At 36.0% G+C, this 72089-nt stretch overlaps 4 protein-coding genes, 3 non-coding genes and 2 pseudogenes across 7 annotated transcripts; 5 read left to right on the forward strand and 4 right to left on the reverse strand.

Moving 5' to 3' along the window:
* Window positions 1–19568: 19568 nt before the first annotated feature.
* Window positions 19569–19721, forward strand: LOC120167155 (annotated as a pseudogene).
* Window positions 19722–21395: 1674 nt separating this feature from the next.
* On the forward strand, window positions 21396–21556 carry LOC120167154. Its single transcript, XR_005520012.1, has one exon. It is a non-coding gene; the product is annotated as a U1 spliceosomal RNA (small nuclear RNA).
* A 784-nt stretch (window positions 21557–22340) lies between these two features.
* Window positions 22341–22501, forward strand: LOC120167152. The gene has a single exon (XR_005520010.1). It is a non-coding gene; the product is annotated as a U1 spliceosomal RNA (small nuclear RNA).
* A 1035-nt stretch (window positions 22502–23536) lies between these two features.
* LOC120167135 lies at window positions 23537–34136 on the reverse strand (annotated as a pseudogene).
* On the forward strand, window positions 33181–33339 carry LOC120167153. The gene has a single exon (XR_005520011.1). It is a non-coding gene; the product is annotated as a U1 spliceosomal RNA (small nuclear RNA).
* A 2605-nt stretch (window positions 34137–36741) lies between the features above and the next one.
* On the forward strand, window positions 36742–39882 carry LOC120167148. The gene is made up of 3 exons (XM_039176242.1): window positions 36742–36750; window positions 39127–39292; window positions 39580–39882. The coding sequence occupies exons 2-3, from the start codon at window positions 39134–39136 to the stop codon at window positions 39682–39684; spliced, it is 264 nt and encodes an 87-aa protein (XP_039032173.1). The 5' UTR covers window positions 36742–36750; window positions 39127–39133; the 3' UTR covers window positions 39685–39882.
* Window positions 39883–43076: 3194 nt separating this feature from the next.
* Window positions 43077–45030, reverse strand: LOC120167145. Its single transcript, XM_039176239.1, has 4 exons — window positions 44676–45030; window positions 44064–44492; window positions 43367–43819; window positions 43077–43194 (listed from the first exon to the last, which is right to left on the reverse strand). Exons 2-4 carry the CDS (start codon window positions 44442–44444, stop codon window positions 43084–43086), a joined length of 945 nt encoding a protein of 314 aa, XP_039032170.1. The 5' UTR covers window positions 44445–44492; window positions 44676–45030; the 3' UTR covers window positions 43077–43083.
* A 4871-nt stretch (window positions 45031–49901) lies between these two features.
* LOC120167136 (probable disease resistance protein At4g27220) lies at window positions 49902–55674 on the reverse strand. The gene is given in 7 exon segments (XM_039176234.1): window positions 49902–50006; window positions 50111–50503; window positions 50651–51481; window positions 51740–52288; window positions 52603–53082; window positions 53150–54990; window positions 54993–55674. Coding segments are annotated over 7 exon segments (4881 nt in total).
* Window positions 55675–69498: 13824 nt separating this feature from the next.
* Window positions 69499–70032, reverse strand: LOC120167137. Its single transcript, XM_039176235.1, has one exon. The coding sequence runs from the start codon at window positions 70030–70032 to the stop codon at window positions 69499–69501; it is 534 nt and encodes a 177-aa protein (XP_039032166.1).
* Between the last annotated feature and the right edge of the window lie 2057 nt (window positions 70033–72089).

The following is a 72089-nucleotide window of genomic DNA, read 5'->3' on the forward strand; positions in this document are numbered from 1 at the left end:
AAGACATCAATTTCGTGTTATCTATGCTGATAACTGCAAAATGCCTCTGATAAGTACTGGGATTTCTCTAGTGTGTTTTAACATGAGGTACACTGAAATCTATGGTTATTGTTTTATGAATGCACCGACTTAATGGTGATGGCTTATGGATTTGTATCATGGTATAAATTTTATCTTGGAGATACAGATTTGTAAAGTACAGCTTTGATCAAGCTGGAAAATTTTTATGGACCTAATGTGACTCTTAGGTAGGCTCTGCGGCCCTGAGATCATTATCGGGTAGGCACCGCGACCCTAAGATGTGTTCTTAGGTAGGCCCTATGGCCCCGAACTTTCTTGGGTATGCTCTCAGGCCCTAAGATGTTCCCTTAGGATAACTCTTTGTAAGATGGTTTTAAAATACGAGTTTAAAAAGCTCCACTACAGTATGGTTTATGGGAATTTACTGAACTATCATTTGATTAGTGTACCTATTATTATTTTATCGTACTGATGGAACATACTAGACATCTTATTCGACCTCATGAAAACGTGACTGTAAGAAAGGTTTCTTATGAACTGTGATTTCATGGCTTCAACTTGATGAACTACTGATGGAACCCCAGATTATTTCGCAACGGGTATACGACTGATTCAATAAGGAAATTATATGACTTTCCATTTATCTGCATGTCATGTAGCATCATCTAGTAGTTCTGTATTACTGAGCTTTCGAAGCTCACTCTATTACTCACCATTGCAGGTTAAAAGAATTATACTAGTATCACTATCACATCAGTAAGGGAGCTCTTTCGGCGTTGTTTGCAGAGTATGATACATGTGATTAGGGGGCATGTAGATTGTATTTTGTTTTTATCAGAGTCTGATAAACTTGTTTTATTTCTGACAATAATAAAATAATAATTATTTGTACGGTGGGGGTCGCTCCGGTGGCCCTAATATGACACTCCAGGTCCGATCGGGCTATCCACATCGGTCTGAGGGGTTACAATATAGCTACTTCTTCAGAATATTTGAGTCTTCCCTAAGACACTTCAAGGAAGCTTCAAACTCTTTTCTCGACCATATTTTACCTGCAGAAAGCTTCACATCTGCTTACACTGTGTCAACTCATAAGTAAAGAATCAAGTGCATAATTTCTCTTATATTTTTCTCTAACATGTTACGGACTTAAAAAGATTAGAATAGTATGAAGTTAGCTTACCAGCCATCTAGGGACTCTGGAATGAAAAACAAGCCTATTATATGTACTACACACGGGATTGCACCCTGAAGAACAGAAAAGATAAACACCATACTTAACTAACTATCTTTGCTTTATCTAAATATTAATCACTTTTAAATTTCACATAAGTTGTGTTCTCTTGTTAAATGTGATTATTTCATATATCTACTATATCTCTCTCTCCATGTTTGTGGTTATTTTTAGTGGTATGCATGGTTTACATTTGCTGTAAGTTATTCAAGTATTAAGTTAATCTCAGCATTTTTTTTAATGTTTTCATCTTCACAATAATCTCATAGCATATTTGGAGAATACTTCATTGTTTATGTCTCATATGTGACGGCGAAACATATATAGTGACCAGAAGAAGTTAGAAGTAGTGATTGGTGGTTAAAAGTTGAATGTGGTCCATTTAAATTAGATTGCCTCTTTTTGATGGTTTTTATGGTGCATGCTTCTTTGTGTGAAAAATACGAGATGTTCAGACACGAGGTTTGAAATTTGTTCTACATAAAGTCTATTCATCTTCATTCTGAAACTGTTTATCAATCTTGTAGATATTACTTCAATGTAGCAGATTCAATATTGCGTCAGCATGTGGAGAAGGGAAATGAAGATGGATTGTTTATTAGTTGTGTGGCTTCAGCAGCAAATCTTTGGGCCCTGATCATGGATGCGGGAACATGATTCTCTTCCCAGGTTTATGAATTGTCAACAGTCTTTCTGCACAAGGTTATCATTCTAAAAACAATAATTCCTCTTATTTTACCTGTCGGTGTACATGCATTTTGACCGACTTTAATATCAATTTTGATTTCAGGATTGGATTATGGAGCCAGTGGAAAGAACTACTATATTACTTCATAGTTGGAGCAAATAACGGGAGTTCCTTGGTTGTTATGTCGAAGGTTGGTAATTTCCTAATATACATATATACCTATGCCATCGAGTTTTCTGAGAATAGTATTGCATGATTGAATTCATATTTATAATATTACAATTAGCTTGGAGGGTCAAGACACTTTCAGTTTAGGTGCATATCTCTGGACCTGCTGCCAAGATGCTGCAGGCATGTACATTTATAGCATCATGAGATAAATCATAGTTATTCAAGGGTGGATCCCTGGACCTGTTTGCGTTCTGTCTAGAGATATGCATTGTTAAGAACTTGTGTGGAGAAAAGAAAGTGTTGAATTGAGGCTTGTTTTCTGTAATTAACCTTTAGCAAGAAAATTCACAGAGCATCAAGTTTGCGACCTTCATGTCTCAGATTCTATCTACAACATATACTTATACTAATCACCTAATTATGGAGTTGTTGCCATAATTTGTCTTTGTAGGAACCCCTTACACTCAACAGTCGAACAAAGTAAGTGAATATTTTCCCTTCAAATGGATAAATAAGTGGAAAGAGGGCTTCCATGTAACATCGATGACAATTTCCGGGAACCGGTGGGGCGTGGTTATGTCGAGGAATGTTGGATTCTCCGATCAGGTATTTCTTTCTTTTGCTCTTCATGTACTTCTGTTTTTCCACTGCTCTCCATTCCCAAAAGTAACTAGCTGTTTTATAACTTCATTTTATGTTTGTTAAGATCCAGGTTGTGGAACTTGATCTTTTGTATCCAAGCGAAGGAATCATCGGCAGTGGGAGAGTGGTTACCGAATAACATCAATGGCTTCAACTGTAGATCAAGCTGCCTTCACTAAGTGTTCCAAAACGAAAAAACGATGGACGAAACCCAGGAAACTATTCGCACATCTGCCTTTCCTAGCACCCATGTAAAGGTGTGTATAAGCTGATTTTTGTCCCTTCGATATTTTTAAACACCCGTGGCAATGCTGGTTAGCTTCTTTAAGCATTAGCAATGGTGCTAACCACTAAGTGTTGCTCGATCTATTCTTTTTATTATAGAAGCTTGACCTCTTGCTTCGCGGAGTTTATTTTTTTGAATACCCAATGATTATTCTCTTTTACCATTGTTCTTGTTGCAGGAAAAATGGGACAAAAATCTCTACATTGCATCGATTTGTTACGGGCGAACAATCTTCTAATTCTGGAGTGTATATCGTGATGGTCCGAGATGAACAGAGAATGCTCAAAATCTGAAGCTGTTGAGGTATTTTTGGTCTTTACTATTGGTGGGGTTTGTTCTTGTAATATTACTCCAATCTTTCAAATGTCATTTTTAATGCTTACTCAAGTGTAAAATTAAGTTTCAATCTTAAAATAATTTCAAACAATTTTACAAAGTATTTCGAACCGTTTCAAAGCCAAAAATTCCAGATTGTCCAGAGGGAACCGATTCCCCCTGAATGGTTTGGCTCCAAGAAAAAACAGATTACTCAGAGAGAACCGATTCCCCCTGTTCAACGGTCGAAATATTTGAATTTTACACTTAGGGAATCGATTCCCTATGAGAGGGTACCGATTCCCCCACGCTCCAAGCTGTTTTATTAATGGTTTTCACACTTAAACGACTCCATTGACTTCACTAATCATCCCCAATGTTCAGAATCAATTAAAGGATTATTTAAACAAGCTTAGAAGCCATTGATCAACAATAGAAACAAGAATCAACAAGAATCAAGAGAGAATCAAGAGAAAGCAGCAAACCTCAGTTTGAGCATTTTCAAGCCTATTTCATTCAATATTCATTTTTGCTTTCAAGAACACTTATTGTGCTCCATTGTATTATTCTTGAGTGTTCTTTCTTTGTTCTATAATTGTGCAAACATCTTGCCTTGTGAGGATTTTCTTATAAGTTTGCAAAATTTATATTGTTCTCTTTGGGAGAGAGTGTTCTCAAGAATTTGGGGTATAATTCTTGAGAGATTTGTAAGGTTACTCTTTATACTCAAAAGAAAGACAAATTAGTGAATTTGTGGAAAATTCTTAGTGTGGATAGCTAAGGTAGTTGACGTAGACTTTGGTTGAGAAAGTCGAACCACTCTAAATCGCGCGCAATTACTTTCAATTTTCTGCAAAGCTTCCACCGAAATTTTAATTGCCAATTCACCCCCTCTTGTGTGGATAGCTAAGGTAGTTGACGTAGACTTTGGTTGAGAAAGTCGAACCACTCTAAATCGCTGCAATTACTTTCAATTTTCTGCAAAAGCTTCCACCGAAATTTTAATTGCCAATTCACCCCCTCTTGGTCATATTCACCGATGGATTAACTTAACAATTTTATTAGAGCCTCACTCATTTGAAGGTTTAACCACCTCTTGAGTCGATTCGGGAAGAGTTAAATCGATAAGATGGCGTCCACTCCGGTTTATTCTCCATGGAAGAATCCATACCAATTGATGTGCCTCCACACTTCATGAACAATTATCTTCATTGGAAAAGTTCATGATGATTTATCCAAGCATTTGATATGGAAGCTTGGATGATGATCGAGAAAGGATATTTTTCTCCTACGAAGAAGGCAAGAAGTGGAGTGATCAAGAACGGAAGAAAGCTCAACAAAACACAAAGGCTATGCACATGTTATGTTATGCAATTGATCCTAGTAATAAAGGAGTTTCTTCTTGTTCAAGTGCCGGAAATGTGGGATAAGCTTGAGGAGATCTATGGAGACAAGAAGAAGAAGAACCAATAAAGGATGTCTCTATTAGCTTTTACAGAGCCAAAGGTATCTTTTAACTCAAATAAATTAAATTCAAAATCTTTTAATGAGTTACAAGATGCTTATGATGAATTATTTTCGGAGTTTTAGGCCATGAACTCCAAATACAATAAATTGATTTCTAAATTTATTGCTAAAGTGATCTTCTTTTGAAAGCTAAAGAAGACTTGGAAATCAAAATGAAATGTTGAGAAGGAGTTAGAGCTTTCAAAAATAAAATTTGAAAACTTTGAAAAAGAATTTTCAAATTAAACAAACTTCTTCTAAAAATGAAATGAATTTTGAAAATCAAATGAAATCTTGAAGAAGGATTTAGAACTTTCAAAATGAAATTTGAAAGTATTGAAAAAGAAAATTTTTTTGAAAGTTAAGCTTGAATGTTTAACAAAAGAAATCATTTAAATAATTCATCTAGTCAATAATGACAATATGTTCACATTGTCATTATCATGGTCATAAGGATATACTTGTCCTTTAAAGAAAGGAAAACGTTTAAAATTAGACAAGTATGAGTTCCAAAAGGAACAAGAGGCTTGAAACTAATGTTCAATGATCCAAGCAATTTGGATACCAAAATCTACTTAAATGTCTCTTGTAGGTGTGTGAGCAATGGTGATGAAGATGATGATATTCAAGATGCTCTAGCCACACATGAAAAAGGAATGGGTAACCTTTAAACTTAATGTTTTTATTTATTTGGTTGCTCATTTAGTTTATGCATGCATGAGGTTTTAAATGTTGAATAATTCTAATGATTATGTTTTTATCTCAGTATGTTGAAAATATTGTAGATGAACATAGTAATTTTTGGTAATGTTTTATAAACGCTAGTTCATCATATTAATTTTGGTCAAAATTGTTTTTAAAATGTAATGATATCTCTTTAACAATTGATATCGATTTTTCAAGAACTTTGGTTTTGCAAAATTTTGACCTTAATTTTCTTAATGATTATGCATAGATTTTTTTTAAATATTATAAAGTTTTAATGCATAACATTTTCAAAAACTTTATGCATGTGCTCTTAATCTCGATATCAACATTGCATAATGTTTTGTATGTGAATGGATTAAAACATAATCCGATTAGATGAATTTGACAAAAGATACAATGTCTTATTTTTAAATTAAGTGTTTGCAAAATTGATTGACATTGCATCTACTTTGATTATGCTTGTTGGTCATAGAATATGAAACATTTACATGGTGCATTTAGATTTTATCAATATGACTAATTTATGCCTAGTTGCTAAGGATGAGCATGATAGTTGGTTATGGCATAGGAGACTAGGACATGCTAGCATGAGTGTTTTGCAACGGTTAATTCAGGAGATTTAGTTCGAGGGTTGCCTAAACTAAAATTTGATGCTAAAGGAAAAAGCGAATTTATTTTAAATCCATTAATACCGTATCCACTAGTAGAGTATTACAATTGATCCATTTAGATCTTTTTGGTCCATCTAGAACTACTAGCTTGGGTGGAAAACAATATGCATTTGTCTTGGTAGATGACTACTCTAGATATACTTGGGTTCTATTCTTAAATACTAAAGATGAAGCATTAGAAAAATTCATCACGTTTTCAAAAGTAATCCAAAATGAAAAAGGTTACTCTATAACTAGTGTTAGGAGTGATCATGGAACTGAATTTGAAAATCTTGGATTTACTGAATTTTGTAATTCTAATGGTATTAGCCATAATTTTTCAGCACTTAGAACCCCTCAACAAAATGTATTTGTTGAGAGGAAAAATCAAACTTTAGAAGAAATGGCTAGAACCATGCTTTGTGAAAACAATTTGCCAAAATATTTTTGGGCGGAAGCCACAAATACCGCTTGTTATGTTATTAATCGAGTAATGGTTAGGCCTATTTTGAAGAAAACTCCATATAAACTGTTTAAAATAAAAAGCCTAACATTAGCTATTTTCATCCTTTTGGATGTAAATATTTTGTTTTAAACAACGGTAAAGACAATCTTGGCAAATTTGATGCTAAAAGTGATGAATGAGTTTTTATGGGTTATTCCTTAAATTCTAAAGCTTATCGAGTATTTAATAAAAGAACTTTAGTTGTAGAATAGTCCATACATGTTGTTTTCGATGATAATCTCCTTCCGAGGAAGGATTATTGTTTGAATGATGATGTAGGTATTATAAACACAAATGACGTTAGACATGACGTTAGAGAAACATCATCAAATGAAGAAACGAAAGATGAGGAAACTCATGATCCTCTCTAGAATCCAACCATTGAAGAAAGAGAAGTATCTTACCCAAGAGAGTACAACTATGTCAAAGATGGTGAAATAATAGGTGTTCCATCCAAAGGGGTAACAACTCGATCTTCTCTTAGAAATATTTGTAATTATGTTACATTTATCTCATGCATAGAGCCTGAGAATATTAAAGAAGCATTAAATGATGAACATTGAATTATGGCTATGCAAGAAGAGCTAAATCAATTTGAAAGAAGTAGAGTATGGACATTAGTTGAAAGGCCTAGTAATAAGTCTACTGTAGGTACTAGATGGGTATTTAGGAATAAGCTTGATGAAAGTGGTAATATAGTGAGAAACAAGGCTAGACTTGTTGCTCAAGGGTATACTCAAGAAGAGGTCATAGACTATGATGAAACATACACTCCTGTAGCTAGGATTGAAGCAATTAAAATGTTATTAGCATTTGCATGTTTTCATGAATTTAAATTATATCAAATGGATGTTAAAAGTGCATTTTTAAATGGTTTTATAAAATAAGAAGTGTATGTGGAACAACCTCCTGGTTTTGAAGATTCAAAATTTCCAAATCATGTTCTTAAATTAACAAAAGTACTTTATGGTTTAAAACAAGCTCCTAGAGCTTGGTATGAAAGATTATCAAACTTTTTAATTGAAAAAGGTTTTTTCAAAAGGGAAGGTTAACACTACATTGTTTTTAAAACATAAAGGTAAAGATTTATTAGTAGTTCAAATTTATGTTGATGATATAATATTTGGTTCTACTAACGATGTTCTTTGCCAAGAATTTTCTAAGCTAATGCAAAGTGAATTCGAGATGAGCATGATGAGAGAGCTCTCATTTTTCTTGGGACTCCAAATCAAGCAAAGAAAAGATGACATCTTCATCAATCAAGCTAAGTACGTCAAGGATATGCTCAAGAAATTTGGATTGGAAAATGGGAAACCTTATGACACTGCAATGAGTTCTTCTACAAAGCTTGACTTGGATGAAGGAGGTAAATGTGTTGATGTTAAATTATATAGGTCAATGATTGGCTCTTTTTTTTATTTAACCGCAAGTAGACCGTACATTATGTTCAGTGTTTGCTTATGTGCTAGATTTCAATCATGTCCTAAGGAATCACATTTACTAGCTGTTAAGAGGATCTTTAGATACCTTAAGGACACTCCTAGTTTAGGACTTTGGTATCCTAGAGACTCTAGCTTTAGCTTGCATGCCTTCTCTGATGCGGGTTATGGAGGATGCAAATTAGATAGGAAAAGCACCTCCGGTACTTGCCAATTCCTTGGAAATATGCTGATTTCTTGGTTTTCAAAGAAACAAAATTGTGTTGCATTATCTACCACTGAAGTGGAATACATTTCAGCCGGTAGTTGTTGTACACAAGTTTTATGGATGAAACAACAACTTTTTGATTATGGAATTGAAGTAGGTACCATTCCTATCAAGTGTGACAATACTAGTGCTATTTATCTCACTAAAAATCCCATCCAACACTCTAGAACTAAGCATATTGAAATTAGACATCACTTCATTAGAGACCATGTCGCTAAGGAAGATGTAGTTCTAGAATTTATTGATACTTTGCACCAATTAGCATATATCTTTACAAAGCCTTTAGACAAGGAAAGATTTTGGACACTTAGGAGAGAATTAGGTTTAACTGACCTATCTTCACTTAGTGTTTAAAATAATTTTAGCACTTTTAAGAATAAATGAAAAATGCTTATAATAATTTTTTATTGCTTTCGTTGCTTTTAAGGGGGAGTTTATGATTCTTAGAGAAAATTAATTTTATGTTCAAATGTAGTTTAAGGGTAAAATTAATTGATTGAACGTGATTATTTTTCAATATATTGAGTTGCTAATACCACTAGAGAAAATTAATTTAGCATTTTGAGTGTTTAAAATCAGATTTTAGCATTTTTGGTGCAGAGGGAATCGATACCCCCTTGAAGGGGAACCGATTCCCCCTTTGAAGGGGAACCGATTCCTCCCCGTAGGGGAATCGATACCCCCTGGAGGTTATGGATATTACACAGCCATAATACCTATTTTTCTCATAACTCTCTTTTTCTCCTTCTTGCCGCCATTCTCTCTCTCTATCTCCCAAATCTCCACTTTGCTTCAAAACATCGATTTCTAGTCGGAATTTCTTCAAATATCAACTTCTAAACCTGTTGGAATCATCAAACTAGTGCAAAAATCATCACATTCTCACAAAATTCGAAAATCTTCAAGGTATTTTTCTAAAACTTCTATTTTGTTGATTTTGAACATGGGACTAGTTTTAATTAGTACTAGGTTAAAATAGTGATCGGGCATTACATATATTTTGGTTTAGAACTATAATCTACAACTAATTTCATCAAAAACACAAGAATTTTCAAATTTTTTGAAATTTTTGAAATTAAAAAAAAACTATTTTTTCAAATTGTTGTGTTTTGATTTGATTATGTTGTGATTATGAAAACTATATGTATATTGATTTTCAATACTTTAATTTTTCAATAGTTTTCAAAAACTTTGCCCATTAGGATTGATTTAGAGAACCTTGGGATATTGAGGACTCAATTGAGTTTTGGGATTGATTATATTGCATACATGTGTTTTAAAATTGCAGGTTATTCTTTCCATTCCGATTATCTTAAATCATGTCTCACAAACGCTCTAGACCTTCCTCTAGTCGATCAAACCAACCTCAAAATCCTCCTCCTATCCAACAAATTCCTAATCCCAATCCCGATGATCCTTCTATGACTATTTTAATTTGTGTTTTAATGAACCATGTCGTAGGCAAAATCTTCTCTTTAGGTATTCTCAATACTTTGAGTCATACAAAATCCGGGAAGAACGAATTCCATCTCTTCAAGCCATGTTAGACATCAATTTTCGACATCTTCCTACCCTTCAAAAGTGGAAATTTGATAAACTCTTTGAGCTCGAACCTATAGTTTACCACCAACTCATTTGTATCTTCTACTCTAATGCTGTTTGCATTCAAAACCAGGAGAAAACCGTAACCATAGGAATCCGATCCTATCTTCTAGGATGATTCTTTCATCTTGACCCGGAATACATTGCCACCACATTAGGATTAGATAATAACAGGTTAGATAATGAAAAACAAATGGTAGGATCTCAGTATAAACGGAGAGATAGTGTGAGTGTCTTAGATCTTCACGACCGTTTCCTTCATCTTATGATCTCTTGGTGGTTTCGACCATCCGGAGGCTAATACTCCATTCTTCGAGCCTTGGATTTATTTTGGCTACATTGTGTCCAAAATAATCTTAAAATCAACCTACCACAGAGTATCTTTGCTGAACTTGTCGAAACTGTAAATCTTGTTCAAAATAAGAAAATTTGTCCATCTCTAGTTTACGGTTGTATTCTAAGTAATATGTTTAAAAAAGTCGGGCTTAGGGTTGGTCTTGATGCTTCATTTCCCCTAAAAAACCAAATCAACCTATTTTCTTTAACTAAATCGGGATGGAAGATCAATGAAGGAACTGGTCTTTGGGTTCGTACCCATGAGCAACCTCCGGAAGCAGACGACGCCGACGATGAGCCAAAACAGCACGAGGAACAAGCATAACAAGAGGATCAAATGCCTCCATATTTTCAATCCTTTATGGAGACATTTGATTTCTGGTATGCATCCATGGATTCACGCCTCACTTCCATAGAATCCAATTTGACCACTTTGGGAGCTCAACAATTGGAGATTCTCCGGGATATGCGCGCGAACAACGCAACAATGAATGAACGTATTAATTCACTCACTTATGACATGGCCGCAATGCACGCTCATTTTCCTCCTTCCGATCCTCCTACGGATTCTTTATTTATTGTCGTGCTTTAGTTCTCTTGGAAACAACTCTGACCTTATTGTTTTAACATTTTGGATATTTTGGAATGCTTGAATTTGTGGATTGTTTTGTCTTTGAATGCTTATATGTTTGGATTTATGGATGTTTGAACTTATATTTCTATATATTTGGTTTGGTTAAAATTTCTTCGTTATTGCATCATATTAGTTGCATTATGATCAATTATGTCATTTCACATTTGATCATGAATATTGATTATGAAACTAATGGTTAACTCTTCTCTTGATCTTTGATCTTAGCAGCTTAAGCTATATTCATTTATAATCAATTGGCTATGCTTTTCAAATCCTTGCTTAAAAACATTTTAAAGTCTTTTTGATTTAACAAAAAGGGGGGAGAAGTATAATAAGAGGGAGAAGTGTTAGAGTAAGGGGGAGTAATTTCAAACTTGATTTCAAAATCTTAAAATTACTAAAATGTTTTGTTATATCAAAAAGGGGGAGATTGTTGAAAACATTTTGATATTTCGATATAACAAATTAAGTTAAATGAATTTTAAGATTTTACAAAAGATTTTCTAAGTATATTCGATATAATTATTCGAATATCAAAATATTACTCCAAATCTTTCAAATGTCATTTTTAATCCTTACTCAAAGTGTAAAATTAAGTTTCAATCTTAAAATAATTTCAAAACAATTTTACAAAGTATTTCGAACCGTTTCAAAGCCAAAAATTCCAGATTGTCCAGAGGGAACCGATTCCCCCCCAAGGGGGTACCGATTCCCCCTGAATGGTTTAGCTCCAAGAAAAAATAGATTACTCGAAGGGAATCGATTTCTCCCCAAGGGTGTACCGATTCCCCCCGGTTCAATGGTTGAAATATTTGAAATTTACACTTAGGGAATCAATTCCCTATGAGGGGGTACCGATTCCCCCCACGCTCTAAGCTGTTTTATTAATGGTTTTCACACTTAAACGGCTTCATTGACTCCACTAATCATCTCCAACTTTCAGAATCAATTGAAGGAGTATTTAAACAAGCTTAGAAGCCATTAATAAACAATAAGAAACAAGAATCAACAAGAATCAAGAGATAATCAAAGAGAAAACATCAAACCTCAAGTTTGAACATTTTCAAGCCTATTTCATTCAATATTCATTTTTGCTTTCAAGAACACTTATTGTGCTCAATTGTATTATTCTTGAGTATTCTTTCTTTGTTATAGAATTGTGCAAACATCTTGCCTTGTAAGGATTTTCTTGTAAGTTTGCAAAATTTGTATTGTTATCTTTGGGAGAGAGTGTTCTCAAGAATTTGGGGTATAATTCTTAAGGGATTTGTAAAGATAATCTTTGTCGTCAAAAGAAAGACAAATTAGTGAATTTTTGGAAAATCCTTAGTGTGGATAGCTAAGGTAGTGGACGTAAACATTGGTCGAAAAAGTTGAACCACTCTAAATCGCTGCGCAATTACTTTCAATTTTCTGCAAAAGCTTCCACCGAAATTTTAATTGCCAATTCACCCCCCTCTTGGCCATATTCATCGATCGATTAACTCAAAAGAATAGTTCAATAATTTATTTGAAAATATTTCCTGAAAGTTTTTAGTAATAATGAAATGAAATAAAGGGCAAAATGGTCATTTAATAGGAAATATACTTTCTTTCCTTAATAAATGATTCACGTGGGTGGGGGGAAGAGTTATCTTAAAACTCTTTCTTCTTCCCTCTTTCTCTTCTTCCTCCCGTATCTCTAAGCTCAAAGGTAAGTTTCTGATTTCTTGATTATTTGTTGATTTAAAGGTTGGGTTATGATCATTAGATGATAATTAAGCTTAAGGAAAACTTAATTTGTCCTAAAACAATAAGATGAAAGGTATATGAGAGATTAAAGATTTTGAGCTCTTGAATGAAATCTTGGAATAGAGTTCATTATTATAAGTGGAAGTCAAATTTGACTTGTCATAAGTGGAATTAAGAAGTATAAAGTGTTAGAATTGAATTTAGAACATGTTGAAAATTGGGTACTGTTGAATTATGTTTCGATATAACAAATTTAAGGCAAAATGTTTTTGGACTTGAATTGAATTTATTCAAAGTTTTTAAAAGGTTTCAAAAATAATTCAAAGTCCATTAAATTCGGATTTGAGAAAAAATGCTAAAGGGTGTCAAAGTGCATCCATGCACCCCTGCAGTGCATCCATGCACCTGCACTAGTGCATCCATGCACTCCATTTCGAATGCACTTAGTGCATCAATGCATCCTGTTGTGCATAGATGCATGCACGAAGGCTGCAACGGCTAGTAACGGCTAGTTTAATTGAATTTAATGAAGGGGTATCGATGCACCATGATAGTGCACCGATGCACCATGTTATGGGCATCATTTTTGAGTAGAAAAATCATCCCCACATGGCTCCAAAACATCTCCAACGGCTATATAGAACATCAAACACATTCCAAGCTATAAATACAAGCTAAGGACACTTGAAGAATAAAGACAACAATTATCCAAGTAATCAAACACAAGAGAAGAGTTTTTCATTCTTATTTCATCTTTCTCTTGTAAATATTTTGTTCTTGTGAGCTCAATCTTGTAAACACCTACCTTAGAGAGGTTTTCTTGTTTACTTCTTTTATCATTTTGTAAAAGGGAAAGGTTCTAGCTAATCCCGTGTAAAAGCTAGGGAAATGTTCTAGTTTAGCCCTGAAAAACTAGGGAGTTTGTAAGGTTACTCTTTATCCTCAAAAGAAAGAACAAATTAGTAAATTTGTTGGAAAATCCTTGGTGATGAGCTAAGGTAGTGGATGTAGACATGGTTGAGAAGTTGAACCACTCTAAATCGCTGTGCAATTCTCTATCTTTTAATCTCCTTACTCCCTAAACACAAAAACTGATCCCAACCCTTTTTGCAAGCAATTTCAGTTGTCGATTCGAGCTTCCGAAAATCCCAACAATTGGTATCAGAGCCTAACTCGTTAGAAGGTTTAACCACATTGAGACGATCCTAGAAGAAACTCTACCAATTTCTGACACAACGGAGAAGATGACTTCCACCTCCGGCTCGTTCCACATGGAAGACTCCCTACCAAACGACAAGCCTCCATACTTCAATGGAGCTAACTATCATCATTGGAAGAAATTAATGAAGGTATTCATCCAATCCAATGATCTTGAAGCATGAGAGATAATCGAGAATGGCTACTCTTCTCCAAAGAAGAAGGAGAAGTGGAGTGACAAAGAACGGAAGAAAGCTCAACTTAATGCCAAGGCAATGCACATGATATTGTGTGCATTTGATCCTGAAATCTATGAAGGAGGTTCTTCGTGTTCAAGTGCCAAGAAGCTTTGGAATAAGTTTGAGGAAATCCATGGTAGCAATAAAGAAGAACCAACAAAGGTGGTGTCTCTAATGGCTTGTGAAGAGCCCGAGGTATCTTCTAACTCAATTGAATTTAATTCATATACGTTTGATGAGTTACAAGATGCTTTTAATAGGTTATATTCGGAGTTTGAGAGCATCCAAATATAAGAAAATGATTTCAAAATTTAAAATAAAAAATGATTTTCTTTTGAAAAAAAAAATAGATTTTGAAAGCCAAAATGAAATTTTGAAAAAGGATTTAGAGCTTTCAAAAATAAAAATTGAAAGTTTTGAAAAAGAAAATTTTGATTTAAAAGTTAAGCTTGAATGCTTAACAAAAGAAAAAGAAATCATTTTAAATAATTCATTTAGTTCAATAATGACAATATGCTCACATTGTCATTATCATGGTCACAAAGAACATACTTGTCCTTTAAAGAAAGGAAAACATTTTAAAATTAGACAAGTATGGTTTCCTAAGGGAGCAAGGGGCAATGAAACTAACGTCCAAGGATCCAAAGCAATTTGGATACCAAAATCAAAATGAATGTCTCTTGTAGGTGTGTGGGAGCAATGGTGATGAAGATGATGATATTCAAGATGCTCTAGCCATACATGAAAAAGGAATGGGTAACCTCTAAGCTTAATGCTTTTAATTTTGGTTATTTGGTTGCTCATTTAATTTTAAGCATGCATGAGTTTTGATTCTAAATAATTATGTATCTCATGTATGTTAAAAGAAAATTATGATGAATATTTTAATGTCTTAATAATTTTTCAGAATTTTTAGTTCATCATAATGAATTTTGGTCAAAATTGGTTTTAAATGCAAATGATATCTCTCTGACAATTGATATCAACTTTTCAAATACTTTGTGTTTACAAATTTTAAATTTTTTACCTAAATTTGAATGTTTATGCATGTGGTTTAAATAAAAATGATATATATCTAACAATTGATATCAAATTTTTTCAAAAGCATAACATTTTTGGCAATTGATATCTTAAATTCAACAATTGATATTGCATAAAGTATTTTAGACTTTGATACATTAAATTTCATGAGCTACTAACATGTTTGTTATTCTTTGTTGAAATTCAATTTTGTTTAAGTGTCAAGTTCTTAAAGCTAAATTTTGTTTGGAATGCATTTATTGAGGGGGAGCTTTGATTTTTCAAATAAGTTTTAAAATGTCAAATTTACTACTTACTCTCCAAAGTTATTTTGAACTTCAAAGATTGAATTATTTTTTATATAACAAAAAGGGGGAGAAGTTTTGGTTTGAAAAATTTAATTTCTTAATGAAAAGGGGAGCAACATTTTCATATATTTTCAAACAATTGGTATTTGTTACCAATTGGTATCTTTTTCATTAAACATTTTATTAAGGGGGAGTTTTGCCAAAAATAATTTTTCAAATGTTTTGTTATATCAAAAAGGGGGAGATTGTTGAATTATATTTCGATATAACAAATTTAAGGAAAAATGTTTTTGGACTTGAATTGAATTTATTCAAAGTTTTTAAAAGGTTTCAAAAATAATTCAAAGTCCATGAAATTCGGATTTGAGCAAACATGCTAAAGGGTGTCAAAGTGCATCCATGCACCCCTGCAGTGGATCCATGCACCTGCACTAGTGCATCCATGCACTCCATTTCGAATGCACCTAGTGGATCGATGCATCCTATTGTGCATCGATGCATCCTTCTGTGAATCCATGCATCCTTCTGTTCATCCATGCACAAAGGCTGCAACGACTAGTAACGGGTAGTTTATTTGAATTTAATGAAGGGGTATCGATGCACCATGATAGTGCACCGATGCACCATGTTATGGGCAACCTTTTTGAGTAGAAAAATCATCCCCAAACGGCTCCAAAACATCCCCAACGGCTATATACAACATCAAACACATTCCAAGCTATAAATACAAGCTAAGGACATTTGAAGAATAAAGAGAACAACTATCCAAGTAATTAAACACAAGAAAAGAGTTTTTCATTCTTATTTCATCTTTCTCTTGTAAATATTTTTGTTCTTGTGAGCTCAATCTTGTAAACACCTACCTTAGAGAGGTTTTCTTGTTTACTTCTTTTATCATTTTGTAAAAGGGAAAGGTTCTAGCTAATCCCGTGTAAAAGCTAGGGAAAGGTTCTAGTTTAGCCCTGAAAAACTAGGGAGTTTGTAAGGTTACTCTTTGTCCTCAAAAGAAAGAACAAATTAGTAAATTTGTTGGAAAATCCTTGGTGAGGAGCTAAGGTAGTGGATGTAGACTTGGTTGAGAAGTCGAACCACTCTAAATCGCTGTGCAATTCTCTATCTTTTAATCTCCTTACTCCCTAAACACAAAAACTGATCCCGACCCTTTTTGCAAGCAATTCCGGTTGTCGATTCGAGCTTCCAAAAATCCCAATAGGTATGATTCTTGAAGTTCATAAAGGGGAGAGGATTTTGAGGTTTAAGATGAGATAAATGGATATAAAATTAGTTTAAGTATGTGTATTTGAGTTAAGAATATAAAAGGGGATGAAATATAAAGAATTGTAGTTAGAAATAGTGAATTTTCGTATTTGAACAATAAAATTCTGGGTTTTACAGATTATTCCAGAGGTACAGATACTCTATGGAGGGGGGTATCGATACCCCCTAAAGGAAAAATGGAATTTTTGGTTCATTAAACTAGCTTAAGTTATTGATATCAAGTTATAAGGTTTAGGCTTCTTATAATCGTCTTGAAAATTATGTTTATGTAGATATTGAGCCTAAACAAGTTCTGGAACAGTCAAAGAATTAGGATTGAATCAAAGCAAGCAAGGCTAAGGTGAGTGCAATTTAATTGTACTTATGCTATCGAACAAACATTGGCTTGCGATAAGCCAGTGATGGAGTTACTATAGTAAGAAGTGACTCCTAAAATGTTATTTAATTTGTGATACATGCATAGTGTTATACATGAATGTTTTATACATCATTGTATAGGATTTACGATAATTCTATTTTCCATGTTTAGTGCATGATTCCATAAGTACAAGCATATGATTGATATAGTTCTTATGTATATATGAGTACATGAAAATGAGAATATGTGTTAAATGTTATTCTATATGCTATGTGAAATATGAACTTATGAGATTAAGTAAATGAACATAGATGATATATATATATGTGTGAAACCATACAAAGTGATACAAGCTATGTGACATATGAATATGAAATCATATGAAAAGTGACATAAAAAGTAAATTACGTGATGATATGCACATATGATATGAGACAGAAGAAAATGTATATGTGATCACAAGAAAAATGACATGAGTACATGAACATATGAAATATAAGAATAATGCCCATGGTATATAATATGAGAGCTACAGGTATAGTTGGCATGCCAAGACTCGAGGGTTCCACATGGTCCTTCGGGACATATATGTATCCTCTGGAACATTTACAGGGTCTTTTGAGACACATATTTGATCCATTGGAATATGTATATGGTTCTTAAGGAGTGGTCCTTCGGGACAAATACAATACATAGGTCCTTTGGGACAAATACAGAGGTCCTTCGGGACAAATTTCATAGCCCCTAGTGGGACCCTATACGAGCTATGGTGACAGCAATAGTGCATAACCTCAATGTACTCGAATACCTTGAGTTCTCGGTAATGTACATGGGCCTATAAAAGATATCAAAAGTGTTTACATGAATTATGTGATGTTATGTGTACTCTATTGTGAAATGATATATGTGTTCTATGATATGTATAGAAATGTTCAACATATGCTTATATGATCATAAGGAATTAGTAACAATAGTATGAGTATTGAAAAGCATGTTAATGTTTTATATGATATATGATAGTATTAATTATTTATGCATTGCTATGAGTAGAGTAATGTTACATGATTTCATGCCTCGCTAAGTCATCGACTTAGCGTGTGATTGTTTCACACATAGGTTTGGAAAGAGAAAAGAGAAGTAAAGAGGAACAAGACAGGTCAGTTCTCTTTATCGAAGATCAGATCATAAATGTAGTTGAATTACATGTATTTGATTACATAGAATTTAGTTGGCATGTAATAAAAGATTTGAATCTGATATGCTCTGATCGAGTTCTGTAACGTTTTAAACGTATATATGTAAATGAGAACTTTATAGTATTAAAAGATTAAATTTTCGTGAGTTTTATATGTTTTGTCGAAAGTTACTGTAGCAGTATTGTAGCAGGGTATCGGTACCCTATAGCAGGGTATCGGTACCCCTCTGGCATTTTGGAAAATTTTAACATTCGGTATTGTTCATGGTAATGTTCAGTATTATTCACGGTATTGTTCATTATTGTTCATGGTACTGTTCATACCGTATTTTACTGTTCATAAATACGTTTTTTCCTTAAAATTTTATAACGAACATAATTTAATAGTATATTATTGTATTTTCTTAATATGAGTTCAAATGTTTTGATATTTTGTAAGAATATTGTTTTAAAAAATCAATGTGACATCTCATACTCGTATTCGGGTCAGGTACGGGTTGAGATGTTACAGTTCTCCTATAAAATCTTCTCAGATGCGAATGTAAAAGGCTGGGGTGTGGGGGAGAAGAAAATTAATACAATTTGAGAACCTCAGAAAGGCAGCTGTTTGTTGAATCAAATGATGCTCTGATTTCATCATAAATTACTGCAAGTAAACTCAATGTTCATTCCTAAGTTGGAAATCTTTCCTCTCCGCGGATTAATATTTAGTCGATCGTATTTGGTTTTTGTCGGTTCATCCCGTCGGACATACATATTAGTTGTGAGCACCTTTTGTCATTCGGCCAATTCATGGGTCCAAGATTCTTTAACTCCATATTCTTTCATCGTCCATATATCAAATCCCCAAAGTCTCGACATTCTAAAACCATCCAAACTCACTGCAAGAAGAAAGAGGAGATTGAAGCAATTTGGGTACGTACTTAAAGCCAAAGAAAGTCGCCAAAATTCTCAACTTTCTCTAACCATCATTGTTGAAGCTCTAACTATGCTTAGTTGTTGCCAAGACAATGAACTGGTTCACTGCAAAAACAAAGAGAGAATTGAAACCATATGGATAGTGTTTAAAACCAAGGAAAATTGCCCTGCAAATTGGATTGACGAAAACTTTTGCAGACTCTGATATCTCACTTTGTTTATGACCATTCGAAACCGAGTCCATATCTGATTTACAACCATTTTTAATTAGTTAGATAAAGAAACAAGGAAACAGATTCTAATCTATTTAGAGTTTTATATATTCGGGTCAATGGGTGATCAACAAGGCTCATGGCCTTGGTTAGCAACCTCCATTGCACTTAGGAGGGGCGCTCGCCTAAGGTCTCCCCAAAGTGAGATGGCCTATGTCATAATTTGTGGCAGTGGGAGCCTGCGTTCGCGCAACCATCTTATTTTGTAGTTCAAACCACACATCCATCAACAACTTTTTTTAGATCAGTAGTTTTTTCTTTCTTTCAAGGAACTGTTTATTTCAAACCAATCAAGATTATCAATGTTAGCAATTGTTTTTCTCCTTAAATTAAACACAAACAAAAATCCATCAAAGAAGATGAAAAACAACTTTTCTTCCGTGGCATTTTGGCAATGAAATTCTAGTCTGACCATTCAAAAGAGAGTTGATATCTGATATATAACTTGGTTCATATGACCATTCGAAAGAGAGTCAATGTCTGATATCAAAGCAAGGCCTCTTGATCCGGAATCGGGATATCTATACTTTCCTGGACTTGTCAAAGAACCAGTTATCAGGAGAAATTCCACATTCATTAGGAGTTCTCAAAGTTTGAAGCTACTTAACCTTTCATTCAATGAACATTTTGGCAAAATCCCAGTGAGTTTGTAAATTCTTGAGATCTTGGATTTGTTACACAATAACCTTAATGGTGAAATTCCAGGAACATTTTCCGAGCTCCAGGAACTAAATTATTTAGACTTGAGCAACAAGAAACTTGGTAGTAATGTTCCTGGAGGTCCTCAAATGTATACGCTGGTTGATCCAAAGATTTATGCCGATAACAACGGACTGTGTGGGGTGCAAATTCGGGTTCCTTGTGAAGAAGATTTGGTTCCACGAGGGTCACCATGGATGAATTGGATTATTGTTTTCAACTGTAATGATGTGTGTTATCGGTTGTTTCAACGGTGGAGCATCGCATCATCGTCAGGGCCATTGTACTCTTCTATGGTGATGATTGACTCAAAGTTCCTAATTGAACAACACCATGTTAGGCAAAGACTATGAGCTATATCATCTATTATATATTTGTTTAAATGGATTTGTGTAAGATATGTGCCTAATCGATTGTTTATTGAACCTGCCATCAGTTCCTTAGGATCTTATATTGACTAAATAATAACACAAGCATATAATAGTCTCTTGAACCATATATATGCATATATGAATAATAAACATTGTAAATGTTACAAATGTTTCCCTTCGGATGGAACTGCACTTTCAACCAGTTCCTCATCAACGAGCTGAAAATCGGTGGCAATTGTTTTCTTAAATGATTCACATGTAAAATGCAATGATGAAGATGAAAAGTAGCTTTCTTCAGTGACATCTTTGGCAATGAAATTCTTATCCTCCATTTCTTTCTCAACTTACAGCACTAAATATTAAGCTTTTCAAAGTATAATCTTTGAAGCAAAAATGTTGAAAAGGGATTAATCTGATCTGATCTGAGAAACAATTAAAGCTTTTAGAAACTCTCGCAGATAATTCCTGGGATTTTATAGATAAGTTCTTGGCGCTAGCCATGAGGAAAGCTTTTGCAGACTCCGATATCTCACTTTGTTTATGACCATTCGAAACCGAGTCCATGTCTGATTTACAACCATTTTCAGTCAGTCATATAAAGAACCAAGGAAGCAGATTCTAATCTATTTAGAGTTTTATATATTCTTAGTAAATCCCCCGTGTCTTCATTCAGTCTCACCAGTCAGCAGGAAAAATTCATATACAGGACTATTTATGATAAAGCACTAATCCCGCATCGACCAAGGACGATAAGGGGGAACGAGCGGGGCTTTATAAATAAGAGGCAACTAGCTTCGTTTCAACATACTTACCTGGACGGGGTCAATGGGCGATCGTCAAGGTCCATGGCCTGGGTTAGTGACCTCCATTGCACTTTGGAGGGGTGCTCGCCTAAGGTCTCCCCAAAGTGGGAGAGCCTACGTCATAATTTGTGTTAGTGGGGACTGGATATATTCTTGTCATTTTCACAAGTAATGCACAGCGCATCTATCTGGATCTTCTTACTGATTACTAATTTGACTGTTCATATCAATCCAACCAAGACTATCAATGTCAGTAATTGTTTTTACTTAAATAACACAAATGAAAATCTATCAAAGATGAAATGCCAGCTTACTTCAGTGGAATCTCTGGCAATGAGATTCTAATCTAACCATTCGAAAGAGAATGAAAATCTATTAGATGGAAAACAGATTTACTTCAGTTGCATCTTTGGCAATGAAATTTTTCTGTGACTATTCGAAAGAATCGATCTTCTATATTTACATTTAACTTGGTTCATATGACCATATTCGAGAGTCCATGTTGATTTACAACCATTTTTGATCAGTGACATAAAGAAGCAAGGAAACCGATTCTAATCTGTTTAGGAGTCTCGTATATTCTTTTGTGTGTTGAATATAGTTAGCAGTAACAGCTAAGATGATACGTGGCTGAAGCTGGGTTTGTCAGTAAGGATGGTTAGGGTTGTTATATCAAGCACTTAGGTTTAACTGCATTGTAGTTCATATTCATACTATATAAATGATGTATTGCAGGTATGGAAATGATGAGAACAAGAACGATATTCATTCCGATTCTTTGTAGTGAAAGTTCAACATTGTATATCTGTTTAGGAGCTTCATTCAGCCTCACCAGTCACCGGGGAAGTGGAGAATCATGATGAAGCACCGATCCCATATCGGGTAAGAAAGAGGAAGAACCACAAGCTGGAGCTAATAAATAAGAGGCACCTAGCCACATTGCAACATACTTACCTGGACGGGGTCAATGGACGATCAATACGGTTCATGGCCTAGGCTTGTGACCTCCATTGCACTTGGTAGGGGTGCACGCCTAAGGTCTCCCCAAGTGGGAGAGCCTACGTTATAATTTGTGGTCATGGGGGCCTGCGTTCGCGCGGTCCTCGTCAAACGTAAGTACAATTGTTTGATTTACCAGCTTGAAGCAGTCAGGATATTGCAGTGCAAGCCTCACCCCAAATTCGGCTCTCGGTATGGAAGTGTCCAACTCACAGCAGAGTGGCAATTGCTTTGTCGTGGTGGTGTAAATTAAACTGATTAAACTCAGATAGAGCTAGGAAGACCGATACGGGGGACCGGCGATGTGTGGTGGTGTCTTGCGAGACTCAAATGGTAGATGGATTAAAGGCATTAGGAAAGCCATAGGTTGCTGGTCAGTGCTGGATGCAGAGCTGTGGGGAGTTTTTTATTGCCTCAACATGTTTGTAGGATTGGAAATAGCTTGGGACACGGCATGGAAATTGATAGATAAGACATTTCGACGATGGATAATATTTCCCATATGGTTCCTTCATGTAGTTGATTTGTTTCGGAGGGCATGGCATCTACAATTTGTTTATGCACCTCAAGAGAGCAACAAGGTGGGGGATGGTATGGCTAAATTTGCATGGTCCTTTCCCTTTGGTCTTTCATATTTTCAAGACCCGACAGATGGTTTCGACTCGATGCTACATGCGGACTCTCTTAATAGTAATATAATTCCTGGGACTTTTAGGTTGGTGAATCTGCTTTATCAGTATCTGCTCTTTGTAAAATGCTGTCTTGACTAACTAGTTGGTAAAAGCAAGAGAGGATTGAAAGTTTGAAACCATTCGCCCGAAGTCTCAAAAATTCTCTAACCATCCATGTTCAAGCTAAGGTATGCTTGATTGCTTGGTTGTTGCCATGATGTCATTGAACTGGCTCACTAAAACAACAAACGATTTGGATGAACGTTTGAAGCCAAAGAATATTGCCTAAAGTCTTAAAAATTTCTAACCATCGACGTGTCGAACCAAGCCATGCACGGTTGTTGCTGCGGACATTGAACTGCCTCACCGCAAAAGCAAGAGGATATTGAAAACAATATGGATGAACTGGAATGGGTAGCCATATATGGAAAAAGAAGGCCACATTGTGTTACAAAGATCCCCAACTCCATTTGAAAGAGAGTCCATGTCTGATTTGAAGCCATTTTTAATCAGTGAGATGAAATAAAGGAATAAGAAGTTATAATCTCTTTGGAAGTTTCATCATTTCTTTGTAAATCTGTGACTTCATCTCTTTGTGATATCATTTACAGGAACAATCTTCCCAGCTTTGTCATGGACGAGGCTAGCAGCACAGGAACCAACATTTCCGAAACCCCCAAAAAATGGAGTTTCTGATACCTTTTAAGTGTTTGTGTCGGAATTTAAATTTGTTTGGCGTCGAACGTGCACCTGTATTACAATTTTTTTGTCCAGAGGTGGCCTTTCCATGGTGTCATTAAGAAGGGCTATGTGGCAAAGATGACTCCTCTGCCGGTAGCTGCGTCTCTGCCAAGTGATAACAGCTTGAATCAGTAAGAGAAGTTATGAAGTCAATGCCCTAAATTTGGATATACTTTCAGTTGATTTTCCGGTCACTACAACAGGTGAATAGCCATGGAATTTGGAGTACTCATATAATATCCATGCCATTGTCCGTTTAACCAAGAGAAACATACCATCATTGACGTCGTAATTCACGTTCCGAATGCTAGAACCAACTAGGTATAAGGAAAACTGATAGGAATGGCATATTTGAAGCATATATATGTTGCACCTGTGGACCTGTACCCATATCAGGTGCTGGAATATCTGTGTGAACCCCAATCAGGTCATGTATCTTCTGGGTGAAAATTGAAGGACCACCATGGCTCCAAAAGCTCAAAGGACTGTTCTCCTTTCAGAACTCATCGTAGAAGGCATTGCTTGATGGATAGCTCCAACATGAATCTATAACCAATCACAATTGCCATGAATGCCAATCCGAATCCGTTATTACTACTCGTTGACTCAACCAGGACAATCTTCATCGTGTAGGAAGAATAATGGATAACTGGAGATAAGAATAGCATTATGAATGTTATGTGACATGGTTTCTGATCATATACCTGTCGTTGAAACTCAGACAAGGTTCCATTGACTCTTAACTTTGCTGCAATTCGAGCCACACATCCATCTACAACGTTGTTTAGATTACTAATGGTGTTTACCAATCAACTGTTCATTTCAAACCAAACAAGATTATCAATGTAAGCAGCTGTTTTCTCAAATTAAACACAAGTAAAAATCCATTAAATATGAAAATCAACTTACTTCAGTGGCATCTTTGGCAATGGAATTCTAATCTGACCATTCGAAAGAGATTCAATGTCTAATATCTAACTTAGTTCATATGACCACTCGAAATAGAGTCATCTCGATATACAGCCATTTTTTATCAGTGAGATAAAGAAGCAAGGAAACGGATTCTAATCTGTTTAGGAGTCTCATATATTCTTTGTAAATCTGTTTAGGAGTTTCATTCAGCCTCGCCAGTCACCAGGGAAATGGAGAATTATGATGAAGCACTAATCCCATATAGATGAACAAAGAGGAATAACCACGAGCTGGGGCTAATAAATAAGAGAGACCAGGCTCCTGTTCAAGTCAAGTTTCAATTATCAGTGTATCTTGTAGGAAAGGGACCGTAAAATAAAGGTTTAAATCTATTAATCATGCCACTACTTCTGACCAGTTGGGTATGTGTCAGTCTTCAATCAGAGTCAACTCGTGGTCTAAAGAATCCACCCCATAGAATCCATTGATAATATTACTCCCAAAGACTTCCGCCCCATCTGCTTATGAAAGAATAGAAAGCTTCGGGACTGATTCCTTCCCATAGGTGGATTTTCCCTGCTCCCGTATCTGCCTACTTTAGCCTGCCTTGCACTTCTCTCCTATTAGACATATACATTCATCAGTTCGATTTCTTCTTCCTTCCAGATGAATGGGAAGGGAAAAATTCTTGCTTAGTGTGACCTCATTCTCGACCATAGCCAGACCTCTTTCTAAGGATTTAGGCTAGGGGATTGTGTTATATAGAAAGACAGGCGATCGCAGAGTTAGTATTCTGGGTTTCTATTAAAATGAAAGTAAAGGTTCTATTTCACTCTCAGCCTTATCTGAATCGTTGGCTTAGGCGCAGAGGATCATTTCATATAAATGCAACAATTTCTTCTCAAGAGGCACACTTGGATCCATGAAAACCAGAATTGGAAGGATCTGTTGAACAAGCTTTTTCTGATCCTGGTTTGGAAGATGTTGAAAGTAATCAAAAGTGGAGCCCAACTAAATTGTTTCTCAGCAGAATTTTCAAAATTGGGAGGGGCACCGCACATTTTCATTGACAAAAGGGGCACCGCGGTGCCCTAATATTAAATTAAAATAAAAAATGGTTAAATCACACATTTAGCCACTGCACACTTTAGGGTATTTACAAGATTAGTCATAAGTTTCAACTATAAATACCGTAGCTCATAGCTTCAAAATCATCCCAAAACATTTCTTTCTTCCTATACTAGAGAGCTTTCTTGTGAGTAGTGAGTGTTTTGATAAACACCTGTAAATTTTCTCTCTTAGTAAAAGATCTGCAGCAGTCCGGAGACGTAAGCACAATTGGCTGAACTCCGTTATCAATTTTCGGGTATTATTTTTCTGCTTTTATTTCGCATTCACACTAATCTGGTTATAGGGAAATTACTTGTACTCGGTTTATTTCCTAACAACTGGCATCAGAGCTTTTTTGGTTGTGAATTCTGTCAATTTTTTGTGAGGTTACTATTTGGGTTACTATTCATGTGAATAGTGAATTTCGTGAATAGTGAAATTCGGTCGGCGATACGAGTTTGTCGACGGAGGTGTTCTAATACACAGCGGTTCGCAGAAATTGTCAGAAACGATCCAAACGAAGCCAGATTCGAGTGGGAGCGATGGCTGCAGACGAGGGGAAGGTGAAAATTGAAAAGTTCGATGGTGCGGACTTTGGATTTTGGAAGATGCAAATTGAAGATTTTCTGTACCAGAAAAATCTATATCAACCCCTCTCAGGAAAACAACCAGAGGGCATGAAGAATGAAGACTGGGCTCTTCTCGACAGACAAGCCCTCGGAGTTATCCGACTGACGTTATCCCGCAATGTTGCTTTCAACATAGCAAAGGAAAAGACCACGGCGGGTCTTATGGCTACTCTCTCCAGTATGTATGAGAAGCCATCGGCCTCAAACAAAGTTCATTTGATGAGGCGATTATTCAATTTACGGATGGTGGAAGGGGCATCGGTGGCACAACACCTAAATGAACTCAACACAATCACAACCCAGTTGAGTTCAGTGGAAATTGAGTTCGATTATGAGGTTCGAGCTTTAATTCTCTTATCATCTCTACCAGAAAGTTGGAATGCTACTGTTACAGCAGTCAGCAGCTCGTCGGGGAACAGCAAATTGAAATTCGACGATGTTCGGGATCTGGTATTGAGCGAAGAAATTCGACGGAGAGAATCAGGTGAAGCATCAACCTCCTCAGCCTTGCACACGGAGTCCAGAGGGAGAACTTCAGAAAGAAATTCAAATCGTGGCAGATCGAAATCCAGAAGGGGGAAAATCAAGAACAGGAAATAAAGATTTTACCCTGTTATAATTGCGGCAAGAAGGGTCACTTCAAAAGAGATTGCCGAGCACCGAATAAAAATACCGGCGCACAGGAATCTGCCAACATGACAGAGGAGACAGGTGATGCCATGATTCTAAGCGTCAACAGTCCGATTGAATCATGGATCTTGGATTCAGGGGCATCTTTCCACTCCACCCCATGCCAAGAAATCATGGAGAACTATATCAGTGGTGATTTTGGGAAGGTTCATCTTGCTGATGATGAAACCTTGAAGATCGTCGGAAAAGGAGACATCCGACTAAAGCTGCCAAACCAGACCACCTGGAAGCTGACAGGAGTGAGACATATTCCTGGCCTCAAAAGAAATCTGATTTCTGTTGGACAGCTTGATGGAGAAGGTTATAGTACAACCTTTTCAGGCTGTGAATGGAAGATTACCAAAGGAGCACTCGTCATTGCTCGTGGTAAGAAGACGGGTACTCTCTATGTAACCTCGAATTTAGAGAATATCATTGCAGTAGCAGATGCTGACGGAAAATCAAACCTAAGGCACCAAAGGCTTGGCCATATGAGCGAGAAAGGGATGAAGACCCTTTTGTCAAAATGGAAGCTGCCGGATCTAAAGAATGTAGATGTCGGACTATGCGAGGATTGCATCTTTGGCAAACAAAAGAAAGTCAGCTTTACAAAGATTGGCAAGACTCCCAAGGCAGAAAGGTTAGAATTGGTTCATACTGATGTATGGGGACCATCCCCAGTTCCATCTCTTGCAGGCTCACTATTTTATGTCACCTTCATCGATGATTCAACAAGGAAGGTGTGGGTTTATTTTATGAAGAAGAAATCAGAAGTCTTTGATACCTTCAGAAAATGGAAGGCCATGGTGGAAAATGAGACTGGTTTGAAAGTCAAGCGGTTGAGGTCTGACAATGGAGGAGAGTACAGAGACAGTAGATTCAGAGATTTCTACGCAAACAATGGGATCAAGATGGAGACAACAGTTCCCATAACACCGCAGCAGAATGGTGTAGCAGAGCGCATGAACAGAACTCTGAATGAACGTGCCAGAAGCATGAGGATACATGCCGGATTGCCCAAATTTCTATGGGCTGAAGCTATCAACACTGCAACTTACCTGATCAACCGTGGGCCCTCAGTTCCTTTGGATGGCGGAATACCAGAGGAAGCCTGGAGCAAAAAAGAAATAAACCTTTCACACTTAAGAGTGTTTGGTTGTATTTCTTATGTACACATAAACTCTGCTGAAAGAAGTAAACTTGATGCTAAGTCCAACAAATGCGTCTTTGTTGGTTACGGTGGTGATGAGTTCGGTTACCGGTTTTGGGACTACGAAAATCGAAAGATCATCAGAAGCAGAGACGTCATTTTCAATGAAAATGTGATGTACAAAGACAGGTCAACCGCAGAATTAAGTAATACCGAAACTGAAACACAAGAATTTGCTGAGTTCGAGGAGATTTCTGGAAATGATGTTCAGATCAGTCCTGAAGCAGTTCAAGAGGAAGAACCAGGCACACCAGAACTGAGACGCTCCTCCAGAATTCCTAAACCAACCCAACGGTATTCGCCTTCTTTGCACTACTTGTTGCTGACTGACAATGGTGAACCAGAGTGCTATGATGAAGCAATGCAGGTGGATGATTCAGTCAAGTGGGAGTCTTCCATGAAAGATGAGATGGACTCGCTTATGTCAAATGAGACGTGGGAATTAGCTGAATTACCACCAGGTAAGAAAGCGCTCCATAACAAGTGGATTTACAGGATCAAAGAAGAGCACGATGGGAGAAAACGCTACAAAGCAAGATTGGTTGTCAAAGGCTTTCAGCAAAAAGAATGTATTGACTACAATGAAATTTTCTCTCCAGTCGTAAAACTGTCTACAATCAGACTGGTGTTGAAAATTGTAGCTGCAGAGAATTTACATCTTGAGCAGTTAGATGTAAAGACAGCTTTCCTTCATGGTGATTTGGAGGAAGAAATCTATATGAGGCAGCCAGAAGGCTTCATAGAGGCAGACAAGAAAAACCTAGTATGCAGGTTGAAGAAGAGCTTGTATGGTTTAAAACAAGCTCCTAGACAGTGGTACAAGAAGTTCGATAGTTTCATGAGCAGCAATGGTTTTACCAGATGCCAAGCAGATCATTGTTGCTACATCAAGAGGTTCGACAATAGCTTCATTATTTTATTGTTGTACGTTGATGACATGCTCGTTGCAGGATCAAACATGCAAGAGATTATACACTTGAAGCAAAAATTGTCGAAGCAGTTTGCTATGAAGGATCTGGGAGCTGCAAAGCAGATTCTTGGGATGAGGATCAAGAGAGACACAAAGTCGGGGACTTTGATGTTATCACAGGCTGAGTACATCAACAAAGTACTCTCCAGGTTCAACATGCAAGATGCTAAACCAGTAAGTACACCTTTAGGTGTTCATTTCAGACTCTCCAAAGACCAATCACCAAAGACAGAGGAAGAACGTGCACACATGGTGAAGGTACCATATGCCTCAGTAATTGGAAGTCTGATGTATGCCATGTTTTGTACCATACCAGATATTGCTCATGCAGTGGGAGCTGTTAGCAGGTACATGAATAATCCAGGCAAGGTACACTGCGAAGCAGTCAAATGGATCCTCAGATATCTGCGGGGTACCACAAACAAAGCACTTTGTTTCAAAGGTGGAGATATGATACTGACAGGCTATGTAGATGCTGACTTAGCCGGAAATGTTGACATCAGAAGGAGCACTACAGGGTATGTCTATACTCTATGAGGGACTGCAGTGAGTTGGGCTTCTCAACTACAGAAGATAGTTGCTCTCTCCACAACTGAAGCAGAATATGTCGCTGTTACGGAAGCCAGCAAGGAGATGGTTTGGCTCCAAAGTTTCTTGGAAGAGTTAGGCAAGAAAGAAGAAAACAATGTCTTGTATTGCGACAGTCAAAGTGCTATCCATCTAGCAAAGAATCCGTCTTTTCATTCCAGGATGAAGCACATATAATTGAGATATCATTTTATCAGGTCTCTTCTGGAAGATGGGATTTTGAAACTTGAAAAGATCAGTGGAGCTCAAAATCCGGCAGACATGTTGACAAAGACGGTGACTACAGACAAACTGAAGTTGTGTTCAGCTTCAGTTGGCATGCTAGAATAAAAGAACAGAAATACTGCTGCATCGATCGAGGTGTGAAGACAGATTAAAATCAGTCTTCAAGTTGGAGATTGTTGAAAGTAATCAAAGGTGGGGCCCAGCTGAATTGTTTCTCAGCAAAATTTTCAAAATTGGGGGGGGGGCACCGCACATTCAAAATTAAAATAAAAAAATGGTTAAATCATACATTTAGCCACTGCACACTTTAGGGTATTTACAAGATTAGTCCTAAGTTTCAACTATAAATACCCTAGCCCATTTAGCTTCAAAATCATCCCAAAACATTTCTTTCTTCCTATACTAGAGAGCTTTCTTATGAGTAGTGAGTGTTTTGATAAACACCTGTAAATTTTCTCTCTTAGTAAAAGATCTGCAGCAGCCCGGAGACGTAAGCACAATTGGCTGAACTCCATTATCAATTTTCGGGTATTATTTTTCTGCTTTTATTTCGCATTCACACTAATCTGGTTATAGGGAAATTACTTGTACTCGGTTTATTTCCTAACAGAAGATTGATCAAATCGATTTCCCACATTCTAAAGATCTTGATCCAGATAAGGTCGCCTTCTTTACTGACGCTCAACCTCGCATCCTTAGGCTATCGAGCTTCGCAAGGACTATATGAATAGGTAAGATTGCGAAATCACAAGGGAATGTGTCTCTCTTTCCACAAGCATTTTCTGACTCTTTGATTCCAAGAATTTACGGATAGATCCTTGGATCTCACCTCTGCAAGCATGAAAGAATCAAGGGTAGCTTTAACGCCACTCAACTTTCAGGATTGAGCCAGAGAAAAGAGAAGAAAAAGAGCTTTCTTTCAAGCAGTTATCTGGAGGTAGTGGGAAAACAAAGACCAAGGAAAACGTTAACGACGGGTTGAAGAACTTAGCTTCAAGACTCTGTCTGGGGCTAATCGCGAAGGAAAAAATAGTCCAAGCTGTTCATACTAGCTATAGCTTTGAGCAAGAGAAGATTGCTTTCCACCCAGTCAATCATTGTGATTGAACTGTGACAAAGAAAGATAGAAAGATCGGGCAATCTCCTATATCAAGGCTTGGAACGATCCCTATAGCCACTGCTTGCCTAACAACTGCTAACCTTTAAAATTCAAATTGTTCTGCTTTACGCTGGCACAAGGGCGTGCGGAGGACTTGACCCATGCTACTTCGTAAAGTGTCCATACGACCCCTTCCCCGCTCATATGTTTGATAGGCCTAAAGGCCCCTATACCGGTATAGTGGCTTGAGCTAATTCTTCCATTGACGTTAAGCTACGTCATCTTCAATGCCATCGGTTCTTCAGAAATTCACTCCTCCCTTGCCTTGGGACTTGGACTCTTCAACCTCGGATCTTGTACTTTTTCTCTTCTTTTTTTTCATTCCAACTATTCCCTAGGCAGTTTGTTGGGTTCTGTTATGATCGACCGTTCTTGTCCCTTGATCAATTGGGGGTGTGGGAGTTGCTTAGAAAATGCATACCCCTTATTCGGTAAAGCTGCTTGAAACTCCGTCACATATGAATAAAGAAAAAAAAGGCTTTCTCTTCTCCTCTCAGCAATCAAACTCCATAGCGTCAGCTATAGGCTTTGACGCGTTAGCGCCCACCTATAAATCCTACTTCCACTCGTCTAAGGGTCTTGCTTGTTCGGTCGAGACGAATTACATCTTTTATAGAAAAAAGAACTAGTACGTCCCTTTACTCTTGTTGAGTAAAGTCCCTTAACCGTTCGTTTCAGAACTCATCCGTTATTCGTTTAACGATTCTTTCTTTAGTTGGCTAATCGTGAAGTCACGAAGAAAGACAAGCTTATCTCCCCCACGTTGGGAAGGAAATTCAGTTGAAAACTACTGAATTGGTCACAGAAATGATATTCTTTCTTAAACGAGAAAAGGTGATTAAGCTTCAACGAACTGAGCTCAATGAATAGGTGATTCAGGAACAGGTGAAAGATACATAGTTTTTCCCCTTCTTCATCTAAATGTGATCTTCCTCGCTTGCCTTCTATTTAATAAAGGGCGCAGTGAACTGTAATTGTGAAAAGGTTGGAATATCTGGCCAAAGAATGTGATAGCCTTATAGATTCATTCCCATGGTTTGATCCTTCCCAGTAAAACGCGGCGTGTTCAAATTCTGATCGCTTTTACGCGACAAAGGGTGACCACCCTCTAAGCCTAAATATTCCTCAATGACCGATAACGTACAAGTATGGGAAAGGTGAAAAGAATCCTATCTTGGGATTGCAATAGAGAACCTGAGATCCGATGCGAACAATCAGTTGAAGGAGCGGAGCTTAGAGCATTTACTTGATATTAGTAAAGCACACTTACTCTGACCGATAACAGCGTACCTTTTGCATGATGGGTCAGCGAGGAAATAAGAACATTGGCTTAAGCCATTAGGTGTAGGCGCTTTCCAGAGGTGAAATCTTCTAGTTCTTCCTATTTGACCCAAAACCGATCAATCTAGCTATGAGCATGTTGAAGAGAGCTCTAACATGCCTTGGAGGACCGAACCCACGTATGTGGCAAAATAAGAGGATTACTTGTGAATAGGGGTGAAAGGCCAACCAAGATCAGATATAGCTGGTTTTCCATGAAATCTGTTTAAATAGTGTATGATGTAGATGGCCCAAGGTAAAGCACTCAATGGGTGGCCCCATTTTTCCTTACCAACCCCAGAGAGACTTCGAATACATGCCTAAATCGTTTGTACAGACTTTTGGGGTACTAAGATATAAAGTCGATTTACAAACATTTTTTATCAGTGAGATAAAAAATAGATTCTAATATGTTTATTAGTTTCATATATTTTTTGTAAATTTGTTTAGGGGCTTCATTCAGCCTCAGCAGCCACCAGGGAAGTGGAGAATAATGATGAAGCACTAATCCCATATTGATTAAGGAAGAGGAAGAACCACAAGCTGGGACTTATAAATAAGAGGCACATAGCTACATTGAAATATACTTACCTGGACGGGGTGAATGGATGATCAACAAGATCCATGGCCTAGGCTGGTGACCTCCATTGCACTTAGGAAGGGTGCTCGCCTAAGGTCTCCCCAAGTGGGAGAGCCTACGTCATAATGTGGTAGTGGGGGTTTGTGTTCGCGCAGCCCCTGTTCAAATTTAGTTTCAACATCTTGAATTTTCTAATCTGAATGTCTTTAGCTTATTGGTCTCCTTATTATACCAGAAGTTGCCATGTTCCGCAGCAGAAAAAATGGCTTCAGAATTGTAATCAACATAATAATCGGCCTGTAATGTTCATGCCATTGTATATTTAAACCAAGTGAAAAAAATACCATCATCGGTTTGGAAATCCACTTTTCGAACGCTAGAACCAGCTAGGTAGAAGGAAGACTGATAGGAATGACAATATTTGAAGCATATATATGTTGCACCTGTGGACTTGTACTCATATCAGGTGCTGAAACATCTGTGTGAATCCCAATCAGGTCATGTATCTTCTTGGAGAAAACTCGAGAAAGCCGTTCTAGCTCGGATATACTAAACTCTACAGGATCACATCCTATCCCACCCACCTTTAGCACTACCATATTATGGGATATCGGCGACTGCAGTCTTCTATGTCATTAGGTGTGCTAAAGCATTCACTTGATCTGGCTCAACCTGTACACAGATTATTCGAAGGATGATCGAAATCCATAGTAAATAAAGATAACAGATCTTTTTATGACCTCGGGGTGATATCTGATTCCTCCTTCGACAAGTTCTGTTGCATTGTCATATTAAACCCTGAATCTAGGGACTTAAATAGTGGTCTGTTATCAGAATAGCGGTTGTAATATAGCGGAGACCAGCGTTACCGGATAAATGAGTAGTTGATTTCCAAAGGAATGTGTAAACAACCTAAATAGCTGTTTGCTTAAAATTTCTGTTGGTTGCTGCCAATGCATTCATTGTTGTTCTTCGGGGCATATTCAGAAACGAAAATGTATATATTTCAGACAGAATAAAGTCTTATGTTATTCGAGTTTTCATTTGTATTCCTGTGTTTGATACTTAAATAAGATATGACAAAAATAATTATCAAATATATATAAAAAAATTATATATATTCTTTGGATAAAGATCATGAAGTAGGATATCATAAGGGGGAAATTATTTAAAGAAAAAGACATTTTACTCCTTGTACGTTTGAAAAAGTGAATATTTTGATCTAAAATATTAATCTACAGTTAGTTTAACAAAGATATTGAGTTTAAATATACCTTAGATTTTATCAATTTAAAAATGGGTAAAGTACAGTGATCCCTCGACTATAGCGTACTGTTTTGTTGAGTTCCCGACTACTAAAAGTTACAAAATGGTCCATTGACTATAGGGTGTTAATTTCTTGAGTCATTCAACTATTAAAGGTTACAAAATGGTCACTTGACTATTTATAATGTTCCAAACTAGTCATTTTCTGTTAAAAAATTAATGGTCTACTGAGCTGGACGTTAGTATGCTGATTGAGATATGATCGTCGTTTGAGATTATGACGTCAGATTTTATCATATCTCAGTTAACATGTTAACGTCCAGCTCAGAATGTCGTCATTTTCTAAATAAAAAGGACAAGTTTGGTATATAATTAATAGTCAGGGATCATTTTGTAACTTTTAATAGTCGAAGACTCAACAAAATAACAACTTATAATTAGGGGATCATTTTATAACTTCTAATAGCCGGGATTGAATAAAGCAATATGTTATAGTTAGTGGATCATTTGTTTACTTTACACTTTTAAAATTAAGTGAATTGTCATTCTAAGAAAAAGATAATTTCATTGTATATAATTTCATCGACATATATTTCATCTATATAATTCCATCCAATCATAGTTATACACATTTCACGTGTTATAGATATTTTTTTATTTGTTGACTTTTGAAAAGTATTTGGATTAAATTATTCTTATTTTTGGAAATGATCAATTTATATCATTTATAAATTGATAATAACTTAAAAAATATTTAAACTAATATTTAGGTCAAACTAATAATAAATTAAACATTTTAAACTAAAAAATCATTTTTTCCAATTATATAAATTAAATTCTCCCTTTTAATAATAATCGACGGATTAAAATAAACTTTTGATATAATACAAGAATTTGGATTGCTAGTAAACTTTAACTCGTAGTAAAACCACATAATATATTATTATTAAAATAAAAATATCCATTTTTTTAACATGTAATATTTTTCATATACTATTAAATATTACTTTTTCCACTTACTACTTACTAAGATTAGAATTTTAAACTGTCACAGTCAGATCCAACTCACTGGACGTGAATCGAATAAACACTAATATTTTATCCTCCTCGAATGCATATGAGTATGGATGGCAAACGGATACAATTTCGTGGATTCCGTACCGCACCCATTCCAATTGGGGCGGGGATGGATATAATTTTAGTGGGTAGTGGGCGGGTCTGGATTTAAAACGTGGTATCCGTTGCGGGTAGTGGGCGGGTAATGGGTTTGAGACTTTACCCGCCCCGCATCCGCCCCACATCCACCCGCGCCGCATCCGCCCGCCCCACATCCGCCCGCCTAGCTAAATATCCATTAAATTTTGGATCATTATGAATTTATGAGTAATTTTAGAGACTAATTTATAAATCCTAATATTGTATAAGATATAACTTGTAATTTAATCAAATATTAGAGATAAGTTTATGCATAATTTTTTTTCTTCTTTCAAACCTCTCGTTACTGCGCCGATCTTTCAAACCTCTGGTGTCCACTCTCCAACTTATTCAGGTACGTTTCTTCCTTTTTACTTGAAATTTAATTTTTGTAAGAGCTGCATTTCGTTTTAAGAGTTTAATTTTTATTTGCTCGTACTAATTTTTAATTATTTTTTAGATTCATCTCAATGTTTGTTTTAAGCTTACTTTCTTAATGTTCTACAAATCAGTATCTTGTCACTAAGCACTCACGTTTAGACCAACAGAGTTAGATCGTTGCTTTTCAAACCTCCATTTTTAACGCCACTGAATAGAATTAAGTGTTAAGAGATTCAATGTCTTCATTGTTCTATATTACTTTCCCTTGTTCTTGTCCCCGAAATTAAATTTATATTTTTTTTATCTTTTACTAACTGTAGAGTTGTCGTTAGAATAATGACATAAAAATTTCTATAGAGTCAAGTAAACATCTTTTCTTTTTTTTTTGGGATGTGTCAAGTAAGCTTCTTTAGTTCGGTATAGTAATATCATTTATTTTTTTGCTTCTAATCTCTACCGAGAATCCTGTTTTAGGCACCTCCTAAACTATATCTTCAAATGAAACACCAAATTTATTGTTTTTCTTATTGTTAACATATAAATAGAGGAGTAAATGAATGTTCTACCCACATCTTTCACACTTATTTATGATAAGTAAATGCATTGAAGAGAAATCTTTGTAATGATATGGATGTCTTATCGTTTATGGTTAAAAGGCTGTAATTTTTTTTTTGCTCATTTAAAAAGGGCCTATGTTGTATTCTCTTTTATGGAGAGCTGTTATTTTAGGAGGTCTTAAATCATCTTAGTTTGCTTCGACAAAACTTAATTGTTCTCAGCTTTTGTTTTGATTAAATTCGATGATATTTTCTCATGATTTGATGGAATGGTTTAATTCAAAGAAAGCAGATGATAGGGAAATATAAATATATAATGTCCTTGAATCATATGCGTGTAATTCAATTGTCTTTTCATGTTTTACTAAAAAACATAGTTTTTTTTCTTTTCTAATCCAATATAGATTTTCTTGTTGGATAACATAATTATAATTTCCAAAGCAAACCGAAGATACAAGAAGTTTATTGCCTAACATATTTATTCAAGCGAAACATGGTCTGCAAGCCCCATACTGAGTTGTCACCAATCGTTGGAATGAGCTTGAAGTACGAAACAATACACGCATATTTAATGCATCCCCTATTAGGTGGGTAGTGGGTGTGGGGATGGATTTAAGAATATACCCGCGTGGGCGGGTGTGGATTTGAAAATTTTTACCCATCATGGGTGGTGGGCGGGTGGTGAATTGAAAAATATTAGGTGTGTATGAGGATGAGGGAGGGGGTATCCGCACCCGACCCGCCCGTTTGCCATCCCTATGCATATCTAAGAATTCAATTTCACATCACAAATTCACACTACATATCAAATATAGTTTTCCTAGGGGTAAACTAAGTATCAATGAATTTGAAGCGATTGATTCGTTTATATTATTGAACTTTTAATTTTACTAATTTAATAGTAACGATAATTTTTAAATGTAATTATATTATTTTGTTATTAATGATTTAACGGGACGATGATATGATAATTGTGCATCGTAATGTTGGTAATGTAGTCGCATCACCAAAACTACATCGTTTCGATGCTCAAAAAACCCAAAACGGCGTTGTTTTATCGATCGAAAAAAATCCTTTCCATGAGATTTAAACGAAAAACCTTTATGAATCAAAAGCTAAACACCCAATTACCAAACTAACTTAAGAATTTGTTATAATCTTAACAAAATTAATATATATGTTAAATAGTAGTTTGGATTAATATACTTTATTTAATATTATTTTTATAATTATATTAATGTATAATTATTATTTATAAATGGTATCATTTATTTATATTAATTTTCTAATTATATATTCTATAAATATTATTTATAATATTATTTTTTTTAAATATTTTCTAATTATCACCAAAAATCAATGAAAGGTTTGGCCAGTTGTTGTATCACTAGTCGCCGATCACCATTAACTAGTGTGCTGATCGCCTCTATAAGTCATTAAACTTCAAAATACTCCTGCAAATTTGCTTCGACCTCCTGAGCGCAAATCGATCCTTGGTTTCACTAGAAAAAGCCCCAAACTTGACAAATAGATGTCGTAACTCTTCGGCTTCTTCGCTCTCCAATCTCCATCGTTCACCGTTGGATCTTCACCGTTTTGAAATATGTTAGTCTTCTCACCAATGCACATCTCCTCACAATCCGGATATATTGTCTGAGCATCGGAGTCATCGTAGATTATTTAGTTAGTGTGAGGATATTACAAAAAATAATATATATAATTAGATAAATGATATTATAAAAATAATATATTAATTTGAAAAAATTACTATTTAACATATATATTAATTTTGTTAAGATCGTATCACTTTCTTAAGTGAATTGGTGGTTGAGTGTTTAGCTTTGATTCCTAAAAATTTTTTGTTCAAATATCATGAAAAGTATTTTTTATCAACAAAATGATGTTGTTTTGGTATTCATGAGCACTAAAATGATATTGTTAAAACAAATCATTATGGTTAAGTAACCACGTCAACAACGTCATGACGTGTAACTACCATTTCATCATCTCCTCAAATCACTAAAGGTGGAGTGACATAATTACACTTAAGGTTAAAATTGATAAAATTTTAAATTTAATGGTACGACTGAGTCAACGTTTAAAGTTCGATTATTTTTGACAAAGTTTATCCTAAAATGAATACCGACTTGAATTTAGATCACGAATCCGCGAGCTGAGTTAGGTTGTAACAGCATAGAAAAAGTCCAGTTTTTTGTTCAGACAAATTTGCTGACTCTCTTAACTGTATATTTATTGGATATGTGCGCAGAGAGAGTAAAAAGCTGAAAATTGATTGTTACATGTAGGTGGTGATGGCTGCTGACTTTTCTGCCATTATTGGCTTTTACAATACCTACTACCAATTCCTTCATCCCTTTGTGTAGAATTTTTCAATCTCCAGCCTCCAGGAACGTGGTTTACACATAGGATATCATTTTTGACTTATAAAATAATGCAGAGGCTGCCTTAATAAAACCAAAATTCTCCCTTGCTTTTGTTCTTAACAAATCCATTTTGTTTTGAAAAAAAATTGTTTTTTCGTTGGTTCTAGAGACGAAATGTGTCCTATGAGATTCTTGTTGGTGTTTTTCTCTGCAATTTTAGCAGGCTATGTCGCATGGAGGACGGTACGTTCATCAGCTGGCACCGACGGCGAAGTTTCAGAGGATTCCGAGAAGATCGTTGTTCAAAATACTCATGGATTCAGTTTCAAAAGGGTATGAAAATATTTCCCCTCTTTTCCCCCAAAAAACATGTTTCCTATTCTGGGTTTCTGTTTTTCTTGTTTGGGTCAGGATTTAAATTGCAGTTGATGCTGTATTTTTGTTGGGTTTATCGTGATTGCGGACATAATAAATGTAATTAGATCATTGCGGATATCACAATCGTATAATTACAGTTTCGGACTATACTTTTACCATTATATAACATCGCTATTCGGACAGATATTTAAATCCCTGGACTTTGGGTTTTGTTTTTGACTTTCATATTGCTGGATTTTCAGATGGTTCAGAATGGATTCTGGGTATTTGTGGACATGGCTAGTGGGAAGTATCTGTGGAGGAATCTGAAGGAACTGAAGAATGATGAAAATGGGAAGACCTCCTAACAGTTTTAACATATTGTGCAAAGTATGTTAAACTAATTTATTTTTTCTTCTTTTTCTTGTATCAATAATTGTACCATAAGAACATGTCAATCCTTTCTTCTTGTTTTTAGATAATATAAAACTTGAAATATAAAGACATGAAATTTTCACTTATTCTAGATGTGTACCTTGTTATGATTATGAATGCAGTTTATCCAAGTAGAATCTTTGTTAGAACAAGTGAGCAACTGAATTCCCAACAAAATTATTTCTTGAATTGTTAAAAGAAGAAATTGAAATTGAAATTCATGGGGTTACGAATATGTCGGCTTTTCTGTACTTCTTCATGTCCTCAATACAGAAAATCAGCAGCACCAGCAAAGTGAGACAGAAAGTAGTGATGCGGCGAATCAAACCAGGAGTATAAATTACTGTTGCTTTTGTGTACAGCTTGTCATACATGAACCCTAGTTCAATAGCCACCACATCAAAAGCATCTTTATCAGACATTTTCTCAAAAGAAGATCGGCGTCGGCTTTGATTATATTCTCTTCATCAGAAGTGGTTCCTGGAGGGGCAGCTACATCCAATTCCTATGGAACATCCTTTACCTCTTCAATCACCATAAAGAAGCCTTCAGCTTGTTTCAGCCTGAATTCATTCATCAACTTGGAATAGTTCGAACCTGGGTCTGGGTCTGGGTCTGGAGAAGTGAGCATGAGTCTCGAAGTTGATCATTGCTTGCTTGCCAAAGAGTCCAAGTCTTCTCTCCGTACTTAATTGACCCCACCACAATCATTGGAATGCTTAGCCACGAAAGACAGCTATCTGACAACCAGGCCATGACGAAGATATATCCAGTCACAACTGCCTGTACTATCAGTCCCCGACAATGCCTTAATCACAACTGATTGTCTTCTAAGGAATAAGGTGTAGTTGTGTCTGGGCCACCCAAGTGCAGCGGCAAAAAAGGTGCCCAAAATGCTGTAAGTTTTGTTTTCAAGTCAACCTCACCTCTTTTATCATATATATCTCCCAGGTTGTTTGTTAGTATGCCAAGGGCAATGGTTGCAACAGAGTCAGCCAACAAGTAGGAACTCCAAAAAATGGTTCTAAGCTTTGCTTTCCGAATGTATTTTCTTCTGCTGCCGAAGACAATGAGAATTATTTGGACCAGAAGGCTCGTTAAAACCATTGATCGAAGCTCCTAATCCTTCCATATCTTCATTAGCTTTGGCGTAACTAGCTACACTGCACCCCTCCCCTTCCTCATTATAATCAAACCGGTAATAACTGCGATTGTTTACATAACATCTTCATCAAACCACAATTGGTATGAAACTCAAGCAATAGCTTCTGAAGAAGAAAACGCACAGAAAGGATTAATGTCAATCTTTCTTTATAGTCTTTAGAAGTTGCATATCAAGAAATTGATTAGAGGTTCATGTGAAGTTGCATATATTTACCAATTACTGATTATCTCCTATTTTTCTGGGATTTTTATTTTTGTAAAACATAATGATTATCTTAACAGGAACACAAGACACTGCATTTGAAACATCATGATAAAAGAAGATTAAGTAGTTACTTACCAGCGATAATCATCGAAATATCAATGCTGTTTCTCTTCCTGGTAACTCCTGTCAGCCCTGGTATTTTGAGTTGCTCTTTAAACTGCAGTTTTCGACCTTAAGAAAGCTTTAATAGTTTCGTTACCAGTAACAGTACCTTACACAACTTTACTCTAGATATTGTATTGCATGTGGTTGAGAATGAATATACTTGAGATAGGGAGCTAAGTTACACTAGATTCTTTGTCTTTAATTAAACTGAAAGGAAAGGAAAGGATTCCTTTCTTTAACTGGGGGATTTCCGCAATGTGTACCTATTGGGTTCCTAACAGAGAAAGCATGATGATCCTAAAGAAAGGATCTTGACATTTAAGGATTGGTTTTTGATAAACCCAATTCAATGCCATTAACCGTGGGTAAGTGTTTGAGTAAATGATTAGTATGTTCTTTTATTGTCTAATTTAAACGTCTTCATAGCCACCTTCCTAAAAGAACAGAACATAAGGCATAAAATTTAGAAAGTCTAGATTGGTTCACTAGTTTCTTGCTGAAGATCAACTTAGATGAGTATGTCTTCAAGTAAATTTGAATCAAACCGAAACCACATTTCCTGATAGTCTCCACAAAAGAAGAAATTAGCTATTGAAGTTAGCAAGCAACTATACATGGTCAAATAGCAAACTTGAAAATTAAAAAGAAACTGTTAACATTTTCTTAATTTTGTGAGCTACCCTTGATGCTTGATTGCTTGATCGACCCAACCATGGCCCTTCAAGACTTGATGACTGATTTGTGACACAATCTAAGTGAATTGTGGATTCACATGCTGGGCAGTAGTGAAATCAGTGGTCTGGATTTCTTTTCTTACAAGCTTCGCAATAACTTTTATCCAAAGAACTTTTATCAAGAGAATCATAGGTGAGCCTGAAAGGATGCTTATTGTACTCGTACGAAATGGTCTGTGGTAGCAAAATGCTACTGAGTGAAGTTGCAATCAAAGCATCTGTAGCTAGTAGAATAGCCAAAATTACCACAACCAGAACATCTAAACTCATAATTCCAAGACAATGGCTTCATTACAAGATTGAGAGTATGTGAATGGGATTCATGGTTAACAATGATTGATATGTATTCACCTTTCATGTTGGTTTGAAACAGGGGATTATGGCAACTATCTGAGAACTCTGCCTTTGTATTCACTTATCCTGTTATTACAAGAATTTTCTGTATTTATTTTCTTTTATGAAGTTTACATTTTAAAGAATCTGAAAATCATAAAAAGAGAATGTAGCTACAGACTGAGCAGCAGCAACATGCTTGAGTGGTGCAATTCAACCTGCAACGAAAAGAACATGTCAATTTATATAACTCTATGCAAAGCAACTGCATCACCCTGATAAAGTATACCGAATTGAAATGGCAGAAGATCTACTTACTACTTGCTTTCTGATTTAGAGTAACAGGGAAACTGAAGCCAAAACTCAGTCTCTTCCTCAGAATCGACATCCTGCAGGCTGCAAGGACCGAGATAATATTGAAATTGAAAGGTGAAAGAATGGATTATGCAACTACGTATGCATTGCCAAAACAAGGATATTTTCAATACTCATACCTTCTTCAATGATGGCCTTTCATTAGTATCCTTGAGCTGGAACTCTTCAATGTGAACAGCCTATGAAGTATTCGGACGTAATTAGTCTAGGAAAATACAGGCTTAAGGACTCGTTCTACAGCAACAGATTCAATTATTTGCATCCACTGTGGTTTCACCAGTCGTCCTCTCATATATAATGAAAACAGTATTCAAAAGGTTCTTATTATTACTTTTTAATCAAACACCTACAGAAGATTAGTAATTTGCAAAATGAATCCTCAGGCAATTAGTTGGCTGCTTCTGCCATATCTTTCTCCAGTTTCCCACACCTATGATGGTCAGTTCATCTAAGCAAGGGAATGCCACCTACAAAATTCACTTTATTGTGTCAATAACAGGAGGTAATATTAATGAACTGAGTATAAAACAATGGAATTTACAACTAAAAATTACTAGAGAAAACAGCATCCACGACACGAACAGGGCAATCAAATATTTAAGGAAAAAGAAGATACAGAGAAAGGTAAGGGAGTATTACCTTTTGATCGAAGAGAGTCGGAGAGGGAATCTCCGAATTGATTCCTTTTGCACTGGAGACGAATGTTCTTAGTGTAGGACAACTTTCTATATTAAGACTTGTCAACAAAGGGAATTCAAAGTAATTTCCATGGCATAATCTAGTCAGTTTAGGAAGGTCTTTGAGCAATAGGAATTCTAGTACACGAAACTTCTGGTTCATAATTTCCTCTTTGGCTAATCCTTCCAAAAATATCACATTTTCCAGATTCTCACAGTTTTCGACGGTTAGTTTCTTGAGATGCACAAAACTTTTAACCATAGAGGACGAGAATAGGCAGTTCAAATTATGACAGCCCCTAATAGTCAAGCATATTAAATTTTGGGCATAAGAATGTGTGGCCAGAAGCTTGTGTTTCCATGCTCGCTGAATGCTGATTGAAGATAGCTCCAAATCCTCCAAGCCAAGGAAAACCTGCATAAAATACATATAGTCTTGAATGCGTGGAGAAAAGTTTCACTATTCATCAACTACATTATGCACCAATCTCTGTAATTGTTTTCATAGTATGTAGTTTGGTAAAATCAAATATATACTCAATTTGCAATTTTATCCTATAATTTTTATTCAGAAATGTTAAATTGTTTAGCCATATGATGAACATTAGAACTTCTCATCTTATAAAGTTTTACTATTTTTCTTTTGAAATGGTTCATACCTTTTCTACAAACAACTGTTGAATGACAGCATTAAGGTCGCCTTCCCAGTGTCCTACATATTTGCCTTTAGTTGATTGTAGTCCATGCAGCATCGGTGTGCTTAACTTCCCCTTTGTGAAAAATTCCATCTTCGGACACCATCTGATGATTACTTCTTCCAAGGAAGGAAATACTAAGGTATACTTCCCTGAGCAGAAACTTGATAGGATCGGAAGACTAACAAGTTTTAAAGACTTGAGTTGGGAGAAAACGATGCCATTCATGACTTCATCAGTTGCTGAAGCTGTGATTTCTTTTAACATTTGGCAATATATAACACACATTCTTTTGAGTTGGGGAAAATATAGGTTTGGAAGTGCTCCATGCCATATCTCCTTCATATTGTTGTTCCGAATCACGTGCAATTCTTCTAAATTGGGGAATACTTCCTGAGAAATTTGGAAAAATGTATGTTCAATAAAAAAATTGTCTAAACTGATGCCATATCCCCTATTTTACCTCAATTTTATAGGTTCATCAATTGGGTCCAATCGTAAACTTCATCAAGACTGAATTTATGTCACAAATTCTAACAGATGCATATGTATTAAGTTAGTTTTGTGAACTGTTACCTCAGTGACCCAAAACAGGGGTTGTTGAACAGAGATCAGAGGTTGGCTCTTTCCTTGTGTTTCTCCGAAGTTGATATACTCCCTAGCCAAATTCTCTACCTTGCTGCAATCACTCACCAGCAATTTTTCCAAGGATGGCCATTCCGTAGTATGCACCTTAGAGTAGAAACCCTTCAATTTAGGTAGCACTCGAAGAACCAACTCTCTTATTTTAGGAAACACAAACTTGGTGATTGATTTGAGTTCGACCGATTGGGCGGATGTTTCTGCGTGTGACTCATTGGAATTGCGTAAGTGATAGATCCGTCTTGGTCTTTCCCTCGCGATTCTTCAAGATTTAGCACAATCTTCCTTGAGCTTTTAGAGGTAAGAAACTACTGTTTCAATCGACTTTTTTAGTTTTATTTTGCAGTGTTAAGGATTTGTGTTTCTGCAATGAACTGTAATTTTAGGTTATATTAGATACTTTGATTTAGATCTACTAACCATCGATTAAGTTTACTTCACCATCTTCTCCAGATAAGTTTTCCCCTCTTTTCTTCAATTAGGGTTTTTGAACTCTTTTGAATTTGTGAAATTCAAAAAAAAAAAAAAAAATTCCAGATAAGTTTACCTCACCATCTTCTCCAGATAAGTTTACTCACTTCTCCGGATAAGTTTACCTCGTAATTTCATTTTTTTTTAACATTTAAAGCAAACTATAACAGTATATTATCATAATAGATATACGCAAAACAATTCCAAACAATAACTTACATTCTCTAATTTGTTTTTGTCTTTGTCTGCTGGGTTTTTGAAATTGAGAACCTTTCATTATTTTCTCTTTTGAATTTCAACAATCAAAGTCAATTTGGGAACTCAGTTTTAAAAAAGTATTTGAGCATCTGGTCGGTGTTTTTTCCTTGGGGACTTGAAGTGTGAGCATATATTTTCATCTAATTTTCTCGTTTTATTTGTTCTTTTTATTAACCTAAAATATTCATAATCATATTGTTGTTTTTGTTTTTAGTTTTTAGCTTGCATTTTTCGCTTTAAACGTGAATGCTGGTTTTTTTTTCTTCTGTAAAGTGTATGCAGTTTGAGATTTTTTTTTTTTTTTTTTTTTTACGAACTGTAATTTTACTTTGATTCTGAATTTATAAATTTTACGAACTGTTGGTGGTTTAAAACTTAGTTTTGTAGTTACCTTTGTTTAAATCCGTTTGGTTACCCGTTTGGATTCCCTTTTTCATAGTTCCTCATAGCTTCGGCTATAGATGATTACTTGAGGTCATGTCATTCTTTTAGATCTCATAGGGCGTATAGGGGGAGGGTTAGACAGAGTGGTGTCAAAGAGACTAGACTTAGAGTTTGTTCGTTGAATGTAGGCACATTAAATGCTAGGCTGCTGGAGCTGACCGACGTACTTAGTAATAGGAAAATAGATTTTGCATGTATTCAGGAGACTAGGTGGAAAGGGGCTCGAGCCAGAGAGTGTAATGGGTACAAGTTGTGGTATTCAGGCGTAGATAACGCTAGAAATGGGGTGGGTATCTTGGTATCCTCTAAGCTCAAGGAAAATGTAGTCGAAGTTTGTAGATATCGGGATAGGATCTTGATGATTAAGGTTATTATAGAAGAGGAAGTGGTGAATGTCCTTTCAGTGTACGCCCCACACGTTGGCCTAGGTGAGGGGGAGAAACGTTGCTTCTGGGATCAGTTAGATGATGTACTTAGGAGCATTCCGGAGGACCAAAGAGTTTTCATAGGGGGAGACTTCAATGGCCATATAGGTAGTGCAACCGGCGGGTATGACGGTGTTCATGGGGGTTTCGGTTTTGGCAGTAGGAACGAGGAGGGGCGTTCGTTGCTTGATTTTGCTACTGCACACGATATGGTGGTCACTAACTCTTTCTTTAACAAGAGAGATGTGAACTTGATTACGTTCCATAGCGGGGGACATTGTACCCAAATCGACTACATCTTGGTTCGAAATCGGGATCGATGGGCTTGCATTGACTGTAAGGTGTTCCCTGAAGAGGCTTGTGCATCACAACACAAATTGTTGGTTTTGGTGTTTCGCGTACGCCATGGGCGGAGCACCCATAGGAGGGCTAAACTTGGTAAACCTAGGATCCTTTGGAAGAACTTACATGGAGCGACAGCTGATGACTTTAGGAGTAAGGTTTTGTCTAATACAGATTTTAGAACTACAAACTCAAATAATGCTGTTATGTTATGGAAAAATATGGCAAGTTCCATCAGAGAGGTGGGCAAAAACACCCTTGGGTTGTCGAAAGGGAAGGTCAAGGAGCATAAAGAATCGTGGTGGTGGAACGACGAAGTCCAAACTAAGGTGAAGACAAAGCAAACTTGCTTCAAGGAGTTTCTACAATGCAATGACGACGAAGAAAGATCGAGAGCTAAACAAATATACAAGGAAGCAAAGCGGGAAGCCAAGAAAACGGTGGCTAAAGCAAAGGAAAAGGCATATGAGGAAATGTACAAGAGATTAGACACCAAGGAAGGACAAAACGGCATCTTCAGACTTGCAAAATCCAGGGAGAATAGGAAAAAGGATCTAGGTAGCATTAGGTGTATTAAGGACAACAATGGTGTTCTTTTAGTGAAAGATCATGATATTAAGAGGGTTTGGGGTAGTTACTTCTTTGGCTTATTTAATGACGGTGCCTCCCCCTGTAGAGATAGTACCGTTGATGGGCCAGCCGACCATCATACTACGGCAAATGACTGCCCTACAAGTAGGATTGGGTTTGAGGAAGTCAAAATGGCTCTTAGAAAGATAGGGAGGGACAAAGCTGTCGGTCCAGATCAAATTCCTATCACTGTGTGGTTGGCCCTAGGAGAAGAGGGAGTTAAGTGGTTGACCAATATCTTTAATATTATTTTAGAGACTGCCAAGATGCCAGAGGAGTGGAGAGAGTCTACGGTGATACCAATCTTTAAGATTAAAGGAGATCCCCAACGTTGTGGCAACTACAGAGGTATTAAACTACTCAGTCATACCATGAAGCTATGGGAAATGGTGATAGAGGCTAGGTTAAGACAGGTTACTAGGGTTTCGGAAAACCAATTTGGCTTTATGCCAGGCAGGTCTACTACGGAGGCGATTCATCTACTTCGACGGCTTATGGAGAAATATAGGGAAAAAAATAGAGATCTTCACATGGCGTTCATTGACCTTGAGAAGGCGTATGATAGCGTTCCCCGCGATACGATCTGGAAGACCTTGGAAACGAGACGGATCCCAACTGCTTATATCCGGGTGATTCGTGATATGTACTGTAGATCTACTGCATACGTCAGGACTATAGTTGGCGACACCGAGGCATTCCCGGTGGAAATCGGACTCCACCAAGGGTCGGCTCTTAGCCCTTACATCTTCGCCTTGATTATGGACGACATCTATTGTGCGACACCAGATGGTGTTCCATGGTGTATGCTTTTCGCTGACGACATTGTCCTAGTTGCTGAAACAAAAACTGAGCTGAATAGTAGACTGGCTACCTGGAAGACTGCTTTGGAAGAAAAAGGTCTTAGGATCAATATTGAAAAGACAGAGTATTTATGTTCAAACTTCAGTGGGAACCAAAACGATGAAGATGTAGAAGTATGCATCGAAGGACACGTTCTCCCCTCAAAGGATTGTTTTAAGTACCTAGGGTCTATGATACATAAGGATGGGGGTGTAGATGATGACGTTACACACCGTATAAAGGTGGGATGGCTAAAGTGGAGGGCAGCTACTGGAGTTTTGTGTGACAAGAAGGTGCCTCAAAAACTTAAGGGAAAATTTTATAGAATGGCAATAAGACCAGCGCTGTTGTATGGATCAGAATGTTGGGCAATCAAGAAGGATCACGTAAGGAGGATGGAGGCCGCAGAAATGAGAATGCTTCGATGGGCATGTGGTAAGACTCTATGGGACATGACACCAAACTCTGCTATTAGGATGTCCTTGGGGGTGGTGTCTGTATCCGAAAAATTGAGAGAGGGAAGACTACGGTGGTTTGGGCATGTCCTTAGGCGACACCCGTCGGATGCGGTCAGGAGGGTAGAGTCGATTACAGTCGACGGTGCCAGAAGGAGAGGACGACCAAGGCGGAAGTGGGAAGACTGCTTAAGATCTGATTTGAAGGATTTAGCCCTTACCGAGGACATGACCTCTGATAGGAAATTATGGAGACTTAAGACCAGGGTAGTCGATTAGTGCGGGTCACATCCATAGGGTGTAGCATTTCTGTCTTCTTTTAATGTCTTTATAGTAATTCTCATGACTTCTACTTTTTATACGTTTCTGTCATTGGAATTAATGAAGGCTTAGAACTAGGGTAGCGGATTAATGTTGCCTTAGTTTAGGTTTTAACCCTTTTAACTTTATTAATTCTCGTAGTTTGCTATCGTTCAACTTCTGTGTATCATTCTCTTCATGTTTCCTCTCTTTAATTTTAGTCGGGTCTTAGGTTTCTGTCTATATGCTGAGATTATTATGCAGGGATTTATTAGCAAGGATTACTTCCCATTATATGACGCGCATATGAAGATTGTATATGAAGACTGTTCAAATATTTATTTATACATGCATTGCATTTTATCTTTATTTTTAATTTTCTGACTGCCGGAGGTCTTCCACGGAAGCTGCTCTTAACTATGCGTTGGGGGCAGCCTACTACTCTACCTCCCCCTTACCCCATTGCATATGGGAATAGGGTTTTGTTGTTGTTGTTGTATATTGGGTTTATCGTGCCATATCTTTCTGCACTTCCCAATACCTTGAATGGTCAAATGGATCAAGTTAGGGAACACAACCTGCGGAAATTATTTAAGTTAATAAATAGTTTGTAGAGGATATAAAAGGATAAAAAAAACGAAGGAAGAAAAATCACCTTTTGGTTGAAGAGGGTTGGGGAATCAGTCTCTGAGTTTTCTCCATGACAGAATGTCCCTAATTTTGGAAGCCTACTGAGCTCCAATAGATTTAGTTTAGTGAACCAGTAAGCCTCAGTTATCCCTTCTTCTTCTGCTGTCGCTTCATCTGTAAAGATCACTTCTTCTAAGTTGTCGCAATCGACAAGGCGAATGTAAACGAGTCCCACAAATTTTTTTCTTGAAAAGGATGGAAATATATATTCCAAATTGTGGCAACCCTCCACGATTAAGACTCGCAACATATGAACAATAAAGGATATAGCACTGTGTGGTTCATCTGGCCATAATTTCTGGATGTTAGTCGATGATAGCTGTAACCAGTCCAACTTGGCACACAAAACCTGCAACCACAATCCTCATTGCATGAATTATGTACGCTTGTGATGATAAACGCATACAGATCTATATTAATTAATGTGATTGTTAAAAGTCAAAACACGAAACAGAAAAGAAGAGAAGAGAGAGACCTTATCATTGAAAAAGGGTGTCTTTTCTCGCCCACCTACCTTCCTTGTACATGCCATTGCGTACATCTTTGGACAGTCATCTACTTCAATTCTTCTCAAAGATGGACAATGCAGAGTAATACCTGCCATGCAAAAACTTTTCAAATCTGAACATGACTCCAGTCTTATCTTCTCAAGATTTGGTAAGCAGACTGTATCCATCGCAGTTTCCTCTGCTTCTTTCTTGATAATGTACTCCATCACGGGACATCTTTTCACTCTTATATCTTTCAATTGCACAAGTTCCAAGGCCATGGAAACGCTAAATATGTATTTCAAGCTATTACACTCAACTTCAAAAAATTTGAGGTTCTTGAAATCTACACTTTTCTCCTTCCATATTGACTTGGAAAATTCGGAAAGGATCAAATGACTGATGCCTTGATACCCAACCTTCATAAAGTAATCAAATAGAGAAACAAGGGTTAAAGTTCATAAAGGATTCAAGGTTACAACTAAACAACACGAAAGGAAGAAAGAGATTCGGGAGTAAAATAGAATATCTAAAGCTAAATTAATGGAATGCAAAATAGTGAATACCTTTTTTGAATGCAACTGTTGGACAGTGCTGTCAAGGTCACCACTCCAATGTTCTTTACCTTTTCCATATTCTACACCGTGCAACAACGGCGCATTTAAAACTCCCTTACAAAATATCTCTAACTCAGGACAGCTACTCACTATCACTTGCTCTAAACATGGGAATCCAAATGTGTGGTTGCCTGAACAAAAGCTCTTAAGTCGTGGTAGATTCACAAGTTCCAAACTTTTCAACCTGCTGAATATAATGTCGCACGTTGTTTCATCTTCCTCACTTCCAACTATTTTCTTCATTGAAATGCATTCTCTTATGATCAGTTTTTTGAGTTGAGACAGACCCTGCAATGCTAGACATGTATACAAGTATTCCATTCGTTCGCATTCCCACACCTTCAAGGTGGTGAGATTTTGAAACGATGCTGAGGATGATCCTAAGCTCATCAGATTCCTACAATAGTGAACTTCAAGAGTTTCAAGGTTGGGTAGAATGCGGTCCACTTGTACGTCTTGCTTCCATAAGTAGCGTTTTAGATTATCAAGCTGTGACAGTGTTATTTTTCTAATTGTTGACAGTGTCCTATCATACGTCCCTTTATTACCAGTATCTCCTTCAGTATAGAATAACTCTTTGATTTCACAAGTGATACAAAGCTCTTCTAGATTGTAGAATCTTTCAAGGAAAGAAATTTGGAAATCAGTAACTGGTTTATCACAGTTGCCTAGCACCCTAAAAGCTTTTATTTGATGGAAAAGATTGTTTGGCAATTGACCACCACTTATCATTGGAATGTAATCAGCACTGATTTCCAGACGTTGTAGTTTAGGGATGACCTGAAAACCAATCAAAAAACAATTTTGGAGTCGCTATGTTCATCTTCCTATATTAAGATTTAATATTTTAATTGAAAATAAAGCAGAATAGAGTGCGAAAACGGCAGAAAGGAGAGTTGATAGAGAGAGAAAAAGAAACAAAGAATTTTATTTTTATAAATACAAATTGGTAACAACGTGTCAAATATCAAATCACTGAATTAATATTTTAATTAAAATAAAGCAGAACATATAGAGTGGGAGCGAGAGGGTTTATACCTTTTCAACCAAGAAAAGTGGTGGTTGGGAGTCGAGTTGTTGGTTGTGAGTGATGAGTTGTGTACCAAATATCTTCATTTCCCCACACTCGTATGCTCGTAACTCTTTTAACATTGGCCACTTTGTGGTATGCCTACCCGGGTAGAAACATTTGCATTCTCGTAGCCAACGTAGCGAAAGGTAAGACAGCTGATCAAACTCGAAAGTGATGGTGGTTCCCGAATCCAATCCTTCCTCTACTTTAGAAACAATCTCCTTCACTGGACAACCGATTATACTAAGACCACTGAGTTGTGCGAGGTCTCTGGCTACTGAGGCTGGAAATACATTCTTCAGACTCTTACAATCCTCCACAGATATTCCATGTAGATTTTTAAATGAAAAAATGTCTTTGGGACCGTTTTTCCAAATATATTTCAAGTTTGGTAAGTCATCAATGCTGATTTCTCTTAGTTTGGGAAATGAATTTGGTGGAAGTGGGTTCTCCCATACCATCTTCAACTTTGTCAAGAAGGAAATTCTCATTTCCTCCAAACTGGGAAATGCAACCTGCACTCATCATGCCAAAATAATGAAATTAGATGCTAGCGCTACAAATACATCTATGACTGCGCGTGTGTTTGCGATTGCATATATATAATTTTGAAGGCACACATTTTGATATATAATTTTAAAAATTTGGAGCACAAATTTCGTGAAAATCATTTTTGTGCTTCGGATCATCTTCAATTATGTTTGTTATATTTATTTATATTTTATATTTAATCTGAATTTTGTATAATGTAATAAATAAAAATATTTTAATATTTGATAATGTGTTAAAATTAAGAATTTAAGAATGCTAAAACCAATAATTAAGCTACCTTATTGTCGAACAGAACATGACTACAAATGCGTTGGTTGCCTTCCATTGAAGATCTGCATATGAAACCCTCCAATTCTGGACAGTTGTTTACCGTCAGTGACTTCATGGCCGGAAATTCAACAACTTGAATCTGATAGTCAGAGCAAAATCCAATCAGATGTTGAAGATCCTTCAACTCTAAGGACTTTAATTGAGGAAATAATGATAAAGTTGTAGCAGCCTCGGTTTCTTCTTCTATTTCCTCCATGAAAATGATATCTCTTAAGCAGTAACACCCAATTATCTCAAAGTCTGTGATATGCACTAGACATTTAGCCATAGAAAATGACAACAGGTGTTTTAAGCTTCCACAACCCTCGATTTTCAATCTTGTCAACTTCTCATAAGTGCAGAAAGATGTACTTGAAAGTTGGTTGTGCCATACCCTTGTAACATTAATCGACTTCAGCCACAAATTCTCCAAGGAAGGGAACGATATCTACAACCATACAAATGATTTCAGGAAATATTTGAAATAAAAATTTAAAAGACTGAATTGTAAATACCTTATCACTGAAAAGTGGCAACTCATGTTGAGGTAATGAGCTGGTAGCACCGGTTTCGTGTTGAGGGCAAAAGCTAATGAGCTTAGGAATATCATGCAGTGTCAGGGACTGTAATTGAGGAAACTCGTACTCATCATTGATAATGTATTCAGTATCTAAACCATTTTGGATATGTAGATTCTTCAACTGCGATATGCTTTCCTCATCTATTAACTCCCGCAATGCAATCTTCACGCCTTTGAGTTCATCCAAATGTAAATCTTCAGTTTTTTTCAACAACTTCTTAATTCCAATATCCAAATCATCCATGCCTGTGTTTAGCCTCAGTTTTAGGGTTCTTGAATATCGGTAGCTGCGAAACCGCTCCCACTCCCATTCCTTTCCTATGAAAATCTTGTATCTTTCCAATTTCTGCAACTCTTGAAAGAAGTCGTGTGGTGCCGCCTTAGCATCCAAGATTTGAACTTCTAAAGTGGACAAACGAGACAGTGCCTGTAGATCAGCAAGAGTGGCACTGCTTTCTCCCCATTGAATAGAAGTCCCACCCATATATAATTCTTCTATTCTTGACAAACTTGACAACACACCGTCTGAAATTGTTTTGAGCTTAGCACAACGACTCACGTCTAACAACTTTAGCTTCACCAGTTGCCCAATTTCTTTTGGTAGAAATCTAATATCAGATTTCAAAAGGCCAAGAATTTCCAAGCTCTTTAGCTCTCCAATAATGGTAATATTATCTCCCAGTTTGCAGTGATAGAGGCACAATGTGCTGAGGCTTGTTAGTAGACAAATTGATGAAGGTAAAGAAGAAAATCGCATACTAGTCAAATCTAATACTTTAAGATTTGTTGCTTCCTTGAAGAAGTCATCCGACAACGTCAGGGAAAGATCCTTGCCACACAAAAGGAATAGAGAAAGCTGTGGACAATTCAAATTGTCAGGAAGCCTGTTGAGATTAGGATATTGCAAACAAATCATGTTGCACTTTTTCATTGATTCTTCATTTGGCCATTCCGTCAGAATATCATCTTCTTTTAAGGCAAACACCTGCTTGTCCTTGGAAGCCATTGATTTTGCCACAATATAAGTAAGATCATGCACACCAAAGAATTGATCATTGTTGTCACTATCGAGCAACAAACAAGATGCTTTCAGGGTACTCGTCATTGTTAACAACGCATTACGTCCTTCTTTCACGGTGTCGACTCCCTTAATTAAACCCAAACCAATTGTATATCTCAACAAATCTTCAATGTTAGCATCACGACGCAATAGACTGCAAAGCAGGAAAACCTGCTTGAGGTCTTCACCCCGTAAATGATTGATACTCAATTCAATAGCAGAATATACCTCGGCAGATATCTCGCTTGGGTTTTCTGAGTAAGGCCTTTGTAGTTGTCGTAAAGCCTCCTTCCAAACAGATAAACTTTGTTTTTGCAACGCCCTAGCAACTGTTGCAATGGCGAGCGGCAATCCCGCACATCTTTTGGCTACCTCAATGGCTGTAGATCGAAGCTCATTATCAATTTCAAAACTGTCCCCGGTCATCTTCTTAAAAAACTCCCAGGCTTCTTTGTCCTCTAAATCACCAAGCTGAAAGGTCTTGGTAGCACCCATCCCATTGCTTAGAACATTTTTATTTCTAGATGTCAACAGTATCTTGCATCCTTTTTGTTGACTTCCAAATGGAATTCCTACTTCCTCCAGGTCCAGTTTCTTCCAAATATCATCCAGAATAATAAGAACCCTCTTCTCCTGATTCTTCCCTTGATTTAACCTTTCACGTAATCTACTGGCTCTTACAACTATACTCTTTTCTTCGATCTTCAACCCAAAGATTCTGCTATTTCGTCTTGGATTTTCTGAATGTCAGGTGTCGGAGATACAGTGACCCTAACCACCCAGTCAAATGACTTGGCCTCCTGGAGTTGTCTATGAACTTCTCTGACTAGTGATGTTTTTCCCACGCCAGGCATCCCGTACACTCCGATCATGCTCACAGTAGAATCTTTCAGTGACTCCATGATATCATCGATAACCTTTTCCCTTGATTGAAAGGCCTCAAAGTCTGTATCCACTATGAGTTGTGGAAGATCATGGTAGCCCACGCTGTTAAATTGACAGTCTTTGATAAGCTCATCAAAAGTTGCGGCATCTTCTTCTGCTTTCCTGGTAAGCATGTGTCGAGACTTGATGTTGGGACAGAAGCCAAAAAAGCACTTGTTGATTGCTTTGACTTGAAGATCATCCACTTTATGCTGGTCTTCAGCTATAACCTTGTCCACTCTATCGCACCAACCTTTCACATCCGCTTTAATCTTCTGCACGTTCCTTTCTGCAACAACAATATCTTGCTGCACGCTTGATCTTTTCTCAATCAACTTCTGAAGTTTTTCCTCGAAATTCTTGACGTATCTCTGGTAGGAAATTACATATCTGATATGTCGTTTTGCTACGTGGAAGATACCCTTCGCAGTTTCGGAAGAGATATTGGCAGCAGCACCAGCAGCATTTGGATCCATTTCTCTTTCTTTTTTTTTCTTTTTCTTTGGGAGAGGTCCGAATGGAAAGCAAAATAAAATGAACAACGAAGACAGTAAAGGAGAGCCAAGAAAGAAAATACTGAAAGGAAGCAGGCAAGAAGAAAGCGAAAAAAAGAACAACTTTAAATAAGCAGAGAATGAATTCAGGTTAATGGATAATACTTACGATGAAATGGCAATTGCAGAGGAATCACAGACAGAACCACTTGCAAAAGCTGTAATAGTAAGAAAAGGAGCAGCTAGCTCACATGGCAATCAATTACCAAAAGCCCAATCTTCATATGGTAACAAAATTTATGATTTCTAACATGTGCGTTTTACTGTCAAAATAATTTTGACATCTTAAAAATAAATAAATAGAGAGTATAGTAGAAAAGTAGGGTCAGTTCATAGAGATTGATGTTTCTGATGAAGTGAATAAGATTAAATGAGGGTTTAAAAGTTGTTTTTAAAATAAAATATAAGAATTAAATAAAAGAAAATAATTAATTAAATAAATTTAAAGTGATTGAGATAAAAAGAAATTTATAGTGAAATTAGTCTCAGGCTTCAGCTTTTGTCTCAAATTTCTATTGATCATCGGAATAAATTTTTTGCTTCAGTTATTCGTTGGTTACACTCTACAGGACCCAACCCCTGTAATTTGTTTTTCTCTCTTGTGATCCGATAACCTAAAATCTATTTTTGGATATCAGTTCTTTACGGAGACTAACTATGACTATCGACTTTAGTGCCAAACTGTTTTATAGATATGAAAAAACCCGATTCAGATTATGTTGTCTCAATGAGAATCAAATTCGGTCTCAATTTCCCTTAGCAGATCATCTGTAACACCTCAACCCGTGTCCGACTCAAATACAAGTCCGAGATGTCACATTGACTTTTAAAAATGATATTCGTACAAAATATCAAAACATTTGAACTCATTTTAAGAAAATACGATTATATATATTATTGAATTGTGTTTGTTATAAAATTTTGAGGTAAAAATGTATTTATAAACAGTAAAATACGGTATGAACAATATCGTATGAACAATAATGAACAGTACCTGCTACAGTACCCGAACATTGCCATGAACAGTGAAAAATTTCAAATATAATTATCTTTCATGCTCCAAAGAATACATATACGTCCCGAAGGACCATGTAGAATTTGTCCCGAAAGACCGCTTAGACCCTCGACTCTTGGCATGCCAACTATACCTCTAAATCTCATGACACATAACATGGGCATTATCTTTCATATACATATTCATATCGGCACATAGTTCACTTACACGTAGACCATTTCCATATGATTCATATTCACATGTCACATAGCTTATACCTTGTTATTATGTCTTCTCATAAACATATATTCTTTCTCACGTAGTCACATAGATCCATATCATATAACATATATCACATGTGCATGTAATCATATAAATCGTATCATACAACTTATATTATTTCTCATGTGTTCATGTAAACATGGATGTTATATTTTGTTCACATATGTTCATGTATACATCATATAATTCTTTCCTATAGTTCATATTTTATTTTCATATATGGCATATCCCATAAATCACATAGCACATATCAGTTCATATAATCAAGTATACATACATTTCATGTCATTCACATCCTTATAATCAATACTCCATACACTATAACTATTGGAAATAGACTTATCACAAGTCCAAATCCTTATAATCTTATAAACTAAAATGCACTCATAAGAATCATATCAATCATATAACATTTTAGGAGTCACTTCTTGTAACACCCCATTTCTTCTTTGTCTCTTTCTGCAAGTGCTACAACCACTCTACCGCCAACAATTTTGTTTGTTATTGCTAGTTGCTTCAAAAGTGAACCCTACAATAAAAATATATTATTTCTTAATCATAGTGTTTCTATCCCTTACAAGACCAAAATTAGAGATTCAAAACTCTTTTAGCTTTAGGAGGTTATGGAATTCACGTGAATTCCTATCTTTTAGATTGATGAGAATTTTAATATTATTTTTAATATTATAACCTGGAAAAAAGAGAACCACATGCTGCAAGATTTTTATAGTTTAACTCGGCTTTAAATACGTGTGTTTGAAATAGCTGAGGAAAAAAAAGACTTACGCATAGTCTTCACGATCTGTCTTGGAGAGGATGAGCGCACAACCTTGTTGCAGTTCAAGCAAAGCTTCATCATCCATGAGTCTGCCTCTACCAGTCTATATGCCTATCCGAAAACCCAATCCTGGAAACAAAGTGGCGGTGAAAGGGTCTTCGCTGATGCCATGAACAACATAACTCGGTTTTAGCTTCATCGAAAGGTCATCGGAGGCAGGCCAGCGTGATTTACTTCAAGAAAACCGAATGTTTTCTCTAGATTTACGATGATTGGTGATGGTTTTGGATGATCGAAGTTTGGATTTGGGATGAGAAGCATAAGGTGGTTCCAGCGATATATTTTGGGTCCCGGGTGGTGACAAAAAACGGTGGTCGATGCGGTGGTCACCGGCGATCGATGACAGTTTGATCATGAAATCATATTTGAGTATAGAGCATTTGGAAAAAAAGGAGATGAAATGTTAAAGAAATGGATTGAAATGTTTGAAAAAATTGGGGTTATGATTCTAACAGGAGAATCACGTGGGTGGAGACTTAAAAAAAATAAAGTGAAAAATCGCATCATGAGTACTCAAGGTTTGGTAAGAACTTGGCCTTGTCTCATAGTTTACTTTAGTTTTAGTTTATGGCTAAATAGTGCAAATTAATTCGGTTCAGTCCCTAATTTTAGTGATTAATTATTAAAGTAGCCCCCGTAATTATTCTATTATACAAATTGGGTTTCCAAATTATTATTTCAATTCTAATAATCTATCTTATGGCGAGGAAAATTATTTGGATACGAGTTAGTAATTTTGATGGTCTGGATCGAGATGAAAATATTGAAAGTTGAATCAAAGATCGAGGACGTTTGAATGGAATTTAAATGTTCGACCAGTATGGCATGGAAAATCGAGGTAATACTTTACTACCTCTTTATGTTTTATGGAACATGTTGATATTGGTAAATGCATGAATAAGATAATGTTGGTCACTTTTGTGGAGTTGAATAATTTATTCACTTGATATGAATGTGGTAGAAATTCTGTAACTGAATACGGATCGAATGACTAATATAAGAGATTGAGGAATTGTTAAAATTAAATTACAAGTTTGTGATAAGTGATAAAGAAATTAGCCCTGGATTTGTAACTTATATTTTATATCATCAAAGGTTAAATGTTAAAGGTACTTATATGATAAATTATGAGAATATTTCGATTAGGTAAAATTATGAAATTACCCTTATGTTGGAAAATGACAAGAATTGTCCCTGAAAGTGGATTAGTAAATCTGAAAAGACATATTGATCTGATAAATTTATTGACGTGCATAAGAAATGTAAGTTTTACTTGGAAATTAGGGATAACCGGTTTTTAACCCCAATAGAGATTATGCAAGATACTAGAAGTCTGTTAAGGAATCATTTCAAGATCAGAGAATGTTCGAGGAAACAACTAACCATAGGATTTTTAAATTATAAGTATGCTCGTTAAGAGTTAATATCGAAATTATTTGGTTAAGAAATTACGAAAATGCCCTTGAGAGGTAAAATAGTCAGAGTTGACCCTGAAGGAGAAAGTACTTTGAGGATTTGTACTTAACTCGATTAAGTACAAATTTAATTATTAATATTCTGTCTTTGTAAAGAAAAATTCATAGTATTCCGTTTGTAAAATCCGAGAAGGCACTTGACCCGAAAATATCCGAGTTATGAGTAAATACCTGAAGAACAATTTATCGGAGGGTGCTCTTTTATCAGAATTGTTCGAACGGACTGGAATAGATAATAAATTGGAATTAAATAATAAGACCGAATGGAGGAAAAAGATTGAAATACCGTGGATCTATAAAATGACCAAAATACCCCTGTAATAGAAATGACCCAAGAATATCACCAAGCTCAGAAATGATTGGATATCCTCGAGCTCTGAAATGAATGGAATAAAACTAAACACCAAAATTACCAAAATACCCTTATGACCTATACTAAGTAAATACCTTGGATTAATTAAGGAATCCAAATAAGCATAGGTATTGGCCTACCTTTAAAAGTAATGGAACACAATTTAAGTGAATAGATCAACCCTAAAGCTATGTCAATACCTGAATGGCATAGATATTACTGGAACATGTGTTCGTCTTCTCAAGTTTGGCTCGATGACAAATTTTGGAAGTATTCAGTTCAGCTCAGATCTAGATCGTATTCAGTACTAGGAATTGGACGTTTGTTCGACAAATCAACCACGAAGACCAAATTGAATGGAACGTAAGTGCAACATGTGTCTAAAATTTAGGAACGTTTGAATTACTCTGAAAAATCCCGAAGTAATTGGAATGGATATGATTGTTAAATAAACTAGGTAACCTCAATGACTGAGGATTAAATAAGTGTATTGGATAAGTCTGGAAATTCTGATGAGTTTATAAGATGTAATGTCCTTATGGAACATGAACTACAAATCAAGCATGTCAGTATGTCATGATATCGTGGAAGCTTGGAAATGAAATAAAGATCATTGGAAGATCTATTCAGCGATGATTCTGAAGATGATCTATGGACAAGAATTTTTGGTATTAACGAGTAAATACCCTGAAAGGAAAATGAATTGACCAGTCGACATAGATTATTAAGATTTTGAATCTTCGTTCTTAAGATTGTTCGATTTTCCGATCAATTGACATGGATGTAAAGGATTCTGAATACCCTTCTGATTACGTACAACTTCTGAAAACTGTCCAAATAAGATATGATCCTGATAATTCACATTCTGAATAACTGATGATTTTGTCAGTTATTGAACCTTTCCAATAGTATTTCTAACGTCCGGTATTTTATCGGTATATTGAAAATCCATGTTTCTCTGCCAGCTAAGATTATTTAGCATCTCTGAATAATATCTGTAAACTCTGGTGTGTTCCCTAATCATATAAATATTTTATCTGATTTCCGACTTGAATTCTGTTCTGATAAATGACCTGAATTCTGTTCTGATTTCTGATCTGGATTCTGTTATGATATTTGTTCTGAATTCTGTTTTGATTTCTGATATCTTCGTTTAATGACGGAAAAATGTTTTAATTGGGGGGTATTGTTGAAGGAAGAATTTCCGTAGGTACCTCGGCTTTGTGCTCAGGGCCTTATATGTTGTGTTGGGTTGGGTTGGATGTATGGTTCTGGGGAACCTATACATTATGTTGTGATGGGATGGAGGTATATATATATATGTTTTAAAAAGATCTGAAAAGTTACATGGTTTTTGGGAACACACTAGAAAACCTATTATGATCTCCTCAACTCAGTCATCCGAAATATTTCTCTGAACTGAAAGCTCATTGTCCGTTACCACCCGAAATATCAGTAGAATCTCTGCTCAGCATAAAAATATGTAAATGCTCAGAAGCAATAAGGAAATATATTTATCTGTATCTGCACGTTCATCAGCATCATCTGGTAGTTCTGTATTACTGATCTTTTCGAAGCTTACTCTATTACTCACCTTTTCAGGTTAAAAGAATTGTACCAGTGCATCTATCGACTTCAGTAAGGGAGTTCTTCCGGTGTGGTTGCAGAGTATGGTACATGTGATTAGGGGGCATGTAATTGTATTTTGATTTATATACGAGTTTGGAGATCTGTTTTATTTTTAAATAGTGATAACTGATTTTATAAGTTACACGTTTCAATAAAAGTTTTAAATTTTCCGCTATTTTTACAGTGGGTCGCTCCGGTGGCCCTAATGTGACTTCCCGGATCGGTTCGGGCTACCCGCATCGGTCTGGGGGGTTACATTTAGTGGTATCAGAGCTATGGTTTGAGTCAAGATTTTCAAGATAGACCGGCCGGTCGAATGTCAAAATATGTCTGATCAGTACATGCCCCTAGACTACAATCGTACTTCTCTAAGCCGAAACCCTAAGGTTGAATCCCTATCTATAACGAGCAAACATAAGTTTTATCCGTTAAGACTCTACCTTTGCAAAAGGGAATACCAGTAAAATATATCTAAACACTGTAAAGTACATCACGAGCCATGTGAGAGTTATTCATCTGAGGAATTCTAACTCGACTCAGGAAATGAAATTTGGATATGCTACTGCTTTATGAGCCTATTCTCATTACCAACACCGAATTGATTACTCAAAGATATTTTAGTTCGGATTCTTTTATTGAAATGAGGGAGAGTTCTGATAATAATGTATACTCAACTGGTTAAGGATTAGTAGAGGATCCGTATTTCTATAAGAGTTACTTGAAAGTATGAAAGAACAGATGAAAATTTCATTTCTGTAATTCTGTGACATGAATGAATTTCGAGGACGAAATTCTTTCAAGGAGGGGAGAATTGTAACACCCCATTTCTTCTTTGTCTCTTTCTGCAAGTGCTACAACCACTCTACCGCCAATAATTTTGTTTGTTATTGCTAGTTGCTTCAAAAGTGAACCCTACAATAAAAATATATTATTTCTTAATCATAGTGTTTCTATCCCTTACAAGACCAAAATTAGAGATTCAAAACTCTTTTAGCTTTAGGAGGTTATGGAATTCACGTGAATTCCTATCTTTTAGATTGATGAGAATTTTATTATTATTTTTAATATTATAACCTGGAAAAAAGAGAACCACATGCTGGAAGATTTTTATAGTTTAACCCGGTTTTAAATACATGTGTTTGAAATAGCTGAGGAAAAAAAAAAGACTTACGCATAGTCTTCACGATCTGTCTTGGAGAGGATGAGCGCACAACCTTGTTGCAGTTCAAGCAAAGCTTTATCATCCATGAGTCTGCCTCTACCAGTCTATATGCCTATCCGAAAACCCAATCCTGGAAACAAAGTGGCGGTGAAAGGGTCCTCGCTGATGCCATGAACAACATAACTCGGTTTTAGCTTCATCGAAAGGTCATCAGAGGCAGGCCAGCGTGATTTACTTCAAGAAAACCGAATGTTTTCTCTAGATTTACGATGATTGGTGATGGTTTTGGATGATCGAAGTTTGGATTTGGGATGAGAAGCATAAGGTGGTTTCAGCGATGTATTTTGGGTCCCGGGTGGTGACAAAAAACGGTGGTCGATGCGGTGGTCACCGGCGATCGATGACAGTTTGATCGTGAAATCATATTTGTGAATAGAGCATTTGGAAAAAAGGAGATGAAATGTTAAAGAAATGGATTGAAATGTTGGAAAAAATTGGGGTTATGATTCTAACAGGAGAATCACGTGGGTGGAGACTTAAAAAAAATAAAGTGAAAAATCGCATCATGAGTACTCAAGGTTTGGTAAGAACTTGGCCTTGTCTCATAGTTTCCTTTAGTTTTAGTTTATGGCTAAATAGTGCAAATTAATTCGGTTCAGTCCCTAATTTTAGTGATTAATTATTAAAGTAGCCCCCATAATTATTCTATTATACAAATTGGGTTTCCAAATTATTATTTCAATTCTAATAAGCTATCTTAATGGCGAGGAAAATTATTTGGATACGAGTTAGTAATTTTGATGGTCTGGATCGAGAGGAAAATATTGAAAGATGAATCAAAGATCGAGGACTTTTGAATGGAATTTAAATGTTCGACCAGTATGGCACGGAAAATCGAGGTAATACTTTACTACCTCTTTATGTTTTATGGAACATGTTGATATTGGTAAATGCATGAATAAGATAATGTTGGTCACTTTTGTGGAGTTGAATAATTTATTCACTCGATATGAATGTGGTAGAAATTCTGTAACTGAATACGGATCGAATGACTAATATAAGAGATTGAGGAATTGTTAAAATTAAATTACAAGTTTGTGATAAGTGATAAAGAAATCAGCCCTGGATTTGTAAATTATATTTTATATCATCAAAGGTTAAATGTTAAAGGTACTTATATGGGAAATTATGAGAATATTTCGATTAGGTAAAATTACGAAATTACCCTTATGTTGGAAAATGACAAGAATTGTCCCTGAAAGTGGATTAGTAAATCTGAAAAGACATATTGATCTGATAAATTTATTGACGTGCATAAGAAATGTTAGTTTTACTTGGAAATTATGGATAACCGATTTTTAATCCCAATAGGGATTATGCAAGATACTAGAAGTCTGTTAAGGAATCATTTCAAGATCAGAGAATGTTCGAGGAAACAACTAACCATAGGATCTATAAATTATAAGTATGCTCGTTAAGAGTTAATATCGAAATTATCTGGTTAAGAAATTATGAAAATGCCCTTGAGAGGTAAAATAGTCAGAGTTGACCCTGAAGTAGAAAGTACTTTGAGGATTTGTACTTAACTCGATTAAGTACAAATTTAATTATTAATATTCTGTCTTTGTAAAGAAAAATTCATAGTATTCCGTTTGTAAAATCCGAGAAGGCACTTGACCCGAAAATATTCGAGTTATGAGTAAATACATGAAGAACAATTTATCGGAGGGTGCTCTTTTATCAGAATTGTTCGAACGGACTTGAATAGATGATAAATTGGAATTAAATAATAAGACCGGATGGAGGAAAAAGATTGAAATACCGTGGATCTATAAAATGACCAAAATACCCCTGTAATAGAAATGACCTAAGAATATCACCAAGCTCAGGAATGATTGGATATCCTCGAGCTCTGAAATGAATGGAATAAAACTGAACACCAAAATTACCAAAATACCTTGGATTAATTAAGGAATCCAAATAAGCATAGGTATTGGCCTACCTTTAAAAGTAATGGAACACAATTTAAGTGAATATATCAACCCTAAAGCTATGTCAATACCTGAATGGCATAGATATTACTGGAACATGTGTTCGTCTTCTCAAGTTTGGCTCGATGACAAATTTTGGAAGTATTCAGTTCAGCTTAGATCTAGATCGTATTCAGTACTAGGAATTGGACGTTTGTTCGACAAATCAACCACGAAGACCAAATTGAATGGAACGGAAGTGCAATATGTGTCTGAAATTTAGGAACGTTTGAATTACTCTGAAAAATCCCGAAGTAACTGGAATGGATATGATTGTTAAATAAACTAGGTAACCTCAACGACTGAGGATTAAGTAAGTGGATTGGATAAGTCTGGAAATTCTGATGAGTTTATAAGATGTAATGTCCTTATGGAACATGAACTACAAATCAAGCATGTCAGTATGTCATGATATCGTGGAAGCTTGGAAACGAAATAAAGATCATTGGAAGATCTATTCAGCGATGATTCTGAAGATGATCTATGGACAAGAATTTGTGGTATTAACGAGTAAATACCCTGAAAGGAAAATGAATTGACCAGTCGACATAGATTATTAAGATTCTGAATCTTCGTTCTCAAGATTGTTCTATTTTCTGATCAATTGACATGGATGTAAAGGATTCTGAATACCCTTCTGATTACGTACAACTTCTGAAAACTGTCCAAATAAGATATGATACTGATAATTCACATTCTGAATAACTGATGATTCTGTCAGTTATTGAACTTTTCCAATAGTATTTCTAGCGTCCGGTATTTTATCGGTATACTGAAAATCCATGTTTCTCTGTCTGCTAAGATTATTTAGCATCTCTGAATAATATCTGTAAACTCTGGTGTGTTCCCTAATCATATAAATATTTTATCTGATTTCCGACTTGAATTCTGTTCTGATAAATGACCGGAATTCTGTTCTGATTTCTGATCTGGATTCTTTTCTGATATCTGTTCTGAATTCTGTTTTGATTTCTGATATATTCGTTTAATGACAGAAAAATGTTTTAATTGAGGGGTATTGTTGAAGGAAGAATTTCCGCAGGTACCTCGGCTTTGTGCTCAGGGCCTTATATGTTGTGTTGGGTTGGGTGTATGGTTCTGGGGAACCTACACATTATGTTGTGATGGGATGGGGGTATATATATATATGTTTTAAAAAGATCTGAAAAGTTACATGGTTTTTGGGAACACACTAGAAAACCTATTATGATCTCCTCAACTCAGTCATCCGAAATATTTCTCTGAACTGAAAGCTCATTGTCCGTTACCACCCGAAATATCAGTAGAATCTCTGCTCAGCATAAAAATATGTAAATGCTAAGAAGCAATAAGGAAATATATATTTATCTGTATATGCACGTTCATCAGCATCATCTGGTAGTTCTGTATTACTGAGCTTTTCGAAGCTCACTCTATTACTCACCTTTTCAGGTTAAAAGAATTGTACCAGTGCATCTATCGACTTCAGTAAGGGAGTTCTTCCGGTGTGGTTTCAGTGTATGGTACATGTGATTAGGGGGCATGTAATTATATTTTGATTTATATACGAGTTTGGAAATCTGTTTTATTTTTAAATAGTGATAACTGATTTTATAAGTTACACGTTTCAATAAAAGTTTTAAATTTTCCGCTATTTTTACAGTGGGTCGCTCCGGTGGCCCTAATGTGACTTCCCGGATCGGTTCAGGCTACCCACATCGGTCTGGGGGGTTACACTTCTTACCATAGTAACTCCGTCACTGGCTCATCGCAAGCCAATGTTTTTCGATCGCATAAGTACAATCAAATTGCACTCACCTTAGCCTTGCTTTGATTCGATCCTAATTCTTTGATTCTTCCAGAATTTGTTTAGGCTCAATATCTACATAAACATAATTTCCGAGATGAATTTCAGAAGCCTAAACATTATAATTCAATACTAATAACTTGAGCTAATTTAATGAACCCAAAAATTCAGCTTTCCTTTAGGGGTGTATCGATGCACTATGGGTGCATCGATACACAGAATAGCTTAGTGCATCGATACACAGAATAGCTTCGAAAGTCCCATGCATCGATGCACCCCTTAATGCATCGATGCACATTCAAAAATTGTCTTAGTGCATCGGTACACACTCATAGTGCATCGATGCACCTACCCAGAATTTCCATTTATGCACGTAAATTACTTCCTTCTAATTTAATTGTGTCATATTTCAACCCCTTTCCTATCCTCAACTCACATACACATGCTTAAACACATTTATATCAATTTATCTCATCTTTAACCTCAAAATTCGATCTTTCATATGGAAATCAATAATCATACCAAATTTTCAAGATGCTCTAAATCCAATTCTATCACTTCATATCTCTTAATTAAGTTGATGACAAGTCAAATTTAGTTTCAAATTCAACTTATCATCTATTTTCCAAAAATTCACTTAAAAACCCATTTTCTTTAATCTTTCATAACTTCTTCATCTTTTGATTTTAAGATGACTTAAGCTTTCCTTAAGCTTAGTTATCATCTAATGATCAAAACCCAAGCTTTAAATCAACAAATAATCAACAAATTCGAAAACTTACCTTTGCAAGCTTGGCTCTCTCTTTCTCTCGTATGATGATGAAGAAGAAGATGAAGTGGAGAAAATATCATCATCCTTATCCCCACATGCCTATATATATATCATTTTATTATAATTTCCAAGTCAAATGACCATTTTACCCTTTAATTCTTTTAATAATTACTAACAACTTTCAGGAAATATCTCCACATAAATCATTGAACTATTCAACTATTCTACTTTAATCACCAAATTCTGAAATTTTACAATTTGATCACTAACCCGTAGTTTGGGATGTTACATCGTCGCTAAGTGTGTTCACAGGAAGCCGAACATGCTACCAGCCGATTCTTCCTTCCAACTATAAATCAGAACAACTTCTGAACCAACATCGACTATTTGATTCAAAAGCGTTTTGATTTTTTTAAAAAAAGATAGGTCGATTATCAATCTTGTTCCTCCAGAAAATTGAGAATATAACTTGAAGTTATTTTAGTGCTTTTTAATACTCACACTAGGAATTGAGTCATCGCTTCAACCCTTGGCTATGGAAAAATTAGCTAAGTATGACAATCATAGTTAGCATCTTTAAAAAAATAAAAATAAAAACAAAGTAAAACTTTGAAAAAGAAAAGAAAACTTTTATAAAACTATAGGAAAGAAGAATAATCATTTCTGAATTGTTTCTAGGATTACCCTGAGAGTATATTTATAGTCTTTAAAATCTTAAAAATAAGGAAAATATAATTTCTAAAATAAAGAGATAATTCCTAATAAAAATACTTAAACTATTTAAACTAAAATACTAAAAACAAATACCTTCTAGAAGCGCTGATTGAACCTTCTAGAAGGTGCAGACTCATCGCGTCTTCAAATGCATCATGCCTGAGTCATGTCCACTAATCCAATTTTGATTCCGAAAATAAAAATACTGTATAATTCTGTTCTTTTAGTGTAATTTCCATAATCTAATGTTCTGCACAGAAAATGAAATAAAATGAACAAATCAACCACAAAAACTAATAGTTAAGGAGCAATTTAAAATTAAAATATTAACTAAATAAAGTAACTATCCGACCAGCTCATATAAAATTGTTATCTTACTAGTATTGTTTTGTATATAAAATTGTCGGATTCTTTCATGTATCTGTTTATTTTTATTCGATAATTTCGCACGTGGAAAAGTTAGAATGGGGGGGGGGGAAGTTTATGCATTATTGGTTTAAAGCTGGGAGAAAATAAATTTATAAATATTTTTAATATTATGATAAGTATTTTAAAATATATATTTTAAATTTTTTAGAAATAAATAAATATTTTTTATCTAATGGCTGGTTATTTATTCACTACTAAAAAACGAAATGGTAAAAACCAATGTTATCAAAATCGGATTAGATCGTCCGGTTCGACCGGTTGAACCGGGAACCAGTTGCATGTCCGGTTCGATCAGCCTCCAAAACCAATTTTGCAATGAACAATTAAAGAACCAGTAGAACCGGTTGGGAACCGGCAAAACTGGTGTGAACCGACGGTTCAAGCAGTTCACACGGTTCTGTTTTTTTAAAATTAAACTAAACGACGTCGTTTGTTATGATTCAGCCCCAAATTTAAAAAAAAAATTAAACCAAACCGTTAGGTGATGAAGATCTTGATGCTGTGGACTTTCAAGTTCAAATTGATGTTATGGAGTTTCAAGTTCAAAGTGGTGATGGCGGTGGTAGTTCAACTAATGAAGAAACTTTTCCCAATATTTTGGAATTTGAGGGAATCAATTTCAATGAATATTATTATGATTGGTATTTGTATCAATTATGTACTTTTTTATTTAGTTGTTAATAAATTTCATTAGGTATTGACCTTAAATATTATGTTGTAGTTGATTTGAATCATTTTGTTTCACTTGATATTATGATATTTAACTTATATATGTTATAACTTGTGATATTTTTATATCTTTTAATATTGTAAACTTAAAAAAAGTATATATATATATATATATTGCTTTGAATATTATGTAAATTTTTTAAAAAAAATCTTATTTTATATAAATATGTTCAATCACGGTTTAACCACGGTTGAACCAGTGAATCAGTATTTTCACCGGTTTAAGGTCCGGTTCGGTTTTAAAAATAGTGGTAAAAACAAACAAAAGCTATCTTGCTTTCTAAAGGAATAAACTTTTCCTAAATGCACTCTAGTTGTATTCCTAAAATTGAATAACAAATAAAAAGTAAAAGCATTAACCCATAAACCAGCCGTTCCTCTTCCATTCAAAATATTGTCATTGAGTGGGCACCTGGAAAGGAAAAAAACCAAAATAGAGCCTCAAACTTGCTTCCCTTTTTCTTTCTTCGTCTAGGGGGGATCTATCCATCGTCTATCCTCCGATGTCTGGATCATCACTCGTGGGGGCCTCCTCAATCCAAAACCTGTCTTCATTATCTTTTATTCTCTCCTTTTTGAGTGAAGTTAAACGTCGCTGTATGTAGCTTAGAGGCCAAAAACTTGCCATCCCAGATCATTGCACCCACCTCCGAAAGGTCTTCCTCATCTGATTGCAATTTCTGAATGATTGTTTTAGAGTCCCCTTCAAAGATAGCCCTCGTACATCCTAAGTCAATTGTGAATTGGATTGCATGGACTGTCGTTGTTGCCTCCGCTGCAAAAACAGAGGTAGCCGTTTGGATTTTACGTTTTGCAGCCCCCAATATTTCTCCCATACTGTCTCTTATGATTATACATGACCAAGCTTTTTTGTTTGTATGAGAGAAGCTGGCATCAAAGTTTACCTTCACCCATGAAGCATTTGGTGGGAGCAATCCAGTTTGATTTGGAGGCGGATGGGTCTGGATTTGAGCATTCACTAACGAATATTCTTTGCAGTGAGCAAGGATAAATGTGGTTAATTCTCTGCTCATAGTGATATTTCCTTCATGGTACTGTTTGTTTCGGGCATACCAGATTGCCCACATTGTAGTTAGAATGTCTCCATGCCTTTTTGATGTGTAATTATTAAACACCCATCTAAGCCATTCTTTAAATGACCATCGAGACCCCTGGGATGGCCAGTTGTTCCCTAGCGACCTCCATACAACAACAGCATGTTGCGGAAGACGACTATTGGATAGAGCAAAATCGAAATTGATAATTTGAGAAAATAAAAATGAAGATAAAGAAACACAAAATTTACGTAGAAAACCCCTAAATAATATAGGGTAAAAACCACGTGCAACGGTAGAAGAATTTCACTATGATAAAATAGGAATTACAACTTCTCTCTATTTAACAAGGAGAAAACAATGATAATTCTCTCTTGATAAAAAAGAGAAAACAACTCTCAAGAAACTCTCTAAATTCTCTAGTATTGGGAGAAAGCTAAAATGCTTTGGGATGGTTTTGAAGCTAAATGGGTTAGAGTATTTATAGTTGAATCTTGAGGACTAATCTTGTAAATACCCTAAAGTGCAATAACTAAATTGTGATTTTACCATTGTCCAAATTCAACTAAAAACCAATCTAACTTTCGGTGCCCCAATTTTTTTTAATTCATCCGGTGCATACAACAAAAGCAATTCCAAGCAAAGTGGCCAAGTTGCCATTTGTTGACTTTTCAACAATCTCCCAATTGAAGATTTGATTGAAACAATCATATCTTCACACCATTCTTTCTACCTTGTACCTTCATGTTGCTTATGTCTCTGACAGGCCACAAGAGGATTGACACCAAGTAAATTTATCAACATTGATCGCCTTCGTCATGAAATCTGCTATGTTGTCTTTGGTATGGATCTTCTGCATATCTACCACCTTTTCACGAATGAAATGGTATTGAACTCGTATGTGCTTTGTCCTTTAATGAAATGTTGGATTCCTTGCTAGATGCAAGGCACTTTGACTGTCACAAGACAGAGAAACATACTCTTGATTGTGCCCAAGCTCCTCCAATAGCATCTTCAACCAAATTGCTTCTTTACTGGCTTGTGTAGTTGCTACATATTCTGTCTCTGTTGTGGATGTAGCCACAACTGACTGTAATTTTGAAACCCAGCTTATAACTCCACCAGTAACTTTGAACACATATCCTGTAGTAGATTTGCTTTTATCCAAATCCCTTGCATAGTCAGAATCTACATACCCATTGATTAGTAAGTTTGATCCTCCGTAACATAATGCAACATTTGAGGTCCCTTTGATGTATCTCAGGATCCTCTTTACTGTATTTCAATTCTCTTTGCCTGGATTCGCCATGTACCGACTAACCACTCTTATTGTTTGTGCAATGTCTGGTCTTGTGCATATCATAGCGAACATTTAATTTCCCACTGCTAATGCATATTGTACTCGAGACATCTCCATCCTCTCTTCTTCACTGCTAGGACTCAATCTGGAGGATAATTTGAAGTTAATAGGAATAGGGGTAGAAATTGGCTTACAATCTTGCATGTTGAATCGTGACAAGATCTTCTTCAAGTAATTCTTTTGTGAAAGCCAAATCTTCCTATTACTTCTGTCTCGGTGAATTTGCATCCCTAGAATCTTGTTTGATGATCCCAAGTCCTTCATTTCAAATTCCCTAGCTAGTTGTACCTTTAATTCTTCAATATGATCTTTGTTGGGTCCTGCAACCAACATGTCATCCACATACAACAACAATATAACAAATTTGTTATCATAAAACCTCTTGAAATAAGCACAAGGGTCTGTGTTAAGTATGTTGTATCCAATACACATAATGAATGAATCAAATCTCTTATACCATCACATCAGCGCCTGCTTTATACCGTACAGAGATTTGTTCAACCTGCAAACCAAGTTCTTCTTTTCGTCTTCTTCAAAACCTTTAGGCTGGAGCATGTAATCTCTTCTTCAAGATTTCCATGAAGAAAAGTTGTTTTAACATCTAGCTGCTCTAGATGTAAGTTCAATGTAGCACGCATTGCCAAGACTACTCGAACTGTTGTTAGTCGAACCACGGGAGAAAAGATTTCATTGAAATCAGTACCTTCTTTTTTAGCATAACCTTTGACCA

This window comes from Hibiscus syriacus, unplaced genomic scaffold (genome assembly GCF_006381635.1).
Source record: "Hibiscus syriacus cultivar Baekdansim isolate YM2019G1 unplaced genomic scaffold, ASM638163v2 tig00111670_pilon, whole genome shotgun sequence".
NCBI classification, from domain to species: domain Eukaryota; kingdom Viridiplantae; phylum Streptophyta; class Magnoliopsida; order Malvales; family Malvaceae; genus Hibiscus; species Hibiscus syriacus.

Coding starts and splice junctions, on each gene's coding strand:
- LOC120167148 (XM_039176242.1), top strand. CDS start 39,134: ATGTGTCCTATGAGATTCTTGTTGGTGTTTTTCTCTGCAATTTTAGCA. Junction 39,293..39,579: donor ATGGATTCAGTTTCAAAAGG/GTATGAAAATAT, acceptor CTGGATTTTCAG/ATGGTTCAGAATGGATTCTG.
- LOC120167145 (XM_039176239.1), bottom strand. CDS start 44,444: ATGAAGGAGATATGGCATGGAGCACTTCCAAACCTATATTTTCCCCAA. Junction 43,820..44,063: donor AACAGTTGTTTGTAGAAAAG/GTATGAACCATT, acceptor TATTTTATGCAG/GTTTTCCTTGGCTTGGAGGA. Junction 43,195..43,366: donor CGACTCTCTTCGATCAAAAG/GTAATACTCCCT, acceptor TGAATTTTGTAG/GTGGCATTCCCTTGCTTAGA.
- LOC120167137 (XM_039176235.1), bottom strand. CDS start 70,032: ATGTGGGCAATCTGGTATGCCCGAAACAAACAGTACCATGAAGGAAAT.